The following is a 72,089-nucleotide window of genomic DNA, read 5'->3' as shown; positions in this document are numbered from 1 at the left end:
AAACTCTTAAATTTCCATAGTATAAGATAGTTCATACTGGTTTCTCTTTAAACATGTTGTAGAAATGGTAATTATAATATGCAGAAATGTATTTTATGTTGTTTTGGACATTCAAAAGACTAAGAACGCATTGTATTTTCTTAGCTTCATTGTAGAGTCTACTCATGGATTGGGATCCCATTAAGAGCTGCCAGATGCTGTGAGGACAAAAGCAGGGAAAATGTAATTGCCTATGAATTTCTATACCAAAGATCTTTGTTTGTTTGTTTTTCCATTTGCAACACCCTACTGTGACTCACTTGATTTTCTAAAATGTCCTTCTTAATCAAAGTGCTTCATGGGCTGCAATTTTGCAAACTGAAGTGGATTAAAATTAGTTTTGTCAGAGACTTTTGCGACATCCTCAACCCCCACCTGAAAATAATTGGCGACACCCTGGGGTATCACAGACCGATTTCAGGAATCTCTGCTCTCCATGCCTCCTCGCTGGTGTGTTTATGAAAATCTAAATTGACAGCAGCAGTTCATTAAGAGAATGTGATTAAGTATGCATGGTTTGCTGACAAACTTGCAAGACCTTAGGGAACCACAAAATCAATGTCTTCCTTTTTCCTCAAAAGTGGAACCTTAAAGGTCAAAGTTTAATGCCTGTGTACATTCATGTTTAATAAAACTGAATTCCACCTAAGAGTTTCCAGATATATGATCTAATAGGGAATTGGTCAATATCATATAGATCTCATTCATTTGACAACTAATGCACTTCATAAAAATAAGAAATATACATCCTTCTATTAACCAACCAGACATCCCCAAAGCTCCCAGTGACTAAACCACCAAGCAAAGAATACAAAGGGAGTAACCATGGCTCCACCTGGATATGTAGCAGAGAACTGCCTCATCTGACATCACAGGAAGGGTAGCCCCTTGGTTTTGTGGAGGCCTGATGACCCAGGATATGGGAACTCTAGGGTGCTGAGGCAGGAGTGGGTGGCAGGGGAAGAGAGCAGGGGATAGGGAGCTTGTGGAGGGGAAACTGGGAAGGGGGATAACACTTGAAATGTAAATTAAAAAAATAACCAAAAAAGAGAAAGAAATATGTATCCTCTCTTTATGATTTCTGCCAAAAGGCTCTGCATAATACAAACCCAGGAAGAAACGAGAGAGAATAACAATAGAGAAAAGAACTGAAGAAATCTTCCTGCTAACTTTGCTGAATGTTACTCAGCATCCATGGATTAAGGGTAAAACTCTCCATTCATCATGGCTTTCTTCAAGTTGGGCCAAGAACACAACAGCAGGGCTTGAGTCGGATGACTGTCTATTAAGGACATGACGAAAAACCTTCAACCTGAAGCCTGCCATCAAATACAAAAGGCAAAGTCTCATAATGTTTCCTAAGTATCTGAGACTTAGTCCTGTTCAATACCTTTGTATGGCATCACTGCCTTCTTCAGATTTACATTTGAAAATGCTTTGTCTTATTTGGCACATCATATAAAGGATAGCATTGAGTAGGATTATTCCATCATCTGTGGGTGTTTAAAGGATATTCTATGACTGTGTTCGTGCTCATTAGCAAATGATCTGCACAGCAGTTTTCCAGCCCAGAGGGCTTCCACCAAGGAGGGATCTCATTAAGAAGCCCACTGACATTTCCTCCTCTCTCCTTTTCATCTGGTTGCTCCTTCTTGAGAGAAGCATGTACCCCTCTTGTTCTGCCTTCCTAGGCCAGGGGCTCAAACTTAGGAATGTTGGCAACATAGGGGAAGAGGATTCAGGGAAATTGGCCTCCTGTGAGCTCACAGAGGACCCTATCAGTCTTAATTACAGAAAATGTCTCAGTCAGGCATCTCGTTCTTAAACCAGGACAGGGGGTTAAGGGCCTGAGCTTCAGGGGCATCACCTCTTGTGTTATCAGAAATGCTTTTGATCTTTTTTTTCCCCTTCTTCTCTCATCTCAGCTGTGAGAAGTTTCATGAAAGTCAGAACAAGGGGATAAAATATGATTAGAGAATTTCAACTATTGCATCAAACTTATATAATAGAATAGCTTATGCTATAATAGTTTTAAATTAATGGATTTAGGTTTTGTTTAGTTTATAATTTCTGGTTACAAACTGTCATTGTATGTCAGCAAAAGTAAGGACTTGAAGCAACTAGCCAAATCACAGTTAACATCATATACAGAGAGATAGAAATAGAGAGATTCCTATATGCTCATATCTTGGTTTGCTTGTGCTAGGGGATTATCCCACCCACAGTGGACTAGGTTTGGCCATATCAGTTGACTTAACTAAGATAGTCTCCTATAGCCATACCTATGGCCAACCCAATATAGATAATCTATCACAGAGACACTTTTCCCAGGTGATTCCAGTCCCGTGCCCCCCTAAGGTGGCAAACAAAGCTAACCATCACATTATGTAGAATTAAAAAGTTAAGTAAATCCTGGTGGCACATTCCTATTACCTACCCCAATGGTTCACATTCCTGAATAAAACACACACAAACACACACACACACACACACACACACACACACACACTTTATATTTTGATCTGCCTTGATCAGATCAATGTCTGTGTCTCTTCCTAACCTCCATGTGGTTAATCCACCTCCCTCTGATAATCCCAAGGTACTGAGTTATCACTTCCTAAATCCTATATTCTTCCTAGGTTGTTCTGAACCCAGAGAGCTTGCCAGTTGTGCCACACTCCCTTGGCTCATTCACAGCCACCCATGTCTTCCAGTCCACTCTCCTCAAGTGAGCATGGCGTCTCTCTTCTCCACCCCTCCTGGAATGGCAGGTTTCTCTCTCTCTCTCTCTCTCTCTCTCTCTCTCTCTCTCTCTCTCTCTCTCTCTCTCTCTCTCTACTCTGAAATTCTAAAAAGTCCCTGAATGAAAACTGATTTGATTATATTTAGGAGTGTATGGGCATACACATATACATTAATAATAGTTCTCAAACTTCTTTCATAATGATATCACAATGATTTTGAAAGAAAGTGAGGAGGAGATTGTGGGATGGCTTGGAAGAAGGAATTGGAAGGATAAACTTGATTATATTATATTATATTCTCCATAAAACAAACAAACAAACAAACAAATAACCCTATATACTCAGTCTGCTATCCTACTGTGCAGTAAACATGTTTTAATTTAACCTGAAATTAAGAGAACAATGTAACCAACCTTACTATGCCAAAATGATTGGCTTTTGTAACCTAAGCTAGAAGTATAAGTTTAATTTTAAATTATATTCTTTTCCATTCTCATGACTGAAATCAATGCATTTGTGTATTTGTGTGTCTTACGTAATTTCTTGATGAAACCAGTCAATAGATTGAATTCAACCTTACAAATAAATATTCCATATATGTTGGAGTCAGCATATGGATATGGGCTTAGAATGTCTGTATGTGGACTTGAGTACTATTCTGAACCATTTCAGTTCAGTTAAGTAAATTCTTCCCTTGTAAAATTCTATTAAAGTTTTCTGTTAAAAGTTTTTCTTCATTTCATTTTAATGAGTAGGGGAAACAGAGTAGATACTGTGGGTGGATTTGAGATGAGTAGAGACAGGAGCTAGAGAGCTCACCTGAGGGAATGAAGAGATAGGAGCAAGGAGTGGGAGGAGAGACAGCTGGAATTGAAAGCATTTGTAGGGCAATGTGGAAATCTAGTGCAGTGAAAATTTCCTGGAATCTATGAGGGTGACCCCAATCAGGACTCTTAGTAATAGAGGGTACTGTCTGAACTACCAGTTTTTGTAGTCAGGCAAGAAGTTCAGAGGTGGGACTAGGTTACATTTGTTTGGTTGTTGACTGAGGATGTCCTATAGAGATTCCTAAATGACATAGGAAGATGCTAGGACAGAAGGTTGCCTTCTGAAAACTGATAGCAGGGCCCATTACGTAGGACAACTTCCACACAGCTCATTATAGAGTGGTGGAGCTCATGTGGGCATGGTGCCTTCAACCCTATGCTCTAGTCTCTTTGGTGTGTGAAGGTACTCTGCAGGCTATAAAAAGAGAAACTTGGACATCAAACCAGCCACAAAAACTTCCACCTACAATCTGTTCTGACTGTTTGATGTTCTGGGAGAATTGTAGAGATAACCCTGTGGGAGTAGCCATCCAATGTTTGATTTAACTTGAGACAAATGCAATGAGAGGGAGCCACGTTCTACACTGCCTAGATAGCCAGGAACTGGAGACTGAATAGCCCAGAGACATAGAGCAGAACCCAAGATGTTTGTCAAAAGAAATAAATGAAATGAAATGACTCCTAATGATATTCTTCTACACTCATTGACAAATACCTTCTTCAGTCCTCATCAGGTAGGCTTATTACAGCAGCACATGGGGGCAGAAGCAGAGATGCAGTCAGATATTATGCAGAACATTTAAATTAGAGGTCTCCATTAGGTCTCTTCTCTGGGAGATAAAGAATACGACAAACAACAGGGTAGGAAAAACTGTCAGAGTCAGCTGTGACAAGGGACACCAGGAAAACATCACAGTGAATCAAATGAGAAAAGCTCACAGAGATTAAAACAACAAAGACATGGCCTGCATGAGTTTACACTTAGTCCACTGGTATATATTATTGTTGTTGACTTGGTGTTTTTGTAAGATTCCTAACAGTGGGAGTGAGTGTATCGCTGCCTTGTTGTTGTTGTTGTTGTTGTTAGAAATATTTGGGAACTGAGTCTGGGACAGAGGGAAAGTGGTAGCAGCTATGAGGTATGGCAAGGATGGTATCTGTGGTTGGATTGTATTGCATGAGAGAGGAATCAATTTTCAATAAAAAATCCTCATTTCTTCATCATACCATGTTCTCTATAATGTTTATTAAATACAGAGAAAAGTACATTGCTCAGGACCAGCAACAAGGAAAGCCAATCGGAGACCAGAAACACCCAACTTACTGGCCTTAAACCACAAACGAGTGACAAGTTGAAGCTACAGAGACACAAGTCTTTGGTTTTCACTTTTTCATTTGACATTAATATATAACCCAGTGCTTTTCAAACATTAATTTATACTACCAATATCAGTATTACCTGCACACTTTTGCATAAGTTTAGGATTCTAACTAGCTCAACTAGAGCCAAAGCATGAGATTAGCTCATAGAATTCATATTATAACTTGTCCTACAGGTAAGGTGTTATGCGATGACAGATGATAACAACCTACGTTCTCCACTCTGCTCCATAAGTAACACTGTCCACCACAAGCAAATTCCATTAACATCTAAATTTTTCTTCTCCAAATCATCTCTCTAAGCTTTTTTGAGTGTGCTAATATTTGATTTGCAATATTTAAGTAAGTAAATGTTACATTTTAATATAAAGTATCAATCAGAAATACATATGAATACAATATATTAATGAACTTCACCATTATCCCTGTAAACCTTCACATATACCCTTTCTAATTAATCATAATTGCTTTTGTGTAAAAATTCTAAGTCTCCATTATTTTTAGAATAATCACTTTCTTGTACTCTTTAGTTTTGTGACCTACACAGACATCTGTCTCATTCGTGTTTGTTTTCTAAGATCACATAAGCTAGAGTACTTTGAGAAATGGGACTTCTATTGAGAAGATACATCTATCAGGCTGCTTATAGGCATTTTTATGCACATGGATCTATTCTGCATAAGAAACCTAGTGGAGAATTGGCTTGGAAGATATTCAGAATTCAATAAGCAGCACTCCTAAATGATCTTCAACTCTTGCCTCTAGATTTCCATTTTCAATTTCCATGAGTGATTAACTGTTACCTGAAAGTATAAAATGAAGTAAAGTCATCTCTTTTCATGTTGTTTTTGGTCCTAGTTTTTAATCATAGCAATAAACCCTAATTGAAACAGCATTTCTTTGACCTATAACGTATTGTCGACCATACTTGATTTTGTGTTTGTTCATTCATTTTTGTAATTTTATATGCCTCTTCAACAATTCTCTAATGTAATGTGTTGTTCACCTCTTCTTTTTTACAAATTCTGAGATGAGAAATGCAGAATATTTGACGTAATCCAATTTGGCTTTTGCTGATCACATATTCATTTTGCAGCTCAACATATTCACCTGTCTGCTGAAATTAGCGCTAAAAAATAACACATGGTCCCACGTTAGTGACTGGAAAGAAGAAACATTGGGATTGCATTCTTTATTGATTTAGGGTCACAGTAATTTATGAGAGATGTTCAATTGTGCCCTATACAGTCATTATATCAAAGGAAGTATTATCTAGTTTTTTAAAGATCACATCTCTAGTTTCTATTTTGGAAAATGAATATTTTTGAGATTATAATTTTTGGCTAAGCCTACTCAGTGCTACTCTGACCAATAAGAAAGGAAATTTCATTCATAGTGTTAGTTTATAATCTGTACTGCCTGGTTTTTGTATGTCCACTTGAAACAAGCTGGGAGAAAGGAGCCTCCCTTGAGGAAATGCCTCTATGAGATTCAGCTGTAAGGCATTTTCTCAATTAGTGATCAATGGGGGAGGGCCCAGCCCATTGTGGGTGGTGCCATCCCTGGACTGGTATCCCTGAGTTCTATAAGAGAGCAAGATGAGCAAGTTAGGGGAAGCAATAGAAGCACCCTCCATGACCTCTGCATCAGCTCCTACCTCCAAGTTCCTGCTAGTGTGAGTTCCTGTTCTGACTTCCTTTGGTGATGAACAGCCATGTGGAAATGGAAGCTGAAAATACCCTTTTCTCCCCAACTTGCTTCTTGGTCATGTTATTTTGGCAGGAATACAAACTCTGACTAAGACATCATCGGAATTTTGAAATTAACATTTTTATGTGATAAATATAACCCCAAAGGTCTAGTGAGGTGTCTCAGGAGAAAAGATGGATTGCTGCATGCCTGATTCCTTGAGACAGTGTAGAAGGAAAGAGCAGAGTTCTGAGTGATTTTTCTCTAACTGCTATACACAGTGTTAGCAGTCTGTGAATAGGTGTATATAGAGTGTGTTTGTATGTTTGTGTACATGCATATACATTTGCACACAGTAAACACATGACAAAATAAATAAAAAAAGAAGTAAATAAATACATGTATTGTGTGAATATATAACATACTTGATATGTTAGCAAATTTAATGGAATAAATGTAAGTCTCAAGGATTTTATTTGTGATTTAAAAAAAAGTATAAAGAACACCCGCAAACTGTTATCCAGACCAAACAGCTCAGGAATTTCTGTGCCCATCTGACTTTTCCTAAAGAATGTATTGAATAATACATTCAGACTAAATCTATAAAAAGGTGTCATTTTAAGGTTGATAGGTAAGCAGATGATGAATAGACAAACTCAAGAACAGAGAGATGAGTGATGCTTATGTGTGCCTAGATACTTGTAGGGTGAGTGGTCTATATGTTGTATATAGTTATAAATCTGGCATACTTGGAGAGCAATCATAGTGTGAATTGTTTAGCCAGAAGTTCTCACCCTTCCTAGTGCTCAATCCCTTTAATACAATTCCTCTTCTTGTGGTGAGAAAACAGCCACAAAAGTATTGTGTTCCTACTTTATATTTATGTTTGCTACTGTTACAAATTATAACGTAAATATATAATATGCAGGATTGTTGATATGAAGGATATCTGATATGAAGTCCAAAAGGGGTTGCACACTCAAGTTGAGAAACAGTCCTTTAGGTTATCTGGAATGATGTGCAATGCATAAAAATTTATTGTAAGCACAATACAAGTTGTACTTGCATTGATGCTCTGAGCTTATTGTATGCAGTGTGGAAATGACCAATCCTTTCTCCTTTTTACTTTGGGTAAGAAAGTAAGAAGATATAATGGTAACATTAGATTTGTAGGACTTCTAGAATCTTTACATTGCAGCCATTGATATGAAGTTTTGAGTTACTTTAGCTTCATTTGTAGCTTTTTATTCCACTTCCAACCCCCCCCCCCCGAAGAGACCCCCCAGAAACACAAAGGGAATTTTTGTTATTAAGTATCTTTAAGTGAGCATGAAATGTCAAATGTTTTCTGATAGTATGTCTTTTTATTGCTCTACTTTCTCAGTAAGGCTTTCTCCTAAGCTTTCTAATTGGCTATGGAGGTTTTCAATTCCATCAACATTTTAGTCCGGGTTAATATCATTATTTTTATTTTTTTCTTACTAAATTCAGTTTTTTTCACTCTATAGTGCCTATGTAGATATTTTCTTAAATAATACCCAGGAGTTTATTGCTTAACTCATTTTGTTCACTGAGATATTGATCCATATCATTTTAGACTCTGAATTACTTTACAAAATAAATATTTATGACTCTCCTTTTAATTTCTGTGCCTTGATGTTCATCTAGGTCATTCTTGTAGAAAATTTTTGATAGGAAGATGGATAATATTTTGCCCCTTTATTTTCTTTGTATTTTAAAAAATTAATTAATTAATTAATTTTTATTAGGTATTTTCTTCATTTACATTTCCAATGCTACCCCAAAAGTCCCATATAACCTCTCCCCACCCCTACCCACCCACTTCCACTTCTTGGTACTGGCTTTCCCCTGAACTGAGGCATATAAAATTTGCAAGACCAATGGCCCTCTCTTTCCAATGATGGCCGACTAGGCCATCTTCTGATACATATGTAGCTACAGACATGAGCTCTGGGAGGTACTGGTTACTTCATATTGTTGTTCCACCTATAGGGTTGCAGACACCTTTGGCTCCTTAGGTACTTTCTCTAGCTCCTCCATTGAGGGCCCTGTGATCCATCCAATAGCTGACTGTGAGCATCCACTTCTGTGTTTGCTAGTCCCCAGCATAGCCTCACAAGAGACAGCAATATCAGGGTCCTTTCAGCAAAATCTTGCTAGTGTATGCAATGGTGTCAGCATTTGGAGGTTGACTATGGGATGGATTCTAGGGTATGGCAGTCTTTTGATGGTCCATCCTTTCATCTCAGCTCCAAACTTTGTCTCTGTAACTCCGTCCATGGGTGTTTTGTTTCCAAATCTAAGAAGGGGTAAAGTGTCCACACTTTGGTCTTTGTTCTTCTTGAGTTTCACGTGTTTGGCAAATTTTATCTTGTATCTTGGGTATTCTAAGTTTCTGGGATAATAGCCACTTATCAGTGAGTACATACCATGTGAGTTCTTTTGTGATGGGTTACCTCACTCAGGATGATGCCCTCCAGGTCCATCCATTTGCCTAAGAATTTCATAAATTCATTCTTTTTAATAGCTGAGTAGTACTCCTTTGTGTAAATGTACCATATTTTCTGTATCCATTCCTCTGTTGAGGGGCATCTGGGTTCTTTCCAGCTTCTGGCTCTTATAAATAAGGCTGCTATGAACAATGTTTCTTTCTTACCAGTTGGAACATCTTCTGGACATATGCCCAGGAGAGGTATTATGGGATCCTCTGGTAGTACTATGTCCAATTTTCTGAGGAACCGCCAGACTGATTTCCAGAGTGGTTGTACAAGCCTGCAATCCCACCAGCAATGGATGAGTGTTCCTCTTATTCCACATCCTAGCCAGCATCTGCTGTCAACTGTATTTTTGATCTTAGCACTTCTGACTGGTGTGAGGTGGAATCTCAAGGTTGTTTTGCTTTGCATTTCCCTGATGATTAAGGATGTTGAACATTTTTTCAGGTGCTTCTCAGCCATTCGGTATTCCTCAGGTGAGAATTCTTTGTTTAGCTCTGAGCCCCATTTTTAATGGGGTTATTTGATTTTCTGGAATCCACCTTCTTGATTTCTTTATATATATTGGTTATTAGTCCCCTATCTGATTTGGACAGGTAAAGATACTTTCCCAATCTGTTGGTGGCCTTTTTGTCTTATTGATGGTGTCTTTTGTCTTGGAGAAGCTTTATAATTTTATGAGGTCCCAGTTGTTGATTCTCAATCTTACAGCAAAAGCCATTGCTGTTCTATTCAGGAATTTTTCCCCTGTGCCCATATCTTTGAGGCTTTTCCCCACTTTCTCCTCTATAAGTTTCAGTGTCTCTGGTTTTATGTGGAGTTACTTGATCCACTTAGATTTGACCTTAGTACAAGGAGATAGGAATGGATCAAATCACATTCTTCTACATGATAACCTCCAGTTGTGTCAACACCATTTGTTGAAAATGCTATCTTTTTCCACTGGATGGTTTTAGCTCCCTTGTCAAAGATCAAGTGACCATAAGTGTTTGGGTTCATATCTGGGTCTTCATTTGTATTCCATTGGTCTACTTGTCTGTTGCTATACCAGTATCATGCAGTTTTTATCACAATTGCTTTGTAGTACAGCTTTAGGTCAGGCATGGTGATTCTGCCAGAGGTTCTTTTATCATTGAGAAGAGTTTTTGCTATCCTAGGTTTTTTGTTTTTCCAGATGAATTTGCAGATAGCCCTTTCTAATTCGTTGAAGAATTGAGTTGGAATTTTGATGGGGATTGCATTGAATCTATAGATTGCTTTTGGCAAGATAGCCATTTTTACTCTATTGATCCTGCCATCCATTTGCATGGGAAATCTTTCCATCTTCTGAGATCTTCTTTGATTTCTTTCTTCAGAGACTTGAAGTTCTTATCATACAGATCTTTCACTTCTTTAGTTAGAGTCAAGCCGAGGTATTTTATACTATTTGTGACTATTATGAAGAGTGTTGTTTTCCTAATTTTTTTCTCAACCTGTTTTTCCTTTGTGTAGAGAAAGAGCATTGACTTGTTTGAGTTAATTTTATATTCAGCTACTTCACTTAAGCTGTTTACCAGGTTTAGGAGTTCACTGGTGGAACTTTTAGGGTCACTTATATATACTATCATATCATCTACAAAAAGGGATATTTTGACTTCTTCCTTTCCAATTTGTATCCCCTTGATCTCCTTTTGTTGTCTAATTGCTCTGGCATTCAAGTACAATGTTGAATAGGTATGGAGAAAGTGGGCAGCCTTTTCTAGTCCCTGATTTAGTGGGATATTCATAAGAGAAATTGGTCTGAAGTTCTCTATTTTTGTTGGGTCTTTCTGTGGTTTATGTATCAGAGTAACTGTGGCTTCATAGAATGAATTGGAGAGAATACCTTCTGCTTCTATTTTGAGGAATAGTTTGTGCAGAACTGGAATTAGATCTTCTTTGAAGGTCTGGTAGAACTCTGCCCTAAACCCATCTGGTCCTGGCTTTTTTTTTTTTTTTTTTTTTTTTTTTTTTTTGGTTTAGAGACTATTTTTTTTTAATTAGGTATTTAGCTCATTTACATTTCCAATGCTATACCAAAAGTCCCCCTTACCCACCCACCCCCACTCCCCTACCCACCCACTCCCCCCCTTTGGCCCTGGCGTTCCCCTGTACCGGGGCACACAAAGTCTGCGTGTCCAATGGGCCTCTCTTTCCAGTGATGGCCGACTAGGCCATCTTTTGATACATATGCAGCTAGAGTCAAGAGCTCAGGGGTACTGGTTAGTTCATAATGTTGTTCCACCTATAGGGTTGAAGATCCCTTTAGCTCCTTGGGTACTTTCTCTAGCTCCTCCATTGGGAGCCCTGTGATCCATCCATTAGCTGACTGTGAGCATCCACTTCTGTGTTTGCTAGGCCCCGGCATAGTCTCACAAGAGACAGCTACATCTGGGTCCTTTCAGTAAAATCTTGCTAGTGTATGCAATGGTGTCAGCATTTGAAAGCTGATTATGGGGTGGATCCCTGGATATGGCAGTCTCTACATGGTTTAGAGACTATTAATGACTGCCTCTATTTCTGTAAGGGATATAGGACTGTTTAGATCAGTAACCTGATTTTGATTTAACTTTGGTACCTGGTATCTGTCTAGAAATTTTTCCATTTCATCCAGGTTTTCCAGTTTTGTTGAGTATAGCCTTTTGTAGAAGGATCTAATGGTGTCTTGGATTTCTTCAGAATCTGTTGTTATGTCTCCCTTTTCATTTCTGATTTTGTTAATTAGGATGCTGCCCCTATGCCCTCTAGTGAGTCTAACTAAGGGTTTATCTATCTTGTTGATTTTCTCAAAGAACCAGCTCATCATTTGGTTTATTCTTTGAACAGTTCTTCTTGTTTCCACTTGGTTGATTTCTCCATTGAGTTTTATTATTTCCTGCTCTCTACTCCTCTTGGGTGAATTTATTTCCTTTTGTTCTAGAGTTTTAGGTATGTTTTCAAGCTGCTAGTGTGTGCTCTCTCTAGTTTCTTTTTGGAGGCACTCAGTGCTATGAGTTTTCCTCTTATAAATGCTTTCATTGTGTCTCATGTTTGGGTATGTTGTGGCTTCATTTCCATTAAACTCTAAAAAGTCTTTAATTTATTTCTTTATTCCTTCCCTGACCAAGTTATCGTTAAGAAGAGTGTTGTTCAGTTTCCACGTAAATGTTGGCTTTCTATTATTTATGTTGTTATTGAAGTTCAGCCTTAGTCCATGGTGATCTGATAGGATGCATGGGACAATTTCAATATTTTTGTATCTGTTGAGGCCTGTTTTGTGACCAATTATATGGTCAATTTCGGAGAAGGTACCATGAGGTGCTGAGAAGAAGCTATATCCATTTTTTTTTAGGATAAAATGTTCTGCAGATATCTGTTAAAACCAATTGTTTCATAAGTTCTGTTAGTTTTACTGTGTCCCTGTTTAATTTCTGTTTCCACGATCTGTCCATTGATGAAAGTGGTGTGTTGAAGTCGCCCACTATTATTGTGTGAGGTGCAATGTCTGCTTTGAACTTTACTAAAGTTTCTTTAATGAATGTGGCTGCCCTTGCTTTTGGAGCATAGATATTCAGAATTGAGAGTTCCTCTTGGAAGATTTTACCTTTGATGAGTATGAAGTGCCCCTTCTTGTCTTTTTTGATAACTTTGGGTTGGAAGTTGATTTTATTATGTATTAGAATGATTACTCCAGATTGTTTTACAGACCATTTGCTTGGAAATTTGTTTTTCAGCCTTTCATTCTAGGTATTGTCTGTCTTTTTCCTTAAGATGGGTTTCCTGTATGCAGCAAAATGTTGGGTCCTGTTTGTGTAGACAGTCTGTTAGTCTATTTCTTTTTATTGGGAAATTGAGTCCATTGATATTAAGAGATATTAAGGAAAAGTAATCGTTGCTTCCTATTATTTTTGTTGTTAGAGGTCACATTCTGTTCTTGTGGCTGTCTTCTTTTAGGTTTGTTGAAGGATTACTTTCTTGCTTTTTCTGGGGTGTTGTTTCCATCCTTGTATTGGTTTTTTTCTGTTATTATCCTTTGAAAGGGTGGATTCGTGGAAAGATAATGTGAGCATTTGGTTTTGTCGTGGAATACTTTGGTTTCTCCATCTATGGTAATTGAGAGTTTGGCTGGGTATAGCAGCCTGGGCTGGAATTTGTGTTCTCTTAGTTTCTGTATAACATCTGTCCAGGCTCTTCTGGCTTTCATAGACTCTGGTGAAAAATCTGGTGTAATTCTGATAGGCTTGCCTTTATATGTTACTTGACCTTTTTCCCTTACTGCTTTTAATATTCTATCTTTATTTAGTGCATTTGTTGTTCTGATTATTATGTGTCGGGAGGAATTTCTTTTCTGGTCCAGTCTATTTGGAGTTCTGTAGGCTTCTTGTATGTTCATGGGCATCTCTTTCTTTAGGTTTGGGAAGTTTTCTTCTATAATTTTGTTGAAGATATTTGCTAGCCCTTTAAGTTAAAATTCTTCTTTCTCATCTACTCCTATTATCCTTAGGTTTCGTGTTCTCATTGTGTCCTGGATTTCCTGGATGTTTTGAGTTAGGATCTTTTTGCATTTTGCATTTTTCTTTGATTGTTGTGCTGATGTTTTCTATGGAATCTTCTGCACCTGAGATTCTCTCTTCCATCTCTTGTATTCTTTTGCTGATTCTGGCATCTATGGTTCCAGATTTCTTTCCTAGGTTTTCTATCTCCAGCTTTGACTCACTTTGGGTTTTCTTTATTGTGTCTACTTCCCTTTTTAGGTCTAGTATGGTTTTGTTCATTTCCATCACCTGTTTGGATGTGCTTTCCTGTTTTTCTTTAAGGATTTCTACCTGTTTGGTTGTGTTTTCCTGTTTTTCTTTAAGGACTTGTAAGTCTTTAGCAGTGTCTTCCTGTATTTCTTTAAGTGAGTTATTAAAGTCCTTCTTGATGTCCTCTACCATCATCATGAGATATGCTTTTAAATCCCGGTCTAGCTTTTCGGGTGTGTTGGGGTGCCCTGGACTGGGTGAGGTGGGAGTGCTGCATTCTGATGATGGTGAGTGGTCTTGGTTTCTGTTAGTAAGATTCCTACATTTGACTTTCACCATCTGGTAATCTCTGGAGTTAGTTGTTATAGTTGTCTCTGGTTAGAGCTTGTTCCTGTCTTGATTCTGTTAGCTTTTATCAGCAGACCTGGGAGACTAGATCTCTCCTGAGTTTCAGTGGTCAGAGCACTCTCTGCAGGCAAGCTCTCCTCTTACAGAGAAGGTGCACAGATATCTGGTGTTTGGACCTGCCTCCTGGCAGAAGATGAAGGCCTGAAACAGGGCCTGTCCCAGAAGCTGTTAGCTCCTTTAGTCCACACTCTCACCTGTGCAGACTAGTCCTGTAGGTATCCGGGAACCAAGATGTTCCCCCAGGTGCTCAGGCAAACCCCTCCTGGGCGGAGTGGACTCTGGCAGGGAACATGCCCGGATGCCTGAAATGGGGTCTGCCTCAGAAGCTGTCCTCTAGGGACCTTGTGGGTGTCTGTCCACTGACTCTGCGTCCAAGGTGACCCAGTGCTGGTGCTGACTGGAAGAGACTTGTATCCCTGGTCAGGCTGGGTTTTCTGCTTCCCTAATGCTGCCTCAGGTCCTGCGCAATTGGAATGGAATAGAAGCTGTGTTCCACTTACCAGTGGTCCTAAGATCATGTGGAGAATCCTCTACGGACCTTGGGGCTGTCCGCTGACTCTGCGCCCAGGTGACCTGGTGCTGGTTCAGACCACCGGAAGGGAGTTGTGACCCTGGTCAGGCCGGGATTTCTGCTTCCCTAATGCTGTCTCAGGTCCTGCGCAATTGGAATGGAACAGAAGTTGTGTTCCACTCACCAGTGGTCCTAAGATTGTGTGGAGAGTCCTCTATGTACCTTAAGGGTGTCTGCCGCCGACTCTGCACCCAAAGTGAACTGGTGCTGGTGCCAACCAGAAGGGACCTCTGTGCATTTTTGAGATGTGACCATGGCATGTGAATTCATTTCATTGTTTGTGTGTTTAATGTGATATTCTGTCCTGCACCATCTGGACCATTTTAGGAGGTAGGCCTGGGAATTTGGGAATGGTTTTAGAAGATGCTTTTCTCAGGATACTATGTAGGAAATCCAGTAGAAGATTACCTGTCCAGACCTAGGCTTTGAGCTTTGATACAGGTGTTCTGGACTCTGGAGTCTGGGGGGCATGACTGCTGTATAGACTAGTATGTGAGCTGCACATTGGTGACTAGGCTTAGTACTGTAAAACTAGAGTGGGTAATCTTGGTCCTAGTGAAATATTCTAGGCAAGACCTGTCTTGAGGTTTGAGACCAGAGCTAAGGAATAGAAATATGGAGATGACACAGGAAGGAGTGAATTCAAGAATTCTTCTTTACCATTTTTTATTGTTTTCTATTAAGTATTCTAATACCTACCATCTAATTATGACACCAATCCATTTCTGTTCCCTCTTTCACAGTGATCGTTGACTCTTAAGTATAGGGGTTATTTTATACACGGATCCCTGGATCAGGGATCCATCACTGTATTTTGATTGGTTGTAGGTTTCTGTAATTTTGTTACTCGATTACAAAGAGATAGTTCTTTGATGAATGCTGAGACCTAAATTTCTCTGGGTGAATAAAGACAACCATTTAGAATGTACTTGAGGATCTTGTTGCTTTATAAAAGTGTCAGTTATTGGTTTTCATCCTAGACCTATGACTTCACTAACTACAGTTGGTTGTTTTTGTTTCCAGTACCCACAAGATTTTCCTCTTGATTTACTGGCCTTAAATCCAATCTGAAAGCTTTTAGTTATCACCAAGCTACACCTTCCACTACTGTACTCTTAGGGTTATTATACCAGGCATGTAGTATTTGTGGTTCATATATGCCATAGATGGGTATAACTGTCCACTGCCTCATCTTTTGTAACAGAGCATGGACTTTTCTGGTACCAAGAAAACTAATACTCAAGGAAGCATTTAAATCAATTCCTACTCAGGGGTCTCTGGGAACTCTTTGAAGTAGATAGTATATTCAACAATAGAAAATTTTCTTTCAATTCCAGAGTCAGTCAGGGGAAATAGCAATAGTTTGTAATATTTTCAGAGTCTCAAAAGATGATTTCTTATCCCTGGAGTTTGGATTTTTATATCATGGTCTTTGACTCTTGAGGGGAACATTGTCAGCCAAAATGGTTAAATTTCATTTAAATAGAGGTCATTGTGGAAAGGAGGAAGATCGATTCTAATAGCTTGGGAAGTGTACGTAAAAAGCTTTATTAATATGGCTTTCTGAATGTAAAATGTTCAGCGACAACAATAATATGTATGAAAATGTGGATGGGGGATGGGAAAACCTAGGTTTCAACCCTACACAAAGAACTGTAGGCAAGAAAAGAATGCAGAGTGGAAGAAGTAGTCTTCATAAGGGAGCATATCACAGATTTATCTAATACTTAATGGTCAGTGTGTGTGTGTGTGTGTGTGTGTGTGTGTATCAGGTTATATTTTTGTATTTACTAATACATTTGTACATATACACACATATCACACATGTAACAGCATTTTATGAAACACTAGGTGCCATGTATTTGAGAAAAAGCAAGGAGGTATATAGTGTAGGGACTGGGAGGAGGAAAGTTAAGAGGGAATTGATATGTTTATAATTTCAAAGACAATAGAAATATGACACATATCCAGTTACTGATAAGAAATAGAAATCAAGGACCACACTTATTGACTCAAGCTCAAGTATTTATTGAGCAAGTAGGACTGCCAGATCTTTGCAGGATACTTCTCTATATAATTGTCCTGTGCTGAGAATGTCAAAATTCTAATATATTCTCTTTTTTTGTGAAATAAGTCAATTTCTTTGTTACCATGTAGATTATTAGTTATGTGTGACAGAAACTTTTATGTTACCAAATTCTGCCACCTGTTTGCATGGATAAAAGTACTCATTCCATTTCTGTTACCATGTGTTCTTTGTTTGCCTGTACTCAAGCTTAATGCCAACATTAATTTTTAATCCCACCCACATATAAATAACTAAAGTGTATTTTCCACAGGCACTTTTTTTTTCTTCTATATGGTGTCCTATTATTTTTTTAGCAAACAAGTTAATTCTATGACGAGCTTATTAAAGAAAGGGGGAATTCAAAGTTTTCCCATTCTATTAATCCAGGGTTCACTTATCTGTTTCTTGGCCATGTTTTCTCTTATAAGAAACTGTAAAATGGAAAGTTGAATGTATTAAGTAGTTGCCTCAATTTTCTCCCCTTGATGACTTTCATATCTCTCAGAGGCAAGGTGGAATCCTTAATGTTTCCTCAAAATAGACTTCCCAAAATCAATGACGATCTTTACTGTGAGGAAACAAATAGCTAGTTCTTCATATCAGTACTTCTTCAATTTCATGTGTACTGGGCCGAGCTAATCATTATTTAATCCATGCAGTGTTCTGAGTTGCTTAGAAGGAGTCACAATAAAGAACAACCCTCCTATATTCTCTTATTACCTCAGTAATCTTATTTATTTGTTAGTTAGTTCATTTGTTAGTTATTTAGTTTTCTATTTGCATCATATCCCTAGACATTGTGGATCTCAAAACTTTGGCAAAAGACATTTCTCTATCTTTGTGATTAAAAATATCTCTCTGATAGAGTGGGTATGGGAAATCCTTGTGGAGACAGAGGGCAGGGAGGGGGAATGGGAGCGGGAATAGTCAGAGGGTGGATCAGGAGGAGAATATAATCTGGAATGTAAACAAACAAACAAATAAACAAACAACTTCAACTAAAGTATAATTTAGAATTAACCCTTGACAGTGCTCCTTATTTGTGCATTATTGTGCTCAATCTTAAAGCATGGAGAAGAATCTAAGCTCACTATAAGTCTTCTGACTGACAATTGAAAGGCAGGAAATCTCATCTATCTATTTTAATTGGTTCACAGTATATGGAATGTAGTTCTACATTGTTGAGGCTTTGGTTTTCAGTCAAAGAACTTACGGAAATTCAATTCAACCCAGAATATTTCATCAAACCAAAACCATTTTATAGCATATACAATTCCAATTCTACTCCCTCAAACAAAACACTACATATTTGTCCTCTTTATAGCAAAGATGCCTGCCATATACATAGCTGAACATTGAGTCTCAGAAAATCCTGTCTCACCTGGGCCCTTTGCTTACATATTACAGATGTGTTGCTAGGTGTTCATGTGCGACTCCTAAGAATGGAAACAGGATCTGTTTTGACCCTTTTATGTGCTTTGGGAACCCTTTTCTTCCCATTGGGTCACTGAGTCCAGCCTTAATAATGGGGACAGTACTTAGTTCTTTTGCAACTTGACATGCTATGTTTGGTTGAGATCCCTGGGAAGCCTGATGTTTTCTGAAGGGAAATGGAGGTAGGCAGTTGCAGAAGTGGGAGGGAGTGTTTAGGAGGAAAGGAGGGAAGGGAAACTGGCTGACTTTAAGATATTAAATTGATAAGTAATAAAAATACTTAAAAAGAAAGAGAACATATCTGTCATGGAATAGAGAGGTGGAAATCCTAAGGCAGGTCTCCTTAGGGATTCGGTCATTGTCACAATGCCTGAGTGAAAGAATGGGCTTTGTATAATATGCAGTCAGCATTCACTGTTCATGACAGGATCTACAAGGCAGAGAGAAGAAGCCAAAGCTAAATATGAAGCTAGAGGCTGCACCTCTCTATTTCTAAGGCTGATACTCAAAATAGCCTCCGTTCTCATGTCTGGTAGCATTCTGCAAAGGTAGGCCAAGAGAAGTCAAAGTAATTTAGATTCAATCTTCTCTCAGAAATGAAATGAACAGAAGTTTTATTAAAAGGAAATGAAGAGGAAATTGAACTTTCTTATTTCATTGTGCAATTGAGATGACGCAAAACAATATTCGTGAAAAGATGTTTGAAAGATTGTTATTTATGTGCCTCCTCCTACCCTCAATTCAACTACAACCCACCTGCTCTTGTCAAATAGCCGCTCAGGTCATCTATTCTCTGACAAGCCAACTCTCAGAAACAGCAAAGACAGGTAAGGCTAATGTGATCCTTATTAATACCTCTTAAATAATTTTGTCACATTTTCTAATTTATAATTCTTAATGATACAGGTAATTAAAGATGGAATTAAAGTTATGATTTATTTTGATGTCATTATCAGCTACCAAATAAGTAAAATAACTTTAGCCTGTTTAATATTTTCCTGAGATGAGCGTATTAAACCTCTTCTGTAATAAATGAAGCCATGGGAGAATCAGAAGGAGCATGCTTTGGCAACTATTCTTCCAGAGAAAGCCGAACCTATATTTCATGATGGCATTTGTTCCATTCAACATAGAGATAGGGTTATGGAATTTAAAGTTCTTAGGACTGAATTATTTCATTCCAAAAAGGGCTTATGTATTTCATCTAATCTATGTGTAGAAATGTTGAGTAGGATTATTTGATTGCAAGTTGAGAATGATGGACTTATGAGGTCTTTTTAAGATTTTATTATTATTATTATTATTATTATTATATTTACATTTCAAATGTTGTCCCCCTTCCCAGTCTCCTGTCTTCAAAACCCCTACCTCTTCCCACTCCCCTTTGCCTATAAGAGGGTGTATCTCCCCTACCCCCTCACGTACTCCTTCTTCACTGCTATAGCCTCCCCATTCCAGGACCAAACACCTCCTCTTCCACTGATGCCAGGTAAGGCAGTCTTCTGCTACATATGTAATGTAGCAGAAGCCATGGACCCACTCAGGTATACTCTTTGGTTGGTGCTTTATTCTCTGGAAGCCCTGAAGATCCTGGTTAGTTGATGCTGTTGTTGTTCCTATGGGGTTGTAATCCCCTTCAGCTTCTTCAGTCCTTTTCCCCTAACTCTTTCATTTGAGGTTCCTGGCATCAATGGTTGGCTGTATCTGCATCTGTCTTAGTCAGGTGCTGGAAGAGCCTCTCAGAGGACAGCTATAGAAGGCTCCTGTCTGCAAGCACTTCTTGGCATCAACAATAACATTGGGGTTTGGTGTTTACAGATGGAATGGGTCTCAAGGTGTGGTGGCCTCTGGATGGCCTTTCCTTCAGTCTTTACTCCATTAATTTTTGTCCCTGCATTTCCTATGCACAGGAACAATTCTGGGTTAAAGATTTTTGAGGTTAATGGGTGGCCCCATCCCTCAATTAGGACCATGTCTTTATATTGGAGGTGGTCTTCAGGTTCTATTTCCTTGCTGTTGTGTATTTTGGCTAATGTCATCCCCATCGTGTCCTGAGATCCTCTCACATCCTGGCATCTGGGAATTTCTAATGGTTCCCCCATTCCCCACTGCTTACTACTACATATTTCCATTTATTTTCCTGGGCTTCTAGACTTCTTGCCTGTCTCTTCACATCCTGATCTTTTCCTCCCCTCTATCTACCATCCAGGTCCCTACCTCCCTCTACCTCCCATGATTATTTTGTTCCCCCTTCTAAGTGGGATTGAAGTATCCAGACTTTGGCCTTGCTTCTTGTTAAGTTTCTTATGCTCTGTGAGTTGTACCATTGGTATTCTGAGTCTTTGGGCTAATATCTACTTTCAAGTATGTACTTGTGCTTTTTTAATACTGAACTTCATAGAGGGTTAAGAGGGCAGTTCAAATACCTAAAGGCAAACTTATATATTGTCATCAGAAACTACTTTCACCTCTTTCTAGAACTTAGACATTACTTCTACAATGTCCAAATGGAGGTGACATGTCTCTCCTTCTCATTCAGATAATGAATTAATAATAATTCTTAGCTAATAAGGAGCTGGGATTCTATCAGGTCAGAACAAAATAAATACTCCAACACTTCCAGTTTTATTACTGTTGCTGTGATATACTAACCTACCAAAAAGAAACATGGATGGTTGACTGCATGCACGGGAACCACAATGGAGGAGTTAGGAGAAGTACTGAAGGAACTGAAGGGATTTTCAGTCCCATGGGGATAACAATATTAATCAACCAGACACCCTAAAGCTCCCAGGGAGTAAACTACTAACCAAAGAGTACACATGGAGGGACCCATGACTACAGCTGCATATGTAGCAGAGGATGGCTTTGTCTGGCATCAATGAGAGGGAAGCTCCTTGGTCCTGTGGAGGCTCCAGCATAGGGGAATTCTAGGCCACTGAGGTGGGTGGATGGGGGAGCAGGGGAGTGGGGGAGGAGATAGGGAGTTTGTGGAGGGGAAACTGGGAAGGGGGATAACATTTGAAATGTAAATAAATAAAATAACCATAAACAAAAGAAGCATGGAGAAGACAAAGTGTATACTGTTTACAATTTCAGGCTACACTTCATCATTGAGTGTGGGGAATTGCAGGCTGGTATTCAGTTGAGCTGATGTCTGAACCCCGATGGTCATAATTCACCTACATGACATGATAGGCATTCCCTCATGTTCCTGGAACTCCAGCTTCTGCCTAAGGTAACACCTCCCACAGCCCCCACAAGAGAAACATGGTGAGTAGTTATGTAAGCAATGGCCCAAGCTTCTGACCTTCAGGCTAAAGTTCTCCCCAGTTACCTAGCAATGATGAAGACCATAAAAGGGGTGCTCAGCCCCCACCTTGCTCTCTAACTCTTACTCCTTTGTCCTCTTACCTCTCACTTCTCTCTCCCCTTCCCTTTCTCTTTGTCTTCTTCTGTCTTCTTCTCTCCTCTCTCTCTCTCTCCTCTCTCTCTCTCTCTCTCTCTCTCTCTCTCTCTCTCTCTCTCTCTCTCTCTCTCTCTTGTATCTTCTCTCCCCTGCATTTCTATAATAAAGCTCTTAAAACAGAGTGTCTCTGCTCCTTCATGGCCCACTATATACTCTGGTCAGTGTTGGGAACTTCTTCCCCTATTCCCTCTCTCCTACAACCCTGGTAGCTTTAGCAAGGTAGCTCTGGGGGAGTCCCCAGGCAGGGCTGTCCCTGGCCATTCCCTGAAGAGTGGGATAGAAGAATAAACACCCAGGGATAAGTGGATAGGGTAGGTAGCAGCTCTCCCACGCCTGACTGACCAGAGAATAGGGAAACTCTGGTGGGGCATCAGCCTCTTTTTCCTTACCCCCACTTCTCCTGCCCCCCCTCTGCCTTTATTTTGTTCCCAGAGGACATCAAGGCAGGAAATTCAGCTGGTACTCATACTTTATCCACAGTATAGAACAGGAAATAATGAATGGTAAATGTTAGCTTGCCTTTATATAGTTTTCTTCTGTCACATACAGTTCAGTAATTCCTGACTAAAGAATTGTACTGCCAGTTTGAGATTGGTCTTCCCAAACCAATTAACAATAAAGATAATTCTCCATGACCATGCCCACAATCCAATATTATAAAGAAGATCATTTAACTGAAATTATCTTCTCAAGTGATTCTAAGTTGTTCCAAGTTGATATTTAAATCAAACTTTTAGGCCAGCTCATTGTTTCTCAAATGAATATCCTTTTCCTTTTGCCTGTCCAGTATAAAAAACACTAAGAAGTTCTGTTCTGTCACATGCAGTATTTCAGGAATCCAGGGGAACAGAGGCCCACACCATCTTGGAGATACAGAGTAATGCAACTCCGGCAATGAAAGATTTCTGGAAAACTGTTCATGTTTAATGATCACAACCCCTAAGTGGCAGCATAATCAGTTCTGCCTCCCTGTAAGAGTAAAAGTTAGCTACATGCAAGTGATTAGCTCTAGGAATCTGAAAAGTCCTGGGAATGTTTAGGAAAGATCTGCATCCAGCATTTCTTCACACCAAACAAGGAGAGTTTGTGTGGCCCTCTGTTTCTGTGCTCAGAGATGCCTGTAGTATAGTGTGGTATTTTTTAATTGATTCACAGCACTAAGGTTACAGAACTGTAAACATAGATCCTGTAAACATGAATGACCGTGAATGCAGAGATCAGAGGGTAAGATGAATGAGAGCTAGTGAACTGTAATAGTTGTGACTATAGAAGGTTGTTCACAAGTCAGCACATATCCTTGACCTTTCCAACTACAGTACATCATATTGTCAACTCTCTGTCCTTCATATTGTCATGGTCAACCCACAGTATCTCTACCTATAATAAGAAAAAAGAAAGTAGTTTGCCAAGGTAGAAGAATGGATTCTTTGAGGGAGGAGAAACATAAAGGCTAATATTTATTATAGAGTTTTGACAGGTGACATTTCTGTCTCTGAAACTACTTACAGTAGTTATTTCTTGTAAAAGAAAAATAATAAAAGTTATCCCAGTAGTGGCTCTTAAAGTTCAAGAGGATTAGGATCCACCAGAGATTGTTCTGCATTGAAGCAGAAGGTCCAGAGGTTTGAAGTGGAACACTGTCTGCCCTGTATACAATGGATGTGGAAACTGATTATCAGTAACTCTAGGTGATAAGATGCTCTATTTGCTTGGATAGCAAAATTCTTAAAATTAGGATCTGGGTGTGTTCTTAAATTTTACTACATTTCTACCACTAATTTGACTGCTAAAATTTGAATGGGAAGAGAGTGCATTTAATAGAAAGTTAAGAGTTATTACTGGAAAATGGCATTCTGTGGGTAATTAAGTTTAGGAAATGCTGCTTAAACAACATTGATATGTTTGCTGCAGGGACTTATTTCAGTCTTTTGTATGATAATGTACAGAGTTGCTCTCAAAAAAGAGAAAGCATTAAGTCATATTTCTTACATATCTGGTTGTGCTGTGCATGATTTTTTTTTTACAAAAATAATCACTCTGGCAAAATATGGGCATAAAACTGCAGTAAGTAAGCACTCCTTTTCTTCTCAGAACTTTCATCAGCACAGATATGTACATAACACATCTTTTCTCCCTTTCATATCTGTCAAAGTCAGTAATTCAAATATCAGGGTAAAACTTGTTTTCTTAGGGCCAATCTTACTGCTGCCACTTATCTGGTCTTTGATTTCTTGGTCTTTGGGTATCTAGTGGGAGTCTGAGTATCACTTGAAATGCACTGTTCAAGCTAGCCCATCTCATTCTTCTCTAGCTTAAAATCTATGCACACCACATACATGAACCCGCTAGCATCTGCCTAACGCACTAGGTCACTGGTTTTGTTCTATACCAAGGTAGTTTGCCAATTAAGCAAACCTGAAGAGGGACTGACAGATCCTTTTACCTCATTCCAGGCAAACCAGGAATAATTAATAGGTTCCAGGTTCAGTGAGAGACTGTCTCACAAAATATGATGGAATGTAATTGAGGTAGACACAGGAAGTGGAATTCTGGCAACCATATGCATTTTTCCACACACCAAGATGTACATCACACACACACACACACACACACACACACACACACACACACACACACTCTACACACATAATGCTACATTTACAAAGGCATGTCATTTACATCAACAACAGAGATACCCAGTGAAAACAAAGTATCTGATATTTTCAATTAACACGTACAAAGACTGTTCTTTATGAAGTTCATAATGCTCCCATGTAGGAGTTGCTTTTATCTAATTTCTTAGAGAAGTAGAAAGTAGTAGCAGACCCTGACTTTATGATTTTCTCATTAGTTTTTTTGCTCTTGAACCATGGAGAGCACTACATTCAAGTTGAAATTAAAATTCAGTGAAGGTCAGTTCTTCTGGTTGTGAAAGTGACATCACAGCATCAGAGTGCCTGAGTTGGTCTCATCGTTTTGATCCAAATAAGTCACCAAGAACACTTCCCTATGCAGAGCAAGTGGAAAGGAACTACTGGCAACAAAATGGTAAAGCGTCTACAAGGTAGCATTGAGGGACAAAGCAAAAGTTAATTTCCTTTGTAAACATAGTGAAATATATTCTTGATGGTGTCACTGTTAAAGTACTAGCACTAGTTGGTAATAGTTATTTCCTTTGTAATAAAGGGAAGCTTTTATTCTTAGGATTTTAGATAACATCAATATCATTAGGCACTTTAAAATGTATTAAAAGTTTCAGTAGAAGGGGTTTTACATCAATTTATAGGACTGAAATAGATCCTAGACATTTTGTATGTGTTGAACATTTTGGTTGTGATACAAATACCACTAGTGCCAACAAGGATGTACTTGGATTTTATAACATCAAAACAGTTAATATATATATATATATATATATATATATACTGAATGATGGGTTTAAGATGTGTGTCACTCCCCACTAGAATTTAAAGTTTGGCTCTACACCAATTTACCCCACATGGAGCATAAAAGAACACAACAGAATCTTCTAAATTACACAATAGTTTTATGAGAAAAGAAATTCACTTCCTTCTACTTACAGACAGAGAAAAAATCATTTTACACATTGAAACTCTAATTTAAAAAAATCTAAGTACTCCTACACAGGTACATGAATTCATATACACTCTTGAACCAAGACCCTTTCTTCTAAATTTTACCAATAATTAAAATACAAATTGTTATAGATGATGGCAATAAAAATGTATTCTTTTATTTTTATTTTAGTTATGTAATGATTGGTGGTATACACAGTCATTGTGTAAATGTGGATATCAGAGGGTAGCTGATCAAAATTAGTTCTTTTCTTCCACCAAGTATTTTCTGGGCAGTTAAACTCAGACCTTCAATCTTTGCTACTTTTTTTTTCTTTTTTGATTCTTAATTTATAGGGAAGGACACAGTTCACTGTTAGTGATACTTCCTCTTGACAGTTATCTGTGACATACATAATAAATGTAGCTGAACTAAAGCTTGAAAACAAATTAATTAGCATTGTTTTTTCATGATTCCTGCTTCTTATCATGCTTGAGTTCCTGTCCTGACATCCTTCAATGATAGTCTATGATTCATATGTACACATAAACACGTTCCTACATAACTTCTTTTAGCCATGTTATCTATCAAAGACATGAAAGAGAGCCAAATTAGATACCACATTACAGGGTATGAGAATAAATGAGAACAGAGGACTACACATGAATATGATATTAATGATTGTATGTGAAGATTTTAAACACTGCCCATTGTTCCAGATGGGGGTAAAGGAAACAATTTATGTATAATACCCTAGGAGTATATACATAATTTAAAAAAATCCCCACAGGAACTAAAAGGTCCCAGATTTACAGTGTGAATTTTCAAATTTAGTGTGCTATCAACATTATTTGACACTATATTACTCAAGATGTCGTGACTGACTTGAGCAATGCAAACCTTGTTCTTCAACTATTCACCTTCAACATGTAGTACTACAGGTGCCAATGAAGACATTTCTTTCTTCTCAATTGAACTTCAATTCTGTCATTATAAACCACATGGGGAAAAGATGCTGCTTTCTAGAGAGCAAGCAGAAAAGAGACACACACAAACTGTCACTCTGTACCAAGCAGCAAATACGCAGTGTGTGACTCATGTTCTCATAACCAACCTTTCCTTTTCCCTGTAAAACTGTTCTTTCCAATAATCATGCAATGGTATTCACCATGTTATCGGTTTATTAAGAGATGTAGATACCGAAAATTACTTTCATTAAACATTTTATATCTAACCATCACCATGAAAATAAAAATAAATTTAATAGGGCATAAAATGAATAAGGTAATAGACTATAGGCTTAATTACATGGATGCATTTTGAATAAGAATAAAATTTGAAAGAAATATTTCCTCCAGCAAAAATCCTATAAGGAGTGACCGAAAGATTCACTTACAGAATAAAGAACTGAGGTAACTTTAGTTCAGAGTGCATGTCTAGAAAGATAAAAATAGTGGTCTTTAATTCCTACTGTTTATACTCAGAAAAATAAAGTGCCATTTGACTAGAATGCCAATTATGATGAACAAGAGCAAAGATAATTCTGAGCTTGGGAGCTCATTCTGTAATAAATGCATAGCTCAGGCCATGGAAGAAAAATTTGCTACCTAGCCTGATCCATCAAATTAAATTCTGTATCAATACATTGTTCATATATAGTGATAAAATGCTTTATTCAAGTATATGTAGGTGTTTGATAATTAAACTTTCACAATAACTGCAACAATTCCTTAGCACTAGGAAAAAAAACAGCTTTCAATATAACAATTTATTATAATTGCTATTGACTAGAACTGCATGTGTTCGGTGACAAAACAAATGCTAATATGCCACTGTTTAACAAAGGTTTAAATTCAGCACAGACCACACAGTTTTTACTACCAGGACCACTGCATCGTGACTGGTCCATCAATGATTTTCTCCCAAATATTGAAGTCTGAAAACAAGATTAAAATAAAACAATAAAGGTAGGAAAGAAATATAATCTATACTCTTTATTTTATTGCTATAATGCAATTTTACTTATTTTGTAGCAAGGAATAATTAGAATGTTATATAAAATGGTCATTCTTTATAGCATTAATGTAATGTAAGCATCTACAAAAGTTTTAGAAAGAGTGTAGTAACATAAAAAATTTAAAACATATGAAATAAGACAAAATTCCATGGATACCCATTGTGATAGTTTGCATAAGAACGACTCTGATCTTATGAGATGATGTATTTCAATGTTTAGACATTAAAACTGGAGCACATTGAGAGGATTAAAATGATTACCAAATATGTTACAAATTTAAAAGCTTAAATTGATTTGAATAATAATAGAAGTTTCAAAGTTTTATGATATACATTCTTTAATCTTTTACTATCTTTGTTTTTTTTTCTATTTTTACTAATATGATTAGCCCTCAGCAATATGTCTACAAATATTTTACAGTACTTATGAAAACAATTACTTACATATTAAAACTTTTGATGTTTTCTATTTGTTACAAATATTGTAAGTCAGCTCTGTTAATTTCTTATATTTTCATATACTTGTGCTTTTTTATTTAGTTCACTATTATTTTAAACACTTGTAAATGTTTAAAAGTTATAGATTTATATTAAAATCAGTTATTCACACAGATGATTTATGTTTATTATCTTGTTTTGGTTCTATTTACTTACCCTGTCTAATAGTTTTCTGTCTTGGAAAGATGAAGTCATAGCTATTACAATCTATGGAGTCCAGACAGAATATTCTGGATAACTTTTAAAAATCTTTCATAGTCATTATATAATTTCTTGTTAATAGTACCCATTTCAAGTCCATTTTACTTCGGAAGATCTGTCCTACTAAAACATAATTTTCCACTTCAAGTCATCTGAGATGTTCTTAAGTTCTGAGTGTGTGTGTTTCTTTGGGTAAGCATATTATAGAAGTACAATAACTTTAACTTAAATAATATTAAAGGATAATAGCTAAGAATGTTACTGGAAGAAAAAAGATGGGAGAGGAAAACTAACTGACAACTTAAAAAGATATTTTTCTCAGTTGTTCTAGTAGATATCCTAGTAAGTATATGTTTTTGACAGACTTTTGAAAGAGTACAAATGGTGGCTCCTTTAATCTAATTATTATTATTATTATTATTATTATTATTATTATTATTATTTGTTTACATTTCAAATGTTATCCTCCTTCCTAGCCTCTCCTTCATGAAGCTCCCCCTCCTCTTTGCCTCTAATAAGGTGCTCCCCCACCTACCCACCCACTCTCTTATCATCCCTCAAGCATCCCTCTTCTCTGGGGCATCAAGCCTCCACAGGACCAAAAACCTGCCTTTTCACTGATACCAGATAAGCCTGGAGCCACGGACCCATCCGTGGGTATATTCTCTTTGGTTGGTGATTTAGTCCCTGGGAGCTTTCAGGGGTCCAGTTAATTGATACTGTGTTTCTTCCTATGGGGTTTAAATTCTCTTCAGCTCCCTAAGAGCTCCCCATACTTTTCCATTGGGGTCCCTAGGCTCATTTCAATGGTTGGCAGTGAGAATCTACATCTGCCTTAGTCAGGTACTCGCAGAGCTTCTCAGAGGACAGCCATCCCAGGCTCTGGTCTACAAGCGTATCTTGGCATCAGCAATAGTGTCAGGGTTTGGTTTCTGCAGATATAATAGATTGCAAGGTGGGGCAGTCTTTGGGTAACATTTTCTTCAGCCTCTGCTATATTTTTGTCCCTACATTTCCTTGAGACAAGTTTATTCTTAATAATCATGAGACACTTCTTCGATGATATTAATTGTTGGGGGAAATGTGAGAATGGCTAGGAGGTATAAAACACTCTCCCTCTCTCTCTCCCTCTCTCTCTCCCTCTCTCTCTCCCTCTCTCTCTCCCTCTCTCTCTCCCTCTCTCTCCCTCTCTCTCCCTCTCTCTCCCTCTCTCTCCCTCTCTCTCTCCCTCTCTCTCTCCCTGTGTGTGTGTGTGTGTGTGTGTGTGTGTGTGTGTGTGTGTGTGTGTGTGTAAAGTGGCTGGGCCTTGAATAGGAAGGTGCAACAGCTTGTACTAAGAAATTGTATCTAAATGTTCCATGTAAATAGAAGCAATCTAAGATTATCTGTATATGTGGAGCAATCTTCCATTGCTACTACCCCCATTCTGTCTCTGTTTATATAACTACGTAGGCAAATGTATATCAGATATGGATATGTGGGTATGATATGTGGGGTTGCAAAGTGAACAGTTCAAAACACTGTATACAAACACAGGAAAGTCAGTTCATATGACACAGTTCACAGACAGTTCATATGAAAACCAATGCAACTGCTTGACTGCTAAGTAACATGGGGCAGATAGCAGAAACAATGTTGATAGGATGAGCTCAGATTATTTACATCCCAGTTGGCAAAGTCTTTCCTTACCCTACTCATAATGCTAGCAACTAAAATTTGTGAAGTTTGCATTTTTGTAATAATTTTTCCATTTCACAGTTCAGATTATGGTTTAGTATACATTGTGATGGATAACTAAAACCACAAAATGACAGAAAAGGTGGGGAGATTTACACAAATAAATTTCTCTCTAGCTATATATGCATCATTATATTTTAAATAGCTAACTTCTTCAATGGATTGATGGCTCATAAACTGGGGCATCAGAATCCTATACACAGGTCAGTAGAAAGCAAATTTAGGTAAGAGAAAATGTAGTCTTTTTTTAAAATAAATAAATAAAATTTATTTTAAAATATACAATTCGGTATTGACATTTTTTAAGTCACCAAAAATAATTTATAATAGCTAAATGCCCCTTAAATACACATGATATCTTCTGAAGCTAAAAGTAGTATGCACTCAAACAGTTTCAGAAGTGTATTTGCAACATTACACATGATAGAAGAAGAAAAAAATCTCTTATGAAGTCCTCCATGAAAGAAAATTATGTCAGGTTCCTGATTAGACAGAAACTGTCCCATCCCAAAGGGAGAATATGCAGTGTAACTGAATGAATTGGGTAGTATTACTTCTGTTTATATTTTGTTGAATAGTTTGAAGAGTATTGGTATTAGTTCTTCTTTGAAGGTTTGATAGAATTCTGCACTAAATCCATCTGTTCCTGGACTCTTTGTTTCTTAGGGAGACTTTTTTTTTTAATTAGGTATTTATTTCGTTTACATTTCCAATGCTATCCCAAAAGTCCCACGACTGCTTCTATTTCTTCAGGGGTTAGGAGACTATTTAGATGGTTTATCTGATTCCGATTTAACTTAAGTATTTGGTATCTGTCTAAAAATTGTCAGTACCTGATGGTACCTTTTCCAAAATTGACCATATAATCTGTCACAAAATAGGCCTCAACAGATACAAGAAGATTGAAAGAATTCCACACATTCTATCAGATCAACATGCACTAAAGCTGATCTACAATAACAACAAAAACAATAGGAAGCCCACATATATGTGGAAGCTGAACCTATTCAATGATAATTTGGTCAAGGAAGAAATAAAGAAATAAAGAAAGAAATTAAAAGACTTTTTAGAATTTAATGAAAATGAAGGCACAACATATCCAAACTTATGGGACACAATGAACACAGTGCTAAGAGGAAAACTCAGAGTGCCTCCAAAAAGAATCTAGAGAGAGCATACTCTAGTAGCTTATCAACTCACCTGAAAGCTCTAGAACAAAAAGAAGCAAATATGCCCAAGAGCAGTAGACAGCAGGAAATAATCAAACTCATGGCTGAAAGCAACCAATAGAAAAAAAAAAAAAAGAACTATACAAAAATCAACATAATTAGGAGCTGGTTCTTTGAGAAAATCAACAAGTTAGATGAACCCTTAGTAGACTAACAAAAGGGCACAGAGACAGTATCCAAATTAACAAAAACAGAAATGAAAGGGAGATATAACAAAAGAAATTGGGGAAATTTGAAAAATCATTAGATCCTACTACAAAAGCCTATATTCAACAAAACTGGAGATTTTGCAGTCTTGATGCTCCAATTCCATAGAGGAGGGTTGTGGGGAATTGCAGGCTGGTATCCAGTTGAGCTGTCTGAACCCATATGGTAATAATTCACCTAGATGACACAGTAGGCATTCCCTCATTCTCCTGGAACTCTGGCCACTGCCTAAAGTACCACCTCCCATAGCCCTAGCAAGAGAAGAATGATTAGTAGTCATGTAAGCAATGGCTCAAGCTTCTGACCTTCAGGCTAAACTCATCTGCAGTTACCTAGCAACAGTGAAGACCATAAAAAGGGGTGTTCACCCCCCACCTCACTCTCTTACTCTCTCTCACTCTTTTGTCCTCTCACCTCTCACTTCTCTTACTTCTCTCTCTTCTTCCCTTTCTCTTTATTTTCTACTCCTCTCCTCTCTCCTTTCTCTTTCTCTCTAGCCCCCCCCCCTCTGTGTGTGTGTGTGTGTCTTTCTCTACCTTCTCTCTTTCCCCCTCCATTTCTATAATAAAGCTCTTAAACAAGAGAGTCTCTGCTTTATTAAGACCCGCTGCACACTCTGGTCAGTGTTGGGAACTTCTTCGCCTATTCCCTTGCTCCTGCAACCCTGGGGCTTTAGCAAGGTAGCTCCAGGGGGTCCCCAGTTGGGGACTGCCCCTTTCTCCACCCCACCCCCCTGGCTGAGTGGGTCAGGCATGCTCACCTGGGGCTGAGTGAAAAAGCACCTGGCAGTCTCCCTGCATCCACCTGCCCAGAGTACAGGAACTCTGGCCAGACGTGGCATATTTTTCCTCCCCACTTTTCCCCAGCCACCCCCTTTATTTTGTTCCCAACAGAGGCTTGGGCCTCAAGAAAGATTTCCATGTTGGAGATCTATATAGACGCCCACCTGGAGAACATCTTTATCCATTTCTTATACTAGAATCATTACAAAAGTCATTTACATTAAAGTAATTATGTTTACTGCAAGTTTTAGATTAGTGTTTCACAGTTCATTTGAGCAATATATCCTAGGTGACACCTTAGAATTACCATTGCAAACATGAAGGCAGCAGAGCCTTCTGGGGTAATAAAGGGGTCCACTATCACTGTAGAAGAAATAGGTTCAGCTATGACCCAGGGGAAAACAGTTAGCATGAATCCACACAGAGCTTTATTTAAAGTTGAGAGTTTCCTTCCAGTTTTAGATGTTTTAGTCTTTACCACAGAAGAAGAGCAACAATGGCACAGGCACACATGTTACACTCACTTCTGGTTATGTCTTAAATGGGACATGCTCTATGTTTCCCTTAGAGGGATGTAATTTTATCTGCCATCTTCATTTATGGATGTATGGAGGGTATATCTAAGCATCAGTAGTCTTAAAATAATAAACTTGGTGACTTTGAATTCTATAACCCCATGGATTAATCCCGAAATGAACTCTAAAACCATTCTGCAGCTATGCAGAAGGAGATATTTTAATCATTACTGAATTCTGCTCCACTTATGCCAGTCAGTTGCTACTAGTCTGCTCCATTCTTTTTTTAAAGAATACCATCCTTCTAATTGACTTACTGAGCCTATGAGATTTCTGAGCACTTGATAGCTACACTGTGCATTATTTAAACTAAATTGCCTCATTGGCTATTTCATATTCATCTAACCATATTCACCAAGACCATTACAGATGATATGATGGATAATCTAGTATTTCCTATAAAGGCCAAGTTCTAATGTTGAATAATTTGCTCCATTCATTCTTACATTCTAACAGATTTGGCACATAATGTTCTCAATAACAGTGTGTGCTCACATGTCCCAAATAATTTCTATAAATGGGATTTTAGCTTAATTGAGCAGATATAGTTCATTAATGTTCATGTCAAAACAAGATGCTGATAGTTTTCCTGTTCAACAACATCTAGAGGAATGATCTACAGGGTTCCAGATATTCTACCTTTGCTTCACACATTGATTGACCTCTGTTGTGTTGAACATCTGGTATAGAGCTAGTAAAACTGAGAACCAATAGTATTTAATGACACTTAACTAACTAATGTTTAATTTCCATCTATTTGAATTTAAATTCAAATATCTGTATGTGACTATTCATTTTAATATTGGAAAATACAAATGTAATCTCTTCTTTCCCCCTCCCCACCCACCCACCCACCCACTGGTCAAGTGCCTGGGGGAATGAGAGAGAATACTTGTATTATATTCTACATGGAGACTTCTTCAAGATTGATCATCTGATACACAACTAAATGTGCCATGCCTCATACGCATTTTGTAATTTGTGTTGGTTATATGCTCAAATTGTTTTTTAAGAGAGAGATTATATGTCTAAATGTGGAGTAGGTAGGACTAGGATTGTGAGTTTGCACTTGGTTTCACATGGATGTTTCAGGGATTGATGGAAACTGGATGCATCTAGAGATATAAAGAGAAGGGTGAAAGTCAAATACATGCTCATAGTATGCTAATAAATTATCAAACCTCAAAATCTTGGCCATATTTGAACCTCACACTCTTAGCAGTCATATTAGCCTTGGCACATTCATTAATATGCCGTGGACAAAACTGAGATTAAGAGGAAAAAATTAGCACAAATAACAAGAGAGCTTTGTAGCTAGTTTATCTGGGCATGACATAAAAGATACTCCTTTCTCTTTCCATTGGAGGAAAAGAAAAAAAAACCTAACAGAGTTATGCTTATGAATTTGTTTATTAGTAAGAAATGTCAAGAGAGAGAGAGAAATGATCAAGTACTTATCATATTTTGGTTATGTCTGTGTATTTTTCAATATTTATATCTGTAACAAATGTTTGTAATTCTTAAATGTTTTAAAATATTACCCATGTGCTTCATATCCTTACTCTTGATTCTGTACCGTTTGCACTGGTTTATATGAAGGAAGAATAGTTTTGTGGTGGGAAAGCCAGTAAAATACATACTATTTTTTGTTTTAATCTTAACACTGAGATAGTCACACAATACTGTTGTTTTCTCTTATAGCTTACGTAGATATTGCATATACTAGAGATTGCATAACATATGTATATATTATTTGGATGCATTTGTATGCAGGAAGGAAGAAAAGAGATAGGAAAAAAGGAAGGGAAGAATATTGGTAAAAAAGGTGAAATGTGGAGGAAGAGAGAAAAGAGGACAGAGAAAAGGGAAAGGAAAGAGTAAAGTAGGAGAACAATCAATCACAGGGAAATGAACATTCACCCAGAATCTCTCTCTTACGTGATATTACTAAAGTTAAGATTGGCTTTGACACTTGGAATTATATATATATAGTTTGAAGAAAATTATCAAACTGCTGAGAGCATTTGACCTCCTATTTGTTATTGCCCATTTTCTTCCTCAGCCTTTGCTCTGGTTTTTGATATAAATGAGTGCATCGACTCAAATACACGTACTTAAAATCTCAGAAATAGCAGTCGCAACACTTCTCTCATTTTAGTCTAATAGTTCTGGATCACATATCCTGCAATTCAGTATTGTCTATCCACTGATCCTGGAGTATGATTAAGGCACAAATGTGTAGCACAGACAAAGCAATATTGGAATAACTCTAAAAAGCTGCACCCATTGATTCATGTTTCTACCCACAGCTCCAACATACCTTGTGGAAAAATAAATTGACTCTTCTTGTTTTATTTTCAAGAGGACATCCTCACATTCAGAAGATGAGTGAATTGAAAATATATGCTTGTCATTTTAATTACTTTTTATCTTTTCTAGAGGATGTGGAGATATGGCAGATAGTGGTGTTTTGTTTCTTAATCACAAACAAGGGTCTTATCATCTTATGTCCTTGATATTGGTTAAGGCCATGCTTAAAAATGTTAAAAATGAGTACAAAGAGGTGCCCTTCTCAGTAAACTCGTAAACATGCTATTCTGTTCTGCATATAAAAAGGGAGACATTTCCAGAACAAAAAAAATATAAGAAATAAGAAGGCTAAGTTATACAACATAGTTACCTGAGGAGATGCAGTGATATAGCACTAGGATTGTTCAGAAGGGTAAAATAGCTACATATATAATACATATGAACTATGCTGGCCATCTTTCTGTCTTCACTGGTGTGTGTGTATGTGTGTGTGTGTGTGTGTGTGTGTGTATGTGTCTGTGTTTGTCTCTTTGTGTGTGTCTCTTTGTGTGTGTTTCTGTCTGTATATATGTAATCTATAATATCTGACCTGTACCATGATGCCCTTTGCAGAAAAGATGTGAAGATTGTTGATTGTTGGTTGATAAAATGGAAGAATGAATTGCAGACATACTAGAAGAGGTGACACACTATCAAGCAATAACAATTATTTGCCTATGCCTATTTTTTTTGTATATACATCTTTCTTGGCCATATGTTAAATAATTAACCTACTGTAACTCTAACTGGCCATGGGCTAAGTTATGTAAACCTGAGAATCAATTCTTGTTGGAAGGATACAATTGTTTTTCATCTTAAGATGCTTTGACTTACAATATCTCAACTTTAAAACAGTATGAAAGATGGATGGTACAGAGACGCTGTTCTTCAAAGTTTGAATTTTGATATTAGCTTGGATTTCTAAAGCGTCATGTCCTATGATGCTTTGCTGAGTTGCTGGGCAGTAACATTAAGTCGCACCTCCTCTTTGGCTCTACCGTCAGATGTGCAGAGAACATCACTACATCCTGTTCTGTGTTGCTAAGTTACCATATTAGGTGTATTGGCTGCTTCTGGACTGATGTTATTTTTACTTCTGTCAGGAAATGACTCTTTCATAAGCTAAAGAGCATCTGTATATATGACAATAAACATTTCGTAAATGTCAGCTGTGTGCCAGACTGCTACATAATATGTTTCAAGATTTTCTGTTCTCTAGTTCTATTCTTTGGCTCATTCATTCAAAAATATGTTTGAGGACTGCCCTGGTGAAAATATTTCCTCTCAAAAATTAGAAATTGGGATGAATTGAATATTTCATTTGGGGATAACTTTGTTTCTATGAGGGGGGAATTTGATTGATCTAGCTTAGCATTTCAGTAAAATAAATAACGCACACAATCCTCAGTTTGCAGAATGGGTATTGTGGGAATATACTTGCTTTATATTTCGGCTATAATGAAATAATTAAGAGGCTATTTAGTGCCAAATTTAAAATGCAATTTCCTACTTCATTGCCCTGCTACATGTCATTTATTTATTTATTTACTCTCTGATATGGAGTTGTTTATGGAGTAGTATTGTCTTAAAGTTTAGAATATTCTGCCTCAGGATCCTGATTCCTAGGGTTACATGTGTATACCACTGCAACTTACCTGGCTACATGATTTAAACTTGCTTTCTATTGAGACTTTTCTATATAGTAATATATTGTCTATAATATTTTTAATTATGTAGCATCTAATTCAGAGAACACGGGAGCTTGTCTCTGACTGCAGATATGATTTTATATAAAAAACCATAGACACCAGCAAAAACTTGCTCGAGTAAATGAATTCAGTGAAATTGTATAATACAAAATCAGCACACGTTACTCTGGGATATGATTTCATTTTGAGAAGCAATGAATCAGTATTTCAATGTCAAACAAGAAATTGAGTACCAAGTGGGAATCAAGTGAATACACTTTTTTTCATTTTTGTTATTTGTACAAGTTTTTGACAATATTATCCATAAACATAATTCAATCCTCATGGCTCATTTTCTCCCAGCAGTTCAGCCTACCTCTCAAGATTCTTTCCAGATAGTTGAATAAATGTCTACAAAGCCTCAGCACTCATTCCTCTGCAAATTGGTATTTAAGGTATAGACTGCAAGTGTTCTCCTTGACAACGAGACACTCTAAATTTGGCAAACACACAAGAGATTGCACTTCTTTGGAGTCCTGTATTATCCTTCATGGCCCTAATCTATGGGAAGTCCTGGGCCATTTACTCTTCTACTCATCACTACAAAATTCTAATGAGCAAGGAAGAGAATTTTTTTTGACTTGTTATCTGACTACACAGACATATTTGGAAACTGACTAATGCTCAGAGTCAAAATTCAATGAATGAATGAATTAATAATGTAAATTACTATGAGTCTCTACATCAATCACCAAGGTTCTAGTCAGTATAAGATGCATTTAAGGCAACACCAGGCTTCGGAACTAGACTTTCAGACTTGCATGAAAGAGTTGGTATGTATGGTGCATCACGTTTGATGATTAAGGGGGTGTTCTAATCATACATAGTAACTTTCTTACAAACTCTGATATACCGTAATTATTTTAGCTCCTTTGTGCTTTTGAGAGATGCGTGTGATGTTTTGAGAGATGTGCATTAAATCTTTTGACTTTGGAAAGACAGTTTGATTTTTACTCTATCTTACATTCTCTATCACATGTGAATGTGATAACATAGCATTTATTTTTCTAATATAGAAGACTCATGAATTATAAAATTCTATGTGGGAATAAACTGTTAAACATATCCACTAATTTTTATTAAGTTCTAAACTGTAGAATCACTTTTGAACATTTAAGAGATTTTTGTTTGTGAAGACAAGTGCATCCATTTCTTCCTTTAAAAATAGTGCCGTAGCGCAATCCAAAATAAAAATATAGAACAAAACTTTCATCGATCATCCCTGTGGAAAAGCAAAATCATTTTAAGGGGAGAAGAATTAATGCTTATGTGAAATACCTGTTTTTGTTTAATGTACACTTGTTCCTAGTACTGATAATACCTTTTTTTTTCATGAATTCTTTTGCGTTAAAAACAAACTTTGGAAGACAAGTTTACAATTACTCTTTACTTTTTAAATAATTTACTTATAAAGAACAACAACAATTCTGCTTATTTATGAATCCTGGGTGCTTGTAGTAACTAGAAAGTCTAAATAGATGAAATAACTGTTGGATGTTTCTATCAAAGGGTGACCAAAGGAGTGGAATACCAGATATGTTAGGATAACAATCAAGATCATCATTAGTTTAATACGTGCAGCAGGAAAAGGTACACACACAATACTGTGACATATTAAATATGGTATCCACAGATTCTTTTCAAGCATTTTATTTTAATGATGGCAAGACGGTCACTCTTTTTGAAGAGTATGGCTACACATCATTAATCTGAAAGAGAGGAGTCTAAAACATCCTAGAATCTGAATAAAGTTGGATGATTTGAGAAATAGAGTTAGACCCAATATGGGTGGAATACAGTGAGATGTTATAAATGGTCTTGAGTGATGCTGATGACTAGTTATAATGCAAAATTCACCATTTAATAACTTTATCCTTATACTACTGAACCAACAATTATATCAATGAGATTGAGGCTCTTTGCAAATGTAAATTCTATTAGATTCAGTTTATTTTGTTTTATGTTTTTTTTTTTCATTTTTATTAGGTATTTAGCTCATTTACATTTTCAATCCTATACCAAAAGTCCCCCATACCCACCCACCCCCACTCCCCTACCCACCCACTCCCCTTTTTTGGCCCTGGCGTTCCCCTGTACTGGGGCATATAAAGTTTGCGTGTCCAATGGGCCTCTCTTTCCAGTGATGGCCAACTAGGCCATCTTTTGATACATATGCAGCTAGAGTCAAGAGCTCCGGGGTACTGGTTAGTTCATAATGTTGTTCCACCTATAGGGTTGCAGATCCCTTTAGCTCCTTTGGTACTTTCTCTAGCTCCTCCATTGGGAGCCCTGTGATTCATCCATTAGCTGACTGTGAGCATCCACTTCTGTGTTTGCTAGGCCCCAGCATAGTCTCATAAGAGACAGCTACATCTGGGTCCTTTCGATAAAATTTTGCTAGTGTATGCAATGGTGTCAGCGTTTGGATGCTGATTATGGGGTGGATCCCTGGATATGGCAGTCTCTACATGGTCTATCCTTTCGTCTCAGCTCCAAACTTTGTCTCTGTAACTCCTTCCATGGGTGTTTTGTTCCCACTTCTGAGGAGGGGCATAGTGTCCACACTTCAGTCTTCATTTTTCTTGAGTTTCATGTGTTTAGCAAAAGGCAAAAGACACTGTCAATAAGACAAAAAGACCACCAACAGATTGGGAAAGGATCTTTACCTATCCTAAATCAGATAGGGGACTAATATCCAACATATATAAAGAACTCAAGAAGGTGGACTTCAGAAAATCAAATAACCCCATTAAAAAATGGGGCTCAGAACTGAACAAAGAATTCTCACCTGAGGAATACCGAATGGCAGAGAAGCACCTGAAAAAATGTTCAACATCCTTAATCATCAGGGAAATGCAAATCAAAACAACCCTGAGATTCTACCTCACACCAGTCAGAATGGCTAAGATCAAAAATTCAGGTGACAGCAGATGCTGGCATGGATGTGGAGAAAGAGGAACACTCCTCCATTGTTGGTGGGATTGTAGGCTTGTACAACCACTCTGGAAATCAGTCTGGCGATTCCTCAGAAAATTGGACATAGTACTACCGGAGGATCCAGCAATACCTCTCCTGGGCATATATCCAGAAGATGCCCCAACTGGTAAGAAGGACACATGCTCCACTATGTTCATAGCAGCCTTATTTATAATAGCCAGAAGCTGGAAAGAACCCAGATGCCCCTCAACAAAGGAATGGATACAGTAAATGTGGTACATCTACACAATGGAGTACTACTCAGCTATTAAAAAGAATGAATTTTTGAAATTCCTTTCCAAATGGATGGACCTGGAGGGCATCATCCTGAGTGAGGTAACACATTCACAAAGTAACTCACACAATATGTACTCACTGATAAGTGGATATTAGCCCAAAACCTAGGATACCCAAGATATAAGATACAATTTGTTTTATGTTGAAGTCCTTGATCCACTTGGATTTGAGCTTTGTGATAGGTAACAAGTATGGATCTATTTTCATTTTTCAACATACAGACTGCCAGTTAGACCAGCACCATATATTGAAGATGCTTTTGTTTTTTCACAGTGTATTTTTGGTTGCTGTGTCAAAGAGCTAGTGACCATAAGTGTGGGTTTATTTCTAGGATTTCAATTCTATGCCATTGATCAACCTGTCTGTCTCTGTATCAATACCATGCAGTTTTTTTAATCACTATTTTTCTGTAATATAGCCTGAGGTCAGGATTGGTGATTCCCCAGAAGTTCTTCTATTGTAAAGAATTGTTTTCACTATGTTTTACTTTTAAGTTATTTCATTTATTTACATTTTAAATGTTCCCCTTCCCAGTTTCCCCTTTGCAAACACTATCACAGCTCATCTTTCCCTTGCCTCTATGAGGGTGCTCACCGACCCACTTATTCCCACCTCACTGCCCCAGAATCCCCCTATACTGGGGTATATCAGCCTCCACAGGACCAAGAGCCTCCCCTTCCATTGATACCAGATAAGGCAATCCTCTGCTATATATGCAGCTGGAGCAATGGATCCTTCCATGTGTATACACTTTGTTGGTGGTTTAGTCCCTGGGACCTCTGGGGGTCTGGATATTGTTGTTCTTCCTATGGAGTTGCAATCTCCTTCACCTCCTTCAGTCCTTCCAGTAACTCTATCACTCTGGTCCAAATGCTCAGTTTGATGGTTGGCTGCAAGCATTTCCATTTGTGTTGGTCAGGTACTGACAGAGCCTTTCAGGGGACAGCTACAACAGGCTCCTCTCAGCACACACTTCTTATTTTTGGGTTTTTGTTTTGTTTATTTGTTCGTTTTTTTTTTTTTTTTTTTTGCCAGATATTTCTTTCTTTCTTTTTCTTTTTTTTAATTAGATATTTTCTTTATTTATATTTCAAATCCTATCCCGAAAGTTCCCTATACCCTCTCCCACCCTGCTCCCCTACCCATCCACTCCCATTTCTTGGTCCTGGTGTCCCACTGTACTGGAGCATATAAAGTTTGCAATACCAAGAGGCCTCTCTTCCCAATGATGGCCTACTAGGCTATCTTCTGCTATATATGCAGCTAGAGACACAAGCTCTGGGGGTACTTGTTAGTTCATATTGTTGTTCCACCTATTGGGTTGCAGACCCTTCAGCTCCCTGGGTGCTTTCTCTGCCTTCTCCATTGGGGGCCCTGTTTTCCATCCTATAGATGACTGTAAGCATCCACTTATGTATTTGTCAGGCACTGGCATAGCCTCATCTGAGACAGCTATATCAGGGTCTCTTCAGCAAAATCTTGCTGGCATATGCAATAGTGTCTGGGTTTGGTGGTTGATTAGAGGATGGATCCCCATGTGGTGTAGTCTCTGGATAGTCCATCCTTTCATATTAGCTGCAAACTTTGTCTCTGTAATTCCTTTCATGCAAATTGATCCATTCTTATCTCCTTACACAAAGCTCAAGTCTAAGTGGATCAAAGACCTACACATAAAACCAGAGACACTGAAATTAATAGAGGAGAAAGTGGGGAAAAGCCCCAAAGATATGGTCACAGAGGAAAAATTCCTAAACAGAACAGCAATGGCTTGTGCTATAAGATCAAGAATTGACAAATGAGACATCATAAAATTATAAAGCTTCTGTAAGGCCAAAGACACTGTCAATAAGAGAAAAAGGCAACCAACAGATTGGGAAGGGATTTTTTTTTTTTTACCAATCCTAAATTTGATAGGGGACTAATATCCAATATATATAAAGAGCTCAAGAAGCTGGACTCCAGAAATTCAAAGAACCCCATTAAAAAATGGCGTACAGAAGTAAACAAAGAATTCTCAACCGAGGAATAGCAAATAGCTGAGAAGCACCTGAAAAAAAAATGTTCAACATCCTTAATCATCAGGGAAATGCAAATCAAAACAACCTTGAGATTCCACCTTGCACCAGTCAGAATGGCTAAGATCAAAAATTCAGGTCACAGCAGGTGCTGGCAAGGATGTGGAGAAAGAGGAACACTCCTCCATTGCTGGTTGGATTGCAAGCTTGTACAACCACTCTGGAAGTCAGTCTCGCGGTTCCTCAGAAAATTGGACACAGTACTACTGGAAGATCCAGCAATACCTCTCTTGGGCATGTATCCAGAAGAAGTTCCAACTGGTAATAAGAACACATGGTCCACTATGTTATTAGCAGCCTTATTTATAATAGCCAGAAGCTGGAAAGAACCCAGATGTCCCTCAACAGAGGAATGGATACAGAAAATGTGGTACATTTACACAATGGAATATTACTTAGCTATTAAATACAATGAATTTATGAAAATTTTGGACAAATGGATGTATCTGGATGATATCATCCTTAGTGAGGTAACCCAATCACAAAAGAAGTCACTTGATATGCACTCACTGATAAGTGGATATTAGCCCAGAAACTTAGAATACCCAAGATACAATTTGCAAAACACAAGAAAATCATGAAGAAGGAAGACCAAGGTGTGGATACTTCATTCTTCCTTAGACTAGGGTACAAAATACTCAGCAAGCACTTCTTGACATTAGCAGTGGTGTTTGGGTTTGGTTTCTGCAGATTGAACTGAAACTTAGGTGGGGCAGTCTCTGAATGGCTTTTTTTTTTTTTTTTTCTGTTTCTGCTTCATTTTTTGTCCCTGCATTTCGTTTAGACAAGAACCATTCTGGGTTTTTTTTTTTTTTTTTTTTTCCGTGTCGGTGAAGAATTGTGTTGGAATTTAATGGGGATTGCACTGAATCTGTAGATTGGTTTTCATAGGATAGCCATTTTTACTATGCTAAATCTGCCAATCCATGAGCGTGGGAGTTATCTGCATTTTCTGAGGTCTTCTTCAATTTCTTTCTTGAGAGCCTCAAAATTATTGTCATAATAAAAATTATTATCATAAACTTTCACTTGTTTGGTTAGAGTTACAAAAAGATATTTTATATTATTTGTAACTTTTGTGAAAGGTGTTGTTTTCCTAATTTCTTTCTCATTTATCCTTTATGTAGAAGAAAGCTACTGATTTGAGTTAATTTTATATCTAGCCACTTTGCTGAAGTTGTTTATCTGCTGGAGAAGTTCTCTGGTAGAAATTTGATGTCACTAATGTATTCTATCATATCATCTGCAGATAGTGGCACATTGACTTCTTCTCTGCCAATATTTATCCCCATACTCCCCCTTTGTCATCTATCTAGAACTTCAAAAATTAAATTGAGTAGATAAGGGGGGGGGGGGATAGGTAGCCATGAATTGTCCCTGATTTTAGTGGGATTGCTTCAAGTAGCTCTCAATTTAATTTGATATTGGCTGTTGGCTTGCTGCATATTGCTTTTATTATGTTTAGATATGGGTCTTGAACTTCTGATCTCTTTAATACTTTTAACATGAAGGGGTATTCTATTTTATCAAAGCCTCTCTCAGCATCTAATGAGGTGATTATATGCTATTTTCTTTGAGTTTGTTTATATAATGGATTACTTTAATGGATTCTCATATATTTAACCAACCTTGCATCCCTGGGATGAAGCTTACTTGATCTTGGTGAATGACTGTTTTGATGTATTCTTGGATTTGGTTTGCTAGACTTTTTGCATAGGTATTCATAAGTGAAATTGGTCTGAAGTTCTTTGTTGGGTCGTTGTGTGGTTTAGGTATCAGTGCATCTGTGGCTTCATGGAATGAATTAGTTATGCACCTTCTGTTTCTATTATATGGAATAGTTTGAGGAGAGTTGGTATTAGCTCTTCACTAAATCTACCTAGTCCTAAGCTTTTTTGTGGTTGGGAGGTTTTTAATGACTTCTATTTCCTTGGAGATATGGTACTGTGTATACAATTTATCTGATCTTGATTTAACTTTGGTACATAGTATCTATCTAGAAACCCATCCATTTCATCTAGGTTTTCCAGTTTTGTTGAGGCTTTTGTAGTAGGATCTGAAGATTGTTTTTTTTTTTTTTAATTTTCTCAATTTCTGTGGTTATGTTTCCCTTTTCACTTAGAAGTTTCTTAATTTGGATACTGTCTCTGTGCTGTATATTAGTTTCGCTAAGGATTTATCTATCCTGTTGGCTTTTATCTCTAAACCAGCTTTTGGTTTTGTTGATACTTTGTATAATTTTTTTTTGTTTATATTTCGTTGATTTTAGCCCTGGTTTGAAAATTTCCAGCCATCTACTCTTCTTGGGTGACTTTTTTCCTTTCGTTCTAGGGCTTTCAGGCATGTTGTTAAGTAGCTACTGTAGGATCTGTCCAATTTCTTTAAGAATGCACTTAGTGCTAAGAGTTTTCCTCTTATCACTACTTTCATTGTGTTACTTAAGTTTAAGTATGTTGTGTCAAAATTTTCTTTGAATTCTAGGAAGTCTTTAGTTTCTTTATTTCTTTCATGCCTAACTTATCTTTTAGTAGAGAGCTATTAATTTTCCCTCAGTATGTGAGTTTTCTGGTGTTTTGTTTGTTTTTGTTTTTTGTTTTGTTTTTTGTTATTGAAGTCTCTCCTTAGTCCACAGTGATCTGATAGAATGCATGGTGTTATTTCAATCTTCTTATGAAGATTGGGGGTTGTTTTGTGGCAGGTTATATGATCAATTTTGTAGGAGGTACCATGAGGTACTGAGAAGAAGGTATATTCTTTTGTTTTAGGGTGAAATGTTTCATTCATATATATATATTCCAATTGGTTCACAAACTCTATTAGTTTTACTGTGTCTCTGTTTTGTTTAGTTTCTGTTTCAATAACCTGTATATTGGTGGGAGTCAGATGTTGAAAGACTCCCACTATTATTGTGTGGGGTCAATGTGTGTTTGGAGCTTTAGTACAGGTTTTTATGTTGTTTTGTTTGTTTGTTTGAATGTGGTTGGCCTTGCATTTGGGGCATATGTGTTCAGAATTGAGACTTTGTATTTTAGGATTTTTCCTTTGATGAAGTGTCCTTCCTCATATTGCTTGTTAACTTTTGGTTGAAAGTCTATTTTATTGGATAATTGAATGGCAATCCCTGCTTATTTCTTGGGATTATTTGCTTGTAAGATTGCTTTCCAGGCTTTTACTCTGAGGTAGTGTCTGTCTTTATCATTGAGGAGTGTTTCTTGTTTGTAGTAAAATTCTGGATACTGTTTGTGTAACCAGTCTGTTAGCTTATGTGTTTTTATTGGGGAATAGAGTCTGTTGATATTGAGAGATACTAAAGACAGAAGATTGGTAGTTCTGCTTAATTATGTTGTTGTGGGTGTCATTTGGATTGGTGAAACATGATTTCAATAAAAATAAATTGGACAGCCAGGCGTGGTGGCACATGCCGTTAATCCTAGCACTCGGGAGGCAAAGGCAGGCAGATTTCTGATTTCGAGGCCAGCCTGGTCTACAAAGTGAGTTCCAGGATAGCCAGGGTTATAAAGAGAAACCCTGTCTAGAAAAACCATAAAAAATAAAATAAAATAAATTGGACAAGCAAGTTTAGAAATAATATCATGCATACTAAAATGAACCTGTAACATACTAAAAGATTGGTGATACAACAAGCATAGTACCAAGAGTGAGGTTCAGAGATATAAAATTCAACATTAGCAGCAGATAATATACTGGACAATGGTAGGATTTGATGAAAATATGTAAGACTGTATAAATATTACTTTCATGACTTTGCTCTGACATTTTATAAAAAAACATAGCTAAAGTAAAACTCATAAAATGTCTACAGATGGGCATATAAACTTGATATAGGAGTATTTTGTGTCTGTTTTATAAATATCTTGAAAATCTAATTATTGCAAATTATAGTTAGTGTCTAAAATTTGTTTATAGATAAAGCAATTTCCAACTTAACCACATAGCTATATTGGCTAGGGTACATGTAAAGTGACAGTAACAGTAAAACTCAGAGTGGATGAAAGTGGTTACGCATTAAGAATAATAATAAAAAAAAACCAAACCAAACCAAAACAAGACAAAACAAAACAAAAACAAAGAAAAATAAATAAAAAATAAAAAATAGCACAAATTAGAAAACTATAAGTAAGTAACTCAAAATACTAAGTTTGACCTCAGTATTAATAAAATTGCTAAGAAGTGATGAATTGACTTAAGAAAATGTAAAATTATTCAGATTAAATCAGTAACAAAATCCTTCTAACAAGACCAAGAAATAAAAATAAGCAAACAAACAACAACAAAATCCTTACCAGTCAATAGAAATTCTTACTGGTGAGTTATATCAATAATTTAAGGAGTAAATTTTTCTAAAATCCTCAGAATTTTAAGAAAAGGCACATTTTTCCTGTTCATTTTTGAAAGTTTATTTATCTTTGTAGCAAAACCAGATAAATATGACAAAATAAAACGAAGTCACAAGCCAATACTTGCGGTTATTACAGCTGCAAACATTTCTCCTAAGATCTCCTTGCCCAAAAAGCTAACCAGCACAATTAATGGATCTCATATCAAATAGAATTTGACTTCATGCAGAGAAAAGGAGGGAGGAATTAACATGAGCTCTTATTTAATTGTGTGTAAAATTAGCTCTATAAAATTTAAACAAACAAACAAACAAAAACATAAGATGGCATAACACAGAAGCAATCTTTTATGACATTGATCATAGCAATGATTTTATATCATAAGAATCAAAACTGAAAGTGAACTAGGAGAATTACATCAAAGTTAAAAGCCTCTTCCAATAAAGGGAAGCCATTAGCCCAGTAAAAAGCACAATAAAACACTGCTGTTTGGTATTGGATTTCTCCCCAAGGTCCATATGATACAGGTTTCATCTCAAGAATAGCACGGTCAGGAAGTGGAACCTTTAAAAGGTGAGATGGAGCAGATGGCCTTTAGAGGCCTGTTCACAAAAGGAATCATAGAATACCAGCCCTGACCCTTTCTCTGCTATTCTCTTTGGGTTTGGACTGGAGAGTTATACTGCAGCATTGATGTGCTACCTCCCTGAAATTCAAAGCAGTAAAACAAAGTTACTAATGGGCACAAATATCTACTATTTTCAACCATACTAAATACATCTTTCTTTTCTAATTTCAATATCTAAGTTGGATATCTTTGTATGCCAGAGAAAAATAACTAAGCATTTTGAATAATTTGGAGAAAATATTTGCACATCACAGATCTAAAACATTTAAAACTCTGTAATATCAACTAAGTGGTTTCAAAGAAAATCTCAGTGGGAGAAAATGGGCCAAGACTTTTCATAGACATTTTCCCAGAAATACCTGCAAACTGCCCATAAATGCATAAAACTACGAACAGCATCACTTGTCTTCAGCACAAAACTCAAAAACAGGATGGGACTAATAATAAATATTGGAATGTCGACAATAAAAGACGTGAACAAGTTGTTTAAAAACTGTAAAATAGTTTAAATACTTGCACTCTGTCCCTAGCAAAGCCAAGGGAAAAAATATGAAACAGCTTGAACATCATCTAAAAGTGAGGAATAAAGTATTAGAGAGCTGTGTCCCAGGCTAAAAACACTTACCTTTGGCATGACTTATGTGCAATTGCTAGCACCCACATGGAAACGCACAAAAACAGTAATTCCAGTTCCAGTGAATGAGGAGCTTCTGATATCAGCTCTCTCATATTCAGTGCACTATTCACAATAAACAAGATGTGGAGGCAACCTAATTCCCACTAGCAGTTGGATAAGGAAAAATAAGTATGACACACTTAATGAAATTGAATCTTACCCTTCCTTAAAAACATGGAAATCCTACAATATTTGGACCCAGAGATGACCAATGAGTACTACAGAAGTGAAATAAGCCAGCTTAAAAAAATACTAATAAAGTATGAATCAACCTACGTGAGTTGTCAGAATGGCAGAATACAAGTAGGAGTTGTACCTTCTGGCTGTCTGGGTACAGGAGCAAGATGAAATGTAGATCGATTTCATCAACAAAAATTTGTAGTCAAACTGAATAGTGAATGATCTTTACAGACATCTTTACAGCATCTTGCCTCTAGGCAACATTAATATAATGTACAGTCAAAAAAATCATTCCATGTTAGGAGTGCTCTCTATAATAAAAATTTTAAAACTGGTGATGTTAAATAATTGTTAAAGCTTAAAATGCAGATTTAGGATCAGGGTGGTAGAATTTAAGTATGTTAAACAGGGTGGTAGAATCTAAGAATGTGAAATTTGTGGTCAGTGTAATCAGAGAAAGGTATTTTACTATTTGCTCTTCTCTGTTCTTTTCATTTGAGTATTTTCTTTTATTTGTTCAAGGAAATCATAGCTCCTTATCATATCAGAATCTGAGGATATTAGACATTGGGAATCTCAAAAATTACTCTAACATTTAGGACTTGTGACAATTCCTTAGTTCTGTAGGGAACTCCAGGACACTTTTCTCTGGCAGCTGGGTGATCAAGTGGTTCAGTATAAATGGATGGAAATAGCTCCAGCTGCCCCTGAGTTCTCCCTTTTTAAAACAACTGGTCGATCAAGATCAACAGATGGCAGAATTGACAGGAAGATCATATCAGTGAAAAACACCCACAACTACTGAAAGTTGGAAGGATTTTAAAATTTACAAAGAAACTTGGGGTTTCATTGTATATGTGATTTGAAATGTCAGGTTCTTGTAGTTGGTGTAATAAACTGAACATTTCAACAACACACAGTTCCCTCTTGATACAATTATGGATTCTGATTGTTTAGACATACAATGTAAACAAGTATGAGGATTATTTTTTTGTATTGGTTGTTTCTAGATGGATTCTGTGAGCTATGATTGTCAGAACAGATTTCCTATCACACCTTTTACATAGGCTTCACATTATTTCCAGTTTTGAGAATGCCAGATTGATTCTATTTTTATATTGGATATTTTCTTTATTTATATGTCAAAAGTTATCACCTTTCCTGGTTCCCCCCTGATAACCCCCTATTGAATCCTTCCTCACCCTGTTTCTATGAAGGTTTGCCCCAACCTACCCACCCACTTTTGCCTCCCTGCCCTGGCTTCCACTACACTGGAGCATCAAGCCTTCACAGGACTAAGGGCCTCTCCTCCCATTGATGGTCGACAAGGCCATCCTCTGCATACACACACACACACACACACACACACGCACACACACACACACACACACACACACACAAACACAACAGGAGCTATGAGTCCCACAGGAGCTCTGGGTGGGTGGGGGATGTATGGTTGGTTGATATCGTTGTCCATTTCCTCCAGATTTTTTCAGTTTTGTTGAGTATAGGCTTTTGTAGTAGGATCTGATGATTTTTTGGATACCCTCAGTTTCTGTTGTTGTGTCTCCCTTTCCATTTCTGATTTTGTTAATTTGGATACTGTCTCTGTGCCCTTTGGTTAGTCTGGTTAAGGGTTTATCTTGTTAATTATCTCAAAGAAGCATCTCCTGGTTTTGTTGATTCTTTGTATAGTTCTTTTTGTTTTTTCTTGGTTGATTTCAGCCATGAGTTTGATTATTTCCTGCTGTCTACTGCTCTTAGGCATATTTGCTTCCTTTTGTTCTAGAGATTTCGGGTGTGCTGTTAAGCTACTTGAGTATGCTCTCTCCAGTTTCTTTTTGGAGGCAATCAGAGCTGAGTTTTCCTCTTAGCACTGCTTTTATTAGGTCCCATAAGTTTGTGTATGTTGTGGATTCATTTTCATTAATCTCTAAAAAGTCTTTATTTCTTCCTTGACCAAGTTATCACTGAGTAGTGTATTGTTCAGCTTCCATGTGTATGTGGGTTTTCTGTTTTGTTGTTGTTGTTGAATACCAGCCTTAGTCCACAGAGTCTGATAGGGTGTATCGAATTATTTCAATTTTCTTGTATCTGCTGAGGCCTGTTTTGTGACCACATATATGGTCAACTTTGGCAAAGGTATCATGAGGTACTGAGAAGGTATTTTCTTTTGTTTTAGGATAAAATGTTCTATAGATATCTTTTAAATCCATTTGGTTTATAACTTCTGTAATTTTCACTGTGTCTCTGTTTAGTTTCTGTTTCCAGATTCTGTCCATTGATGAGAGTGGGTGTTGAAGTTTCCCACTATTATTGTGCAATATATGCTTTTAGATTTAGTAAAGTTTCTTTTTCGTATGTGAGTGCCTTTTATTTGGGTAAATGTCCAAAGTTGAAATTTCTTCTTGGCAGATTTTTGACAGTATGAGGTGTCCTCCCTTATCTTATTTGAGAACTTTTGGTTGAAAGACAATTTTATTTGATATTTAAATGGATATTCCAGCTTGTTTCTAGAGACCATTTGCTTTACGTTTTTTCCAGCCTTTTACTCTGACATAGTGTCTGTCTTTGACACTAAAGTGTGTTTCCTGTAGGCAGCAAAATGCTAGGTCCTATGTACCTATCCACATTGTTAGTCTATGTCTTCTTATTGGGAATTGAGTCCACTGATGTTAAGAAATACTAAGGAAAAGCGATTGTTGCTTCCTGTTATTAGAGGTGGAATTATGTCTGTGTGGCTATCTTCTTTTGGCTTTGTTGAAAGATTAGTTCCTTGCTATTTCTAGAGATTAGTTTCCTTTCTTGTGTTAGCATTTTCCATTGGTGCTTTGATAGTCATACTCTTACAATAAGAAAAGGATAAGAATAATATTGAGTGAGGAATTGAAAGGAACAAAACAAACAAACAATAAAATAGGAGAAATACCTCCACTTCACATTGGAACAGAGATAAAGGTGACTTTAAAAATTAATTTTGAAATTCCAGGGGTTCAGAGATTCAAGCAGATTCATAAGGAAGATGAAATGTTTGAGACTTCTCTCATTCTTTCAGAAATTTGTTCTTGTAAATCATATTATTTTCTATTGAAATCTCATACATGTGCATATTATAAATGAAAACAATAAAAATAAATTTAAGAAATATTTTGATAAGTGCTAATAAAAATTCATTTGGGTTAAAAAAAAAAGCCCTTGCTTTATATAAAAATTTAATTGGTTAAAATTTTGCCCAACCTCATTTACTTACTTGGAGAACAAATTTGAGGATTATTAGTTTTCATCAACTATATATGATGTATGCATGTGTGTGTGTGCATATTGTGTAAGGGTGCACTTACATTGTGTTCATGTGCATGTGCAGAGGACTCAGTATGCTTCTCTGCCATACTTTGCCTTATTCCCTTGAAACTGGGTCTCTCACTAACCCTGGACCTCACAGTCAACTTTGGTTGGTTAGGCTCCTTGATAATAGGTCCAAAGATTGTCCTGGCTCTAACCCCTCATCCAGGCCAGAGTTGCAGGTGCTTGAGGCCATGCCAGGATTTTTACATAGGTGCTGTGAATCTGAGCTCAAGCTTAGATAACCAGTTCCCTTACCCACTCAGCCATCTCCCTAGCCTCAGAATGAGTATCAAAATTTTCGCCTCACACTTGTATACGTAAAAACATACAAACATATCTTTATTGGTTGATTCATTATATTAAATTTGAATGGTAAAAGAGGTAAAAAGTAAAATTTGAATTAGGTCTCTCACACAATAAACTTTTAAAAATAAGCATATGTAAATATATTTGATCTCACACACTAAATATTACTACATATTTACATAGTATTATGTTGTTAACTTTACAAACTAAATATTTTTATCACCCATGTGTGTGTGTGTGTGTGTGTGTGTGTGTGTATGTATGTGTGTGTGTGTATCTTTCACAGGTTGGTGAATATACATGTGATTGAATTAGCATTAGAAACTTACTATGTATTCTATTTTTATTCTTAATTATGTATATATATATATATATATATATATATATATGTATGTATGTATATCTCCATGGGATTGCAGGTGTTTGTGCAGGCTAGTGAGGTTCAGATTCCTGGGAGCTGGAATTGTAGGAAGATGTTAGGTGCCAGACATGCATGGTGGGAAATAAATTTTGGTATTCTAAATATAACACAGGATCTTATTCATCCAAGACATCTCCTTGGGCCCTGTAGAGTTCTGTTTATTTTATGTGTAGAGACTTTGAGCAAAACTGTCTCAAACTACCTGATTAGATCATATTTTTATGAGTTAGATAGATACTCACACTCTTAGTATCCCCAATGTCTTATGTTCACTCACTTTAATTACAGATATTGTTCTCTCTTTGCCATATGTCTTTCCACCTTTCTGACCTTTAGTTGCATGGTATTTTACAGCTTAATTATACATTATTCTTTTTAAAAATATTTATTTATATTTGTAGTTAAGTATATGTATGTCCTTTGATAGGAACATCAAAGGGATTAGATGCAGTTCACTCTGCAGTCAAATTTAAGTGAGCATGGAATAGAAATGCAGGCTGAGTTTACTTTCAGTTCCATGTTCCAATGCCGAGAGAGCTCCATTTTTATAGCACCAGGAAGAGCACAGATGTAAACGCAGACACTTTATATGGATTGGTGGATTCACCCTTGAGAGGGTTAAGCCAGAATGTGCAGGCATTTGTCATAGGACTCATTTGACAATCTTAGATTTTTAGTTGGTAAACTAAGAGATCAGATCCAACATTCCAAAAGTAATAGTGTGAATGGAAAATAGATACATAAGAAAAACTAAGCCTTCATCAAGAATGACATGAAAGAACTCAGTTTACCAAAAAAGAGTGGGTGGCCTTCCATAGCTGGGCTGCAGAAACAAAGTGAACAAGGAATGTCCTTCTTCACCTGGGCTTCATCTAGAGGACAGGTCATACAGATGAAAAGTCTGGGTGGCAGATGTGGGAGGGGCAGAGGGCATGTCAATATACTACATAGATCATGTGCCTGCACTCCAAAGCTTTAGGGGGAGTATGGTTCCTTCTGCTCACTTACCCCCTTCTGCTCTTGCGAACTATTTCCTTTAGAATAGAAGCCATAGAATATAAATAATAGAATGTAATAGAAAACTATTTCCCTGGCGCTCTGAACTGCTTCCTGCTTTCTCTGAAGCCTCTTCCTTTCTGCCTTGCAGCTCCCCTGCTGAACCTGCAGGTTTTCCATACACTAAACCAAGAAGGCATGGTCTTCTCTTCTCTTCTCTTCTCTTCTCTTCTCTTCTCTTCTCTTCTCTTCTCTTCTCTTCTCTTCTCTTCTCTTCTCTTCTCTTCTCTTCTCTTCTCTTCTCTTCTCTTCTCTTCTCTTCTCCTCTGTCTTCCTCTTCCTCGTAAATGCCAAGATTTACAGCTTACCTCTTCGGATGTTTCTCCTAAATTCTAATGAAATACACCTGAAGTTTCCTTTCTCTATTTATATATTCTTTACTAATAAGATCAATAACCCACAAAGAGTACCTCGAATTAACAGGAAGAATGATCACAAAGATGCTAAGTTATTCTTAGAGGTGGCAATGAAAGTCTACTAGGGAAGAAAAAGAAATCCAGAATCAATTGCAATTACAGTCTGGACCTGCAACATTCCAACCTCTTCACAATCATTAAGTCCTTTTAAGTTAATGAATCTTCTCTTGTAGAAAGTTTCCTGTAATACACATACAACACACACACACAGACACACACACAGACACACACACACACATACACACAGACACACACACACAGAGACACAGACACAGACACACACACACACACACACACCTTTTGAAAGTTCCAATATGGTAATTCTAACAAACACTGCCTGTATCATGCAACTTTCTATTTTACTTATTCAGTTTTATTGTCTCCAATTTAAGAAACTGAATATTACAGATATCATGACTTCAGAGTAAGTTTCTTAGAGCATAAAGATGGAAAAACAGGATTTAACCCCAGATCTTGTTGGCAAGTTTGCCCACACTCCTACCAAATCTGTTGCTTACCAAGGTCAGTCCATTTCTCCAAATGTTCCTGCCATCCTACTGTTTGCTCAGCTATTGCTTACATTATTCTACTCTGCTGTAACTTTTTAAAAATGAATCAAAACAATGACAAAAATACCTTCATAACTAGCAAAATTAAAGATAATTGAGAACTTCTTGATGAAATCCTTGTCTACTTGGCTTTATTTGTTGTATTTGATCTTTGAGTTTTTGATCTTTGTGTCATTTTTACTTGATAAGATGTTGAGAAGATTTGCATTTTCACTGAGTTAATTTAGTGTTGCCTTTCTAAGGTCTGGTGGGGTTGGGGATGACAACATCCTCATGGACACAGGGAATGGGGGAGAAGTATGAGATATGGAACAGCTGAAGGGTAGACTGGAAGGGGGGAATAAAATCTGGGATGTAAAACTAAATAAGTAAATAAATAAATAAATGACAAAAAAAGAATAGACTACAATGGAAAGAGTAAGCTGAGGAAGGAACTACTTTCCAATGGCAATTTTTCCAATCCCGTTTCTATAATGCTCCTTTTTACAAATAGTCTTATAGCCAGACACTCAGTTATGTTAGACACTTAAGTGTCCTCCTGTGAAATTGCTCCTTATTCCTATGAACAATTATTTTCCAATTGTGTAAATGTATTGCATTCCCATCATTTATTCAATGGATGATGGTCACTTAGCCGATTTGAATTTTCTGTCGTCTATGACTATGCAGCAATGAACATGGATATTCAAGTATTTTAGTAGAATGATAGGAAATCCTTTGGCTATAAGCTTAAGGGTGAGACGGCTGGATTGCCATAGAGTGGTAGCTCATCCTAGTTCTTTGAAAAACAAACCAAAATAAAAGAAACAAATACCTACCGTAAATTCAATGACATAAATTAATGTACGGTGTTCACCATTGCATCCTCGGCATCCATATTCTTTTAATAAATCATTGTGTAGTTATTTAGATAACTAACATGCCATGTGTTGATATCCATTGCTGCCAAGGACCAGCCTCAGTTTGGAGAGGGGTTCTGAGAGAAGAGTTATCTGGGAGCAGCAAGAAGAATGACTTAAAGTCTGATCGTGGATCAAAGCTGATAACCTGTGTTCGCTTGAAATAGCTTTTTCAGTCTGCTTCTCTTTAGGTTCTGTTTTCTCTATGGATATTTCTCTGTCTATATTCTGCTTGCTTGCTATTCTAAGAGATTTCTCTGCCAATGTCCTGCTTGCTTGTATGTGTTCTCCAAGGACTTCTCTCTTTTTATCCTAAAAATTCTCTGGATAGCTTATCTCCTTCAGAACAGTGGTTAAGCCATTTACTCCAAGTTTCCTTTTAATTATCTTAAGAATCATTATCTGATGACCCTAGCCCCTTAATTCTTGGGAGACACCAAGCACACTTTTCTTTTTAATACTGCAAAAGAATCTAGAGATATGTCTGCCTCTGCTAAGCACAGACAGTAAACTATTTGGGTAGGACCCATGAAATTACCATTTCCACCACCCCTGGGCCTAGACTCTGTGTCTCAGGCTGACCTTGAACTCAGGAACTTGTATCTGCCTATCTTTTTTCTGACAAGCTGGCTCATAGTGTAGCTACTTCTGTTCCCTTAGATTCATTTAACCTTTCATATAATTCATATTGCTTTCTTATTTTTTGCATAGTTGGGAAATTATATATTTTTGAACTCATATATTTAGAGCTCTTTCCCATAGTCTTAAGGGCTGTCCTGAAGGTTCCAGTGTTTGCCATTTTGCTGAGATGTAGCCACACACTTAAGCCCTGGACTCTTGCTATTTCTAATTATCAGGGAGTCATTAACCTTAACAAGGAGGACATTTCTCTGAAAGAAAGAGTCCTCCACTACTAGGGATCCAAAAATACATATATTATTACACAAAGAAGCCTTAAGTGCACAGCAGGCATCTACTCTCCTGGAGGCTCAAACCAGGACCATAGTCCCATGGGCAGGAACTGTGTCACTCTGTGCCCACCAGAGCCACTATGGGCTCAGCACATTGTCAAAGCATACATGCTGAAAAAAGGAAGGTTTTTGTGCTGAATTTTATAAAATATAATGGAAGAGTGTGATCATATTTGAAATTATGCAAACTGCATCAGTTTCTCCACATTATATTCTGTGGAGATAAAAATAGAATAAGTAAGTTATATACAATGTATATATAATGTTAAATGTAAATCACAAATTAAAAGCATGACACTGAGATTATGGGAATAACTCATGAAAATAAAGATAGTATATACTTATTTTAAACATAATGTTAAACTGAAATTCAAACTTGATTGGCTTGATTATATAGATACATGTGAAAATATAATTTACTTTCAATAAAAGGGAAAATGGTCTTGGAACCACGTGAGATTTCCCTTTTATGTGTTAGCATATCTATTAATATTGCTCTAGTTCAGGTCTTATTTAGAGAACCACCTTGACACTTAATACATTTAGCTTTCCTTACATTTCTAGGAGACATAGTTTCAGAAGAGACTTCCTGTTCCTCTGGCTCTTACAGACTTTCCTATCTCCTTTGGTTTATGTTCTCTAAGCCTTAGCTACAGGAGTTGTGCTATAGATGGGCTAGCTATAGTTGAAGTAGATGTAGTTCTGTTAGCTATGAAATGATATACATTCAAGTAACATTACTTGATAGAATAGGTTGCATTTATATTTTTAGGAATATATAAAGATATATTAAAATAAAAAAAACAGAGGTCATGAATTTCAGAGAGAACAAATGAGTTATAGGAATATAAAGTGTTGGAGGGAGGAAATAGTAAAGGAAAATGATATAATTATATTTCAACTTCACAAATTAAAAGAACAAAACATCAAGCATTTCAACCCCTTCAATGTTCCAAAATGGCAACAGATCACTCAAGAATTTAAAAAAAAATTAAAATAATTAAAGAATTCTAAAGATATAGTCTTATCTCTAAAAATAATTACTGTGCAAAAATATCCATGATAACTTCAGAGCACAGGGTAAAATGAGAAATAGCAATGCAATTAGATACCATCAAATCATATCCTTATGTTCTTTCCTTTTTATAATGAAGTTAAAATATTCTTTATCTCTGAGTGCTGTACTGTTTCAAACAACTCTGAAAGTGATTCCACTTCATTCAAAGCTGTTACTGTGAATGCGGTGATATCAATCAGATTCTATTAAGGAGAAAGTAAAAATCATTTATAGAAATTATATATATATATATATAATTGATCTCAGCTTCCTAAAAATTGAATTCTGTCTCTCTGTCTCTTTGTCTCTCTGTCTCTCTGTCTCTCTGTCTCTCTGTCTCTCTGTCTCTGTCTCTGTCTCTGTCTCTGTCTCTCTCTCTCTCTCTCTCTCATACACACACACACACACACACACATTTTTCAGGGGACTTCACCAATAATAATGAATGAGTTAGAATTGCAAGTTGTGTCCCTTTAGCTGCGAGTTATAAGATTAGAAGCTGGAAAGAAAGAGCCAAACCACATGGGGAGAGATCAGAGAGAGAGAACAGCCAGAGTAATGATCACAGCTGATGCCACGTTTGCTAAAAATCATGTGGACCCCCAAGCGTCCTCAAAACAGTCAATCCAGACATTGCTGTCTTCCAATTGCACTTCTCAATATGTATTATTTTGTTTGAAGATACAAACATAATTCCCTGCCTGTAACCTTTCCCCAAGGAGAGTCACCTTGGATTCAGAGTACATTGAAACATCACAGAATAGATCTCTCCACCAGACTGGGCCATTGTCCGCGATGAGAGGGTGCATCCTGCAGAAGAAATTATTATCTGGCAAGAACTACTTTATCTCTTCAAAGAGGAAGAACGTCTTATGACCACTTTACAGACAAAAATGACGGCCGGGGCCCATGCTGAAGAAAATCATGTCATTTGTTCCCTCCTCTTTAATTCTTCCTTGGTTTAAACACAAATCTCATGGCATACAAAAGATTGACTCAGACTCCTTGTCTTATTTACTTACTTTTCTTCCTTGTGTTGCTCTAATTAATACATCCCCTTCCTTTATTCATAAGTTAGTTATAATTCATTTTATAAATGGCATATCATCATAGTGTCGATAGTCTACCAGAGAAAATACAATGTCCCTAAATTATCAGTACACTGAATTATATGTATGTGATAGAAAGTAATATATGACTAGTTTCAAGTGAATTTCAAGGGCACTAAAATAATTTTTTCATACACATTAGAGAGAATTGTATTTTATAATACAGTGGAAGTTAAATCAATGTTATCATGTATTTCTCATTCCTTCATTGTATTCAAGGTTCCCTATGCTAGCACTTAGCTTTCGAAAAGTATTTTAGGCTACTATTCTTAACAAATGGTATGAGGACCTAATAGTTCCTATTGCCTGGATAAACTTGTTTTTAACATTTTAAAGATAGATTTATGATAGGTTATATCCAGTTGTCTAAGGGCAAGGATGTTCCTGGATTCTTTTTTGGGGGGTGGGGTGCGGAGGGTAGAGGTTCTGCAAAGCTTTCTGTCTCCAATAAAAATATCCATAACTTTCTTGCCAGGAGAAACTGCACAATACTGCAGTGTATCACTGTTTTTAGTTTTCTTCACATATAGAACTGTAAAGAGTGGATAAACATTCTTTTGGATTAAATTGAACATCATTGGTTTTACCAATTTGACCATAACTAAGACACATGGAGAGTTTCTGGCCATAAACTTGAGGAAGAATCTGCCGAACAATGGCCATAGATATTGCTTACACAACAGGCCTCTGTGTGGAAAAAAATGGGGAAGGATAAAGGCTACAGACAATAGCAGAGTTTGGGGTTTGTGGTGACATGAAACTGAAACCATTGCCAACACCACAGTTCTGCTTGTATAAAACTTAACACAGCCAGGAGAAGAGCATCCCCTTGAATCACAATGGGTTCAGATGGTGAGAAATGAAAGACAGACTAGCCAAGCTGTATTTTTTTCTTTCTTTCTTTCTTTCTTTCTTTCTTTCTTTCTTTCTTTCTTTCTTTCTTTCTTTCTTTCTTTCTTTCTTTCTTTCTCTCTCTCTCTCTTTCTTTCTTTCTTTTTTTTTTCTTTTTCCTTCTTCTTTTAAAGTGTGAGGCAAGACTGAAGTATTTAAAAGTACTTGCTCTTCTTCCAGAGAACCCTAGTTCAAACCCACCTTAGGTGGCTCTTATGTCCCTGTCACTCCAACTTTAAAGGGATCTAACACTTTCTTTTCCAGGCAACACAAACACATGGCAGGCACTCACAAGAACATATATGCACATGTGTGAATAAAACAAATAAAACAATATGAAATGGAGAGGATATTAATGGCAAAATAAATCTGAGATGTTGGTGCTAGATGGAACACTGTCCTGGAATACAATTTTTAGTATTTAGCCTAAGATAACATGCTCCAGAAAAAAAAAAATGATCTAAAAATTTCTGTTCTACCATATTTGTACTAGTAAAATGGAGAAGAATCTGTTCTATGTAGATTTACCACAATTGTGCCGTGAACTGAACAGTGAAAATTAGGTGTTAGATAATTTCCTTTATTCAGTATTTTCTTCTTCGATCCATTCACACTAGTGATTAAATATATTTTTTAAATAATATTGAACTGAGGGATCAATTAATATCCTCACCCAACTTGTTTCTATTTACTAATCCCTATAAGCAATATGATTTTATGCACTGCAGCGTTTAATGAACTGATAATTCTGAAGTCATTTCTGATGTATTCTGTTGTCTCTATTGTCCTTGGATATTGACAGGTAAGACATGAAGCCCTTCAGGTCACATTAAATTATTTTAATTAAAATCTTAAATGGCTGAGTCAGAAGTTACTATTAAGTTCAATGCAATGTTTTTTTATTTGTTTTTTATTTTTTGTTTTTTGAGACAGGGTTTCTCTGTATAGCCCTGGCTATCCTGGAACTCACTTTGTAGACCAGGCTGGCCTCGAACTCAGAAATCTGCCTGCCTCTGCCTCCTGAGTGCTGGGATTAAAAGCGTGTGCTACCTTTAAACAATTATTTTTTAAATATTATTTTGAAACAAAGACCAGAAATACACACACACACACACACACACACACACACACACACACACACACAACTTTACCTTACTAATATCTCTGAGATTTTTGAGAAGTCTTGTAGTTTTCATTTGTGGCTTTGTTACATTAATTTATTGCCTTAGAATTTCACCTATGTATTTGTAATTATGTCCCTATCCTTATTTCAGTTTTATAGGTGAAGAAACTGTATACAACATTTCCCTTGGGCACCCAATTAGTGATGTTCTAGACAAGATGTTCACTGGTCTGCACCAGTGACAAAAATGTATTCTATAGAAGTCAGTGCATTCACTTCTGTGATCTATGCTGTATCATCATTATAGTCTTCCGGAAGGATGTGACAGTTATGAGTATCCTGAAACATGGTCACATGAGAGTCTATGTATATATTATCCCATTTAATTTTGTGCCTTTCAAGCAGTTGTATATGTTGGGTACCAAAGTTGACCTGAAATGGAAGAATCAGATCAAGGCCAGTCTTCTCTCTTTTAAATCTATCTCCTGAGTTGTTTAGGGCATACATTCTCCTCTCTATAGGGTAAGGAGCAGATGCAATGCACTGCAGCACTCATCAGTGTTGAGTAAGGTTAAGTTTGCGGGGCACATCATTCATCTGTGGACTTTGGAGGCAGAGTGTGAGGCTAACTTCACTATGTAGCTTGATTGGGTAACAAAACACACAAAACTGGGTTGCATAATGAAGTGTGTGTGTGTGTGTGTGTGTGTGTGTGTGCACATGCATGCACTAGATAAGGTAAGTCAGAAACCAACAAATCCTCTACTTAGTTTCCTTAAGGCTTCTCTACTTCTCTTCTTCCCCCTGATTTCATGTTATTGTATAGGACTGATGGAAAAAGCAACTACATCACCACTTATCACAACAAAACCATGGAAGTAATGCATGATGTCTTTACCTATATCACCCCACTTCAACAACTTAAAAAAAAAAAACTCTATTATCTTTTGTTTTTATACAGGGAAGGAAATTTTGCTGGCTGCTAGTTCTTTTGTGTCAAAGAAAAAGGAAGCTACAAGAGAAGATATTTGGACATTGATGCTGAAGATATATAGACATGTTCAATGAAAAGAAGAATCAAAATAAATTAAATTGTTTCTGAATTGGATTTGTGAGAGAACTCAAGTCGTGACATGTTGCTTGTATAGAAGGAAAAAAAAAATCCTCATGTTAAGAATTCTTGGTACAATGGCTTTTTTAGCAGCATTGACAGCAGCCAAATATGTGGCTGTGGGCATAATAAATCCTTTGTAGTTTGACATAGGAAATCAGAAAATAAGTGTCACTTACACACACCCATACTCACACACACACACACACACACAGAGAGAGAGAGAGAGAGAGAGAGAGAGAGAGAGAGAGAGAGAGAGAGAGAGAGAGAGAAGAAAGAGAAAGAGAGAGAGAGAGAAGAAAGAGAAAGAGAGAGAGAGAGAAGAAAGAGAAAGAGAGAGAGAGAGAGAGAGATATTATTCACCCATAGAGGCACATCACCTCAGTAGAAAATACAGGGGACTGGAAGAGCATGGTCTCTGAATAAGACAGGTCTAGATCTGCATGTCAGACATATCACTATGTAAGGGAATGGGATTGGCTGAGGCATGGTTCCCTTTCCAATGCTAGCTACAATATCAGCTTTACCAGCAGTGAATTCAGATTGTAGGAGTCCAGCACCTTGCTCTTAACATACTGACATTGTTCAGAGCCTATACACTAGGTTTGAATTTTTATTTACTTATCATCAATACAGCTACCAACACTGCCACCACCATATTCTCTAGTTAATCTTCATTATAAGTACCTCTTGTCATTTATAGCCCTGGATGTCCTAAACTAACTATGTAGATAAAATGATCTTGAACTCACAGAAACCTGCTTGTATCTAACCCACAAATAGAAGTCCTAGGATTGAAAAATGTACAACATAAATCTTATATTTCAGGTTTTTCATTGGTGGGATATATATCTCAATGATTATGTCTATAGGAGCTTATGAACAGGATCATGTCACACATAAAATATATAGCTAAATTCGCATTGATTTTTATCAGAAATGAAAGGTTTATCAGGGCTAGGAATGTAGTTTGCATTAATTCTCATTACTGACTGCTGGCAAAACAAATATCAGGCACAGTGACATAAACATATTATCAAAAGGAACTGAAGGTAAAGGCAGGTAGTTGTGAACTTCAAGGTTATCCTTGACTGCCTAGTTAGTTTCAGGCCAGCCTAATATACATAATGCTGTCTCAATAAAATGAAAACATAAACACAAGGTTTATCATATGCCATGTTAATCGTAGTCATTCTTCTGGTCCTTATTTGAAATATTTTACATCCCTTTGTAGAAGTGCACACAGATCTCATAGAATATGGTCCATGGTCCATCCATTCCATATTACTTTGGTTACCTCATCTTTTAAAGGGCCATTATTTTCCTTTATAGGCATTCTTGCATCATTGTCTATGGACCACTGCAACATTCAGGACCTCTCTTTTGTTCTATGTGCACAGATATGGCAAAGGCAGCATCCCTGCCTCCAAGCATTGGGAGAAGCAGCTTTATAAACTTAAATAACATAAATGAAAACATATTTTATTACAGAGTAACATTGGTTCAGTGCCCCAGGATGTCTCTCTTTCACATACATGGCATTGACTTGAGAACTGACATTCCCAAGCTTTGAGGACAGCAGAATTTTGCACCAGTGGCTGCATGCCCTTTCTTTCACTGCCTGCTGTTCTTTGCTTTTTATAAAACTAAAGTTGAATCTCTACGAACTACAAAATAAAAGTGGGCAGGAAAGTAGAGTCAAGACCACAAATCGGTACTCATAAGTTAAGTAGCCCCAACTCTCCATAACTTCTCTTCCTTTCTCCCCTTTGTCTATTTTTGTACCCTTCATTTTCAATGTCCCCCTTCCACTCTTCTTTTTTTTCCTTTTCCCTTCTTGTATCTTTATTTCCCCATTTCCTCTCTCTCCCACTTATTCTTTCCTTTTATAACATCCTTTTTGATTTTCTATATGACATGAGTCATGTGAGCGAAGGCATGACATTTGCCCCTCCCCAGAAGAAGAACTGTGTTTCAAATCCTATTCTTTCCTTTCCTTTTTGAAAGATCAACCTTTTCCTGCTTAGCGCTCTTTCTACTGAGGTTCTAACCAGGCAGAAGGCTCATAAAAGCTTTGTATTTTCAACTGAATTAGTGCATATTCTCACTTACTTAATATGCAGTTTGTATTTGAGATCTATCATAGTCAAGAGTATGAGAAGAGATAAGGTTATTATGTTAGTGAAGAGATTATGAGCTCATATGTACAATCTCAGAACCTGGGAGGCTGAGGCAAAAGGATCATAAAGACAAGTCCAACTAGAACTACCCACCAAGACATGACCTCCAACTCTACACCAAAACAGAAATGTACAAAAGAACAATGAATTAAGCAACTATCTTTTTTTCTGCCTTTAGGGAGGGCTTGTAAATATATAAACAGCTATTTTGTGGGTGATTTTAATTTTTACCAAAGTGTTATTTCCAAAATTTATTCCTTTATTTAATTTAAGTACATCTTAATTTCTTTAGTTGAAAATAATAGAAAATATAACCTGCAGGCTTCATTTAAAGCATGGGTTCTCAACCTCTTGATCATGATTCCATTGGAGGTCAAGAAAACTATTTCACAGGGATTTCTGAGACCATCTGCATATCAGATATTTACATTAGTATTCATGGCAGTAGCAAAATTATACTTATGAAGTAACAATAAAAATAGATTTCACCACAACACAAGGAACTCTATTAAGAGGTCATAGCATTAGGAAAGTTGAAAACAACTGATTTAGAATTTAGGTAGAACCTATTTAATTTATAGCTTGTGCTTTCTCTTTAGCAATCTTTCTACCAAATCAAACCATATTTAGTTTGAACAAGGAAAAATATACAACTATTTTTGAACTACATACTCATAAACTATTACTGGAACATGAAGATACAGCATAATTGATAAAGCAATATATATCATAACATATATACATATATATACATATATATACATATATGCTGTATAATAACTGATATAGCATAATTAGGGCACTGGTTTTTATGAAAAATATGTAAGTTAGGAACACATAACTCTAATTCATAAATTGATCAATAAATAAATGTATTATTTCAGTACCTCAAAGAGACATAAGGTTGATATAAGCTTTTTTATGACAACTCTAATTTTTACCAATAATTTTTCTAAATTATGTTTCTAGAAATGTAGAATTGGATGAATATGTTAGAATTCTGGAAAAAAATGACTATATTCATTGTGGAGAGCCTAATTTAGGTCCTCACACATGTGAAGCAAATGCTTTAATCACTAAGTTTTCTCCACAGCCCCAAACTATAGAAGTTAAGCATAAAGGAATGGGGCAGATAGCAAAGGTGTCATGAGAGGAGTACTGAAGGCATCAATACAGAAGCCAATTAAGACATTATAACTATTCTAACATTTGATCTCCTTGTGGTTTGGTTTGTCTAAAAATGTAAAAATATCTTTGAAATATTAAAAAAAGTTATGAACAGGCAGGAGAAAAGATAATCCTTAAGACCTATTCATGTTTTTATTGTCCATAAATAGCAGAGTTTAATTTTGCCAAAATCATTTCATATTTTTTTATTTATTTCTACTTTGAAAAAATTCTCTTTCATGAGACTTAATGTAAAACTGAAATGTAATAGCAGAAGATAATCAAATTTGCTTTCCAGTGTTTTGTAGTTTGGCATTTTAGCTCACTAAGAAGATTTCATACTTATCTACTTTTGCTTTTTGGTAAACTGAGATAATTTAATTACTATAATAACCACAGCCAGACTGTCCTATGTCTATTGATAATGAGTTATCTTCCCTTCTAATATTGGTTACCAGGGAAACAACATTTTTCTGACTACCTCAATGTAACACTGAGCACCAAGTGTTACAGTCATTTCTAATTTCAAAGGAAGGACTAGCCACAGTTCTCCTTATGCAGGTGTTTTAATAAAAATGAGCAGTATGATATTCATTACTTTCTTTTTTTCTTTTGGCTAATGTATAATTGCCTCAATTCCTCATATCATGAATGTGAAATATGGGCTTGTAATTCTTACATTAACATGTCTTATTGCAGAAATAACATTCAAATACTTCTTCAAGTGTAAGGTAGAGAGTGTGGCATTAGCAGGTTAAATTAAAATGCAATTAAAAAGGTAATAATTCTCATTCTGACAGGAGCAGTGTAATAGAGATGGTACCAAGTAAGGGCATTAATTTTTAACAGAATTTTGAAAATGAAAGACTCCTATTTCTCCACCAACTCTCATGTATTAGTCTTTACCACATTGCTAAACATTGCTTTAGCTTCCCACTTTAATAGTTGCAAACTCTGAGGTCTGACATGAAATAGGCTATTTCTTCTGAGATGGTTTAAGCTGGCCTAAAGAGTGACAGGAGAATACAGTGAGCAGCCAGTGCTAATGACAGCATACCATTTTTATAGACTAAAGGCCAGGCAGTGAATTTCAATTATAGAGTGTCAGGAGGCCCAAAATGCAGGTACCTGATAACAAGCCAGGAGCTCACCGTTCCTGTAAAGCTGCTGTAGAATTTCAATAAAGCTCTTCGCCCTTAGCACCATCTCTTTTATGTATTTTTTTTTCCTTTGCCAGAAGTCAAGATATGTAATCTTTTCTGAGCAGTTCCATCTATAGTAGCCCTCAGCCATCATGTTGAAATAGCTAAATGAAGCATGCCTTTCTAACATATGGGCTTCCCCTGTGGCTCATCTTCCAGTGCATTTGAGAGTGCCATGGAGAGTAGACATAGATTATCATCTGTACCATTTAAATGGAGTTTTCCAAAAATGTATTATTAGTTCAGCATAGAAGAAATGCCATGATGACCTGATAAGGCCATTTTCTGGCCAAATATTTGAGCAGGTTAGAGGCAAAATGTAATTTTAAAGGATCATACAACTCAATTCAAATAAATCTTCATGTGAAGATTTATGCTTTGCAAAGTAGTAAATATCACTGATTCTATCAAGTTCACTTTTGGTGATGTTCAGGGGAATGGTTAAGAAAGGCAAAGTAAGAGAGATCAGTTTATACCACCTTTTCATGTGGAAATACATGACAAATGGGTTGAGTTCACCATCCAGTTCTTCTCTGCTTAGTATTTTTGTAAACCTTGTCCCTCTCAAAGAACTTCTAAAGTTCTTCTTTCAAGTCTTATCACCATTGTTGTTTCCCAAGTAAGTTCTTGGTGACCCTTTTCAGATGCCAAAACCAAAGCCACCTATTGTTTTTCAGTTTATCTTTTTTTTTTAATAACCCATAAACTTCCCACTAGGAAATTCTGTTGAGTCTAGGGAAGGCACAACCAATAGTTTACTTCACCTGTACTGGTCCCATTTTAATGCTACACCTTGAACAGGATAAATGAATTTCTACTTGTCATTCATGTACTTCCCCAGTTCTTTCCATTTCTTTATTTGATATTTTCTTTATTTACATTTCAAATGTTACCCCTTTCTTGGCCCCCTCTCCCCCAGGAAACTTCCTATCGTTTCCTCCTCCACTTGCTTCTATGAGGGTGTACCTCCAGCCACCCACCCACTCTGACCTCCTCGCCCTTAAATTTCCCTATACTGGGGCAACCTTCAGAAGACCAAGGGTCTCTCATCTCATTGAGGTCCCACAAGGCCCTCTAATCCTCTGACATATGCTCTAGGGCACACTGAAAAGCCACCAATTTTGATAGAGATCCAGAAAGGTACATATTCTGAATGATCCAAGGGTGTCGGGGCAGAAGTCATATACTCCATTAGAACTTACATAAGTGATGGTCCCAGAAGTAAGAAACACACAATGTTGAGTGCATAGCAAGCTCCACTTTGTGTGTTTTTTAAAAATCTCATATATATATATATATATCATATATGACCAACACAAGTGGGAGATCATATATGCAGGATTACCTATTTTGGTTCAAATAACATAGATGGGACAAACTAAAAGCAATTCAATATATAATGGTGGAACCTTAAAATTTTCAAACCTTATTTTTTTTTATTTTGGTTTCTTTTAATTAGGTATTTATTTAATTTACATTTCCAATGCTATCCCAAAAGTCCCCCACCTGCTCCCCCACCCACTCACTCCCACTTCTTGGCCCTGGCATTCCCCTGTACTGAGGCAGATAAAGTATGCACGACCAATGGGCCTCTCTTTCCACTGATGGCCAACTAGGCCATCTTCTGATACATATGCAGCTAGAGACACGAGCTCTGGGGGGTACTAGATAGTTCATATTGTTGTTCTACCTATAGGGTTGCAGATCCCTTTATCTCCTTGGTTACTTTCTCTAGCTCCTCCATTGGGGGCCCTGTGATCCATCCAAAAGCTGACTGTGAGCATCCACTTCTGTGTTTGCTAGGCCCCGGCATAGTATCGCAGGAGACAGCTATATCTGGGTCCTTTCAGCGAAATCTTGCTAGTGTATGCAATGGTGTCAGCGTTTGGAGGCTGATTATGGGATGGATCCCCGGATATGGCAGTCTCTAGATGGTCCATCCTTTCGTCTCAGCTCCAAACTGTGTCTCTGTAACTCCTTCCATGGGTGTTTTGTTTCCAATTCTAAGAAGGGGCAAAGTGTCCACACTTTGGTCTTCATTCTTCTTGAGATTCATGTGTTTAGCAAATTGTATCTTATATCTTGGGGATTCTAGGTTTTTTTGGGCTAATATTCACTTATCAGTGAGTACATATTCTGTGAGTTCCTTTGTGATTGGGTTACCACACTCCGGATGATGCCCTCCGGGTCCATCCATTTGCCTAGGAATTTCATAAATTCATTCTTTTTAATAGCTGAGTAATACTCCATTTTGTAAATGTACCACATTTTCTGTATCCATTCCTCTGTTGAGGGGCATCTGGGTTCTTTCCAGCTTCTGGCTATTATAAATAAGGCTGCTATGAGCGTAGTGGAGTATGTGTCCTTCTTACCAGTTGGAACATCTTCTGGGTATATGCCTAGGAGAGGTATTGCGGGATCCTCCGATAGTACTATGTCCAATTTTCTGAGGAATGCCAGACTGATTTCCAGAGTGGTTGTACAAGCTTATTCTTAATGAAGGTTTACAAATACTTTAAACTCCCTTTATCCCACTAACAACCAGAGGTAGTGTAACAGAAAGGATACAGGCAAAGTGGACCTCTTTAGAAAGGATTCTTTGGAGGAAAGCAAACTGTATTGTCAGGATATCAGCAGTTCAGTTGTCAGGAGCCAGCACACGCACCAGATCCATTTGCAAACACTTTACAGATACATCAGTAGTCCAGTTTGGTAGAGTTAGGTTAACAGCAGCACTGGCATGACCTAGCAGTAACAGCCAGGCCTCGCCCATGGCACAAGTCGGCAGGAGGGGAAAGTTGTCAGCTGTTCTCTTTCCACAAAGGGAAGATCAGCAAAGACAGGGGACCAACAAGCCTTGCACAGCTAGCTCTATAAGCAGTCCAAGCTCAGCCTCTATCACTGCCCATCAGTTCCTTTTTACACTCCTTCCAAATGTCACTTGTCCTCCATGGGTCTTTCCTCAGCATGTATCTTGCTTCAGCATGTGAATCTGTTTCAGCGGACATAATGGCCATTAGCCCAAGTGAGTGGAAGCAGCAAGAAACTGCAGCCCACCATCAGAAGTGTTTTGTGTGTGTTTCCCTCTATGGAGTCCCAACAAATGAGCTCAAGTACACAGTGTAAGACTGACCAATACATGTGTCATTAGCGAGGAATCCATCATGTGTCCTTTCATCTGCTTGCTTTAGCAAAACATCATTTCTCCTGTTTTTGCTTTGGTGAAATGTTTCTTCACTAATCTGCCTTAGTCTTTAGCCCATGTCTGCTTCAGGAAAATACTCCTTCATGTGTTAAGCCTAGCAAAACCCCACTCAACACAACTGACTTTCCAAACAACCCTCATGTTTCCACTTCAAAATGGAAGAGGAATTGTCTTAGAGTTTTTATTACTGTGAAGAGATATCATGACCAGAGCAACTCTTATAAAAGAGAACATTTAAATTGGAGCTGGGTTACAGGTTGAAAAGTTTAATTATCTTTATGATGGCAAGCATTGTGGCATGCAGGCAGACATGATGCTGGAGAGGTAGCTGATCTTCTACAAGGGGATCAGCAGAGAACAGGAAGAGGGAATGACACTGAGCTTGGCTTGCCAAGCCCATGCCAGTGACATATTTACTCAGACAAGGCTACACCTATTTCTCTAAGACTAAACCTCCAAATAGTGCTACTCCTTATGTGCCTATGGGAGCCATTTTCATTCAACCCACCACAGAGTATAGAGATGGTCCAAGTGAACTTCTTAGATACAGAGATACACCATCTTTCTTTTTTTTTTATTATGTATTTTCCTCAATTGCATTTCCAATGCTATCCCAAAAGTCCCCCCCACCCTCCCCCCCACCACTCCCCTACCCACCCATTCCCATTTTTTGGCCCTGGCGTTCCCCTGTACTGGGGCATATAAAGTTTGCCTGACCAATGGGCCTCTCTTTCCAGTGATGGCTGACTAGGCCATCTTTTGATACATATGCAGCTAGAGTCAAGAGCCTTGGGGTATTGGTTAGTTCATAATGTTGTTCCACCGATAGGGTTGCAGATCTCTTTAGCTCCTTGGATACTTTCTCTAGCTCCTCCATTGGGGGCCCTGAGAGAAAAAGTTTCAAGAATGTGTGTGTGTGTGTATATATATATATATATATATATATATATATATATATATGCATATATACACATATATTTTATATATTATATAAATATATGTTATTTTATAATACATATGTTATATAATATATATGTTATTATGTAATATATACTTTTTTTTCAGAGGCTTGATTCCATTGCTTCTAAGCCTTTGTGGGAGCACATATGCTTCAACTCATGACAGACAGAAGAGAAACTATTGAAAAGCTAGGGGAAATGAAAAGCAAGGGATACCTTCATGGAAACCTTTTAAAGATACTCATTTATTCCAATGAAGTTCTGTTTCCAAAACACACATCCAAATTTGAAGCCCTGAATACATTCACTGAATGATGATATTAGTACCCCTATCCTCCAATAACCTCACAACAGTGCTATCAGCCAAGAAATAAGCCTTTAACATATGATCCTGTTAAGTGAATCTATTCATATCCAAGCCATAAAACTTTCTAAAATTATATCTAAGCCAAATCATTGAGTTTCACATCCTAGTTGATTTTTCCAAAGCAGACATCCCAGGTAATTTAAAAATATGATTATAAAATTTAACTCATATTCTCTGGGGCTGCCTATCTAAGATCAGGTAAAGTATCAATTGTTCCTCATTTTGTCTTATAGGACTTGAAATTATACATGTAGATCCATATAGAAGAAACAAAATAAAAGGAGACAGCCTCACTCAATAACAACTTAGTCTTATAACTAACCCATTCTGTTTAGGACTTCACTAACATTTGTAAATTACTCAGACTTGTTATAAAAATCTCTTTCTAGTCAATGCCACTATAATTGTGTCAAATTTTACCTCAAGCTTTTAAGGAAGAGAACCATATTCCAACTAGAACATGTGGAGACAATATTCATGTGTGGAAATAAGAAAAATCCATGTTTGGTTTAGGAAAGGTCATTATGAAATGTCTAATGAAGCATAGATAACAGTTACACTATACCTAATTCAAGGGTTGCTGAAATATGTACTATATTCTCAATGAGTGCAGCTTCAGGTATTTTTGAATAACAGTCTTAAGATTTAATTTGAGTAGAAGGTAAAGTGCCTCAAGTTGAAAATACATATAAATTCATGTACAGTGACAAATTAGGAACATTGAAGGAAAATTGGTTTTTTATCCTTATTTAGCATGGCCAGCCATAATAAGTTTTAATGAGACTTTAATTCATGATAAGTGTTGTGAACCAAAGTATGCATTGCCACAAATAAGAGAATGATTAATTTAAAAGCTGGAAATTCCAAAGCTCTTGAAATTTTGTATTGCAGAATGAACTACTTAATTTTGTGGACGGCCAGATACAAATGATAACCATTAAATGCAGCTCTGACATTGTGCAGGAAAGAAATGATCATCTGGGAATATTTTATCCAAAGTAATTATTAACTAGGAACTCCTGCCTTTCTCCCAGTTTCTGCTTGACGTAGTTATTCATATTTTCCCTTTGCAATTTGTCTTGCTTATTGTCCTCTAGAAACTGGTATTTTGTTTTTTCATTTCCATAATTTCAATCTGGCTTGCATTTCCTCTAAATGCATGCTTGTAAATTGTGGGTGCATATATATTTTGAAACTTTCAAAGGGTTCACTGCTATATTATTTCAAAAGGACCATAGACAGTTCTGTTTTTCTCTTCACATTGTTCATTTCAAATCTTCTCTGTTAAGGTAGCCCTTAGGCTTACATGTTTTCTATCAGTACTCATAGGCATAAAGAACCTTTGAGCCAACTAATTCTAAGTTGTCACTGTAGACAGTTGTATGCCCCTTTAAAGTTCTATGCCAAGCTTAGTCGAGATTTGCGCTATGAAATAATTGATAACTTTCCCCAGAATTTTCAAATATCTTCCTGCAAATGGAATTGAAAATTTGGCTTATGTTTCATTCAGGCTTTCCAATAATTCTGCATAATAGAAGAGTTGATCATCTAGATATTTTATGTATGATTTTACACACATATAGCAATATATATTCCTTCTCCTTAATGAAGGGTAAGTGTTCCTTCTTATGTGTGGAAAACAACATCTCACTCATGAATCAGAAAATCATAGTCACTCAAACTTTGTTATAATGCTTTGTTTCCTCTTTTGCATGCCAATGTTCTCACATAAGTTTAAAT

At 37.0% G+C, this 72,089-nt stretch overlaps 1 long non-coding RNA gene across 1 annotated transcript; it reads left to right on the top strand.

The window, feature by feature from the left end:
* The first annotated feature begins 19,176 nt into the window (after window positions 1–19,176).
* Gm39233 lies at window positions 19,177–61,264 on the top strand. The gene is made up of 3 exons (XR_879132.1): window positions 19,177–19,245; window positions 21,518–21,691; window positions 61,120–61,264. It is a non-coding gene; the product is annotated as a predicted gene, 39233 (long non-coding RNA).
* The last annotated feature ends 10,825 nt before the right edge of the window (window positions 61,265–72,089 follow it).

Source organism: Mus musculus, chromosome 8, assembly GCF_000001635.26.
Source record: "Mus musculus strain C57BL/6J chromosome 8, GRCm38.p6 C57BL/6J".
Lineage (NCBI taxonomy): Eukaryota > Metazoa > Chordata > Mammalia > Rodentia > Muridae > Mus > Mus musculus.
Note: the sequence above shows the minus strand (reverse complement) of the source record. Positions and strands in the feature narration are given on the sequence as shown.